At 37.8% G+C, this 72089-nt stretch overlaps 1 protein-coding gene, 1 long non-coding RNA gene and 1 pseudogene across 3 annotated transcripts; 2 read left to right on the forward strand and 1 right to left on the reverse strand.

Moving 5' to 3' along the window:
• Positions 1-5095: 5095 nt before the first annotated feature.
• On the reverse strand, positions 5096-13936 carry LOC103097727 (uncharacterized). 2 transcript variants are annotated; one of them, XR_008916473.1, is made up of 4 exons: positions 13831-13936; positions 7786-7966; positions 7248-7499; positions 5096-5560 (listed from the first exon to the last, which is right to left on the reverse strand). It is a non-coding gene; the product is annotated as an uncharacterized LOC103097727 (long non-coding RNA). The 2 variants fall into 2 exon arrangements; XR_462326.2 differs by having other exon boundaries at positions 7830-7966; positions 13831-13935.
• A 21646-nt stretch (positions 13937-35582) lies between these two features.
• RPL26 (ribosomal protein L26) lies at positions 35583-43792 on the forward strand. Its single transcript, XM_001364069.5, has 4 exons — positions 35583-35724; positions 36231-36403; positions 38903-39043; positions 43627-43792. Exons 2-4 carry the CDS (start codon positions 36236-36238, stop codon positions 43753-43755), a joined length of 438 nt encoding a protein of 145 aa, XP_001364106.1. The 5' UTR covers positions 35583-35724; positions 36231-36235; the 3' UTR covers positions 43756-43792.
• A 5220-nt stretch (positions 43793-49012) lies between these two features.
• On the forward strand, positions 49013-49785 carry LOC100013646 (peptidyl-prolyl cis-trans isomerase A-like; annotated as a pseudogene).
• Positions 49786-72089: the final 22304 nt, after the last annotated feature.

Below are 72089 nucleotides of genomic sequence, written 5' to 3' on the forward strand. Positions count from 1 at the left end.
TATTCTGGCAATGCTTCTCTTTTGACCTGAACTGATCAGGGAAGATCTGAGAATTAAAGAAAAGGTTCAGATGCATATGCTCTACACTTGGTAGGAGAGAAAACCCTTTGACTGAACCAATGGACCTCTCCAACTAAACCTACATGCTTATTGTTGCAAGCATATATGGCCCCTCATATTTTCTATTATCAAACTCTGAATATCTCTCCACACATAAAGAGATCCTGATTGGCCCTGTCTGGCCCTGAGTTTCTCCCCCTTGGAGGGAGAACTCCGGTCCAAGAATTCTAATTGTTTAGGAAGTTAGTGATACAACAGATGTTCCCTTCTCATTTCAGGAAAAGGATGCTGCAATCAGAGCCATAGAGCCAGACTTTGAGTGACTCTTTGTTATGTTGAAGAGAAGGAAAGGAGAGGATAGGGGAGAACAGGACAGAAGAGGAGAAGACAGGGAAGAGAAGAGAGGAAAGGAATATGTAGAGAAAAACTGAAGCTAAGTAAGAAGAAAACTGTGAAGAGAATTATGTGAGTAAATTAACTCCTTGGGCCTACACTTCTCCCTTTCTTCTCCCTAGGACCCAATCACTCATCAGAGATGCCACTGGCCCAACCAGTTGTGGAGCTGTTTCCCAGTCTGGGAACCTTGATATAGAGCCATCATATGTAACCCACCCATATTCTATTAATATTACTCCCAGCCTGAATTCCCTCCCTGGATTTACCAGTAGGGCCCTTGGTTAAGATGTACAAGTTTCTACCTTTGGTTTCCAGTTGTTTAAAGATCCTGGAAAAAAAGGCCTGGTTAGCTCTTGCCAGAGCTTTGCTCTGCCAGTAAAGAGGTGTTTATTGAGGCTTATAAATTGGCCTCTTAAAGTTAAAAAAAAAATCTTCACCCAAATTGGTGTTTACTTACAACTCTAGGTAAACCAGAAGCTAACTCCTCCCTATAATAAAGGTTGTATAATCAACAGGATGCAAGGTTTAACTACTTTGAGGGGGAGAGGAAGAGTCAGGGATACCTCAAACTCATTTCCTGAATATGCCTGATGTGGTTTCCTTTTTAGGAACCCTCCTGAGCCAAACGAAACTCATGCCAGTTCAGGGATTAGGGCTCAGGATTAGAATGCAATGAGGCACTAATGGATCATCAAAGGATATCAATTCAAATAAAAACAGTTACATCTCTCTGCCTTTACATTCACTACAGAAACTGGCCATGCTAGATCAGAAGACATTCTCCCAAGGTAATGGAAATACTGCTAAACCCTGCAACGGCAATTCCCTATAATTCTAAGGTAGCAAGGAAACCAAACCTAAAAACAACCTCCTCAACCCCTTAAAAGGAAAACCAGATCAACCTGCATTAAACAGACACCATCCCTTGTCAGCAAGATCCCAATGTTTTTTTCTGGGTCCTTCTGCCACTAAAATTATTTTAATGCAGTCCTATTATACCCTTGAACTTGTTGTAAGTTTCAAATTCACCATCTCCATCCTTATAAATCCTGAAATTCCCTTATCTGGTCACAATATATTGTAGTTCTACCTTCCTCCTGTCTTCCAATACTAAACTTTGTTCTTTGTCCACTTTGTGACCTCCAATCACTCTATCTGTGGCTATCACCTTTGAACTAGCTACATTCTCCTCCCTTCCCCCTCTGTGTACTATTCTTACTCTCTCTTTAAAAAAAAAAAAAAAACTTTTACTTTCTGTCTTAGTATAAATTAAGACAGAATTGTGGCAAGGGCTAGGCAGTTAGGGTTAACTGATCTGCCCAGGGTCACACAGCTAGGCAGAATCTGAGTCCAGATTTGAACCTAGGACCTCTCCACTCCAGACCTGGCACTCTATCCACCCTTCTACCTAACTACCCTTGTCATCTTAAGTCCATTTCTCTCTTATCATATTGCTAGACTTGCCAAGTCTCAACCTTGGATCACTTCCACCTTTTGCTGCCTTCACTGCTACACACATGTTGCTGAATAATCCTGGGGGAGGAGGGAGAAGCTTGAAACCATACTAAGTGGGTCCACTCTAAATATATGTTACAACTGCACCCTCATTTCTGCAAGGCAATCTTTTTATACCTCCCTAATTAAATTAATATTCCACTCACCACCAAGACTCTTCCAAACCTTTTCACCCCTACCAAAACCTACCATAGCTCCCCCTCTCTCAGCCACTAGGCCTTTCACAAGAGTTCCCTCTTCTGATTTCATCTCACATCACCCAAATGCCTTCTGCCACACATAAAGAGGTGGCCTTTCTCCTTGCCTGGGCCCTTTTACATGCACAAATGATCCCATTCTATCCTATTTCCTCCAGCAGATTTTTGCCCTCTGTCATTCCTAATATATCATTAATCTTCAAACTCTCCTTGTCTATTTGCTACTTCTCTACTGCTTATAAAGATGTCTATGTCTCTTCCATTCTCAAAAAAATTTCACTTGCTCCAATCTCCAATAGTTATTATTCTATATTTCCTCTTATTCTATATTTCCTCTTCCTTCTGTAGTTAAATTCTAATAAAAGGCCATCTACACTAGGTGCCTCCACTTCTCCTTTCTGTTCTTAACTCTTTTTTTCAGTCTGGCTTCTGACATCATCATTCACTGAAACTGATTTCAATAGTTTGAAATTACCAATAAGTAACCAATAAACTCTTGTTTTCCAAATCTATTGGCCTTTTGGATGCAGCTGGGTACCTCAGTGGATAAAGTGCTGGTCCTTGAGTGAGGAGAACCTACATTCAAATCCGGCCTCAGACACTTCCTAGCTGTGTGACCTGGGCAAGTCACTTAACCCCAATTGTCTAATCCTAACTGTTCTGCTTTGTAGCTAATACTTATATCTATTCTAAGAGAGAATTTTTTTTTAATTTTTTAATTAATATAAAACAAATTTAATAGCTTTTTCTCAATTTTTATCCTTCTTGACCTCTCCATAGCCTTTAACACTTCAATCACCCCCTTCTCCTTGATATTTTCTTCTCTCTAGATTTCATGATGCTCTCTCCTGGTTCTCTTCTTAACTAGCTGATCATTCCTTTTCAGTCTCCTTCCTCTCCCTCCATACGATTTCATTTAGTGATGACATCAGCTCCTATGGATTAAATTATATAATAATGATTTTCAAATCTATTTATCCAGTCCTACTCTCTCTTTTGACCACTAGTCTAACATCTCCAAATGCCTGTTGGGCATCTTGAACTGGACCTCCTAAAGAAACATTAGACTAAACATATTCAAAAGTAAACTCATTTTTCTCTCTCCCTCTTTTTCTTATTATTGTTGAGGGCACCACTATCCTCCCAGTCACCCAGGCTCAAAACTAAGGTGTCATCCTTGATTACTCACTGTCTCTCACATTCCATATCCAATCCTTGATAATATATCAAGACCTGCCAATTTTACCTTTGTAACATCTCTCATACATACACTCCCTTCTTTCTTCTGATACTGATATCACCCTGGTGCAAACCATAATCACCTCACAGGTAGATTATTGCAATAACCTGCAGGTTGGTGGCATTGCCATATGCCTTTTCCCACTCCAGTCCTTCCTCCACTCAGCTGTCAAAATAATCTTTCTAAAATATAGATCTGACCCCTTCCCAATCCAAGCAACTCCAGTGTCTCCCTGTCACCTCTCAAATTGAATATAAAATCCTGTTTGGTAGTAAAAGGCCTTCATAACCTGCCCTCTCATCCCCCACCAATCTTTCCAGTTATCTCACATATCCCCTCTCTCCTCCTCCCCTCTACTACCAAGTACTCTTTGATTCAATGAAACTGACCTTCTTGCTGTTCCTCAAACAAAACACTCTATCTCCTACTCCAGATATTTTCACCAGCTGTCTGCCATGTCTGAAATGTTCTCTGTACTCATCTATTCCTCTGAATTCTCTGCCTTCATTCAAGTCCCTGCTAAAATCCCATCCTCTGCAGGAAGCTTGTCTTGATCCCTGATAATTCTAATGCCTTCCCTCTGTTGACTGTTTCTTATTTATCCTGTATATAGCCTGTTTGTACATAGATGCTTACATATTGTCTCCACCATCATCACCACCATTAGACTCTGAGCTTCTTGAAAGCAAGGACTGTCTTTTATCTTTCTTTGTATTCCCAGCAGGTAGTATAGTACCTAGCACATAATAGGGGTTTAATAAATGTTAATTGACTGCCTGACCTAAACTACTAAAAGACTAATCTGAGTCAGGGTCAGCTCATGGCACCTTACCAAACATTTAGCAAGAGTCTATGCCATCTCAGTTAAGTTATTTCAGATCAATCATATTTCCTTTGACCCGAATTCCTGTCAAGTTCTGCCTGACAAATTATTTGTAGGTCAACAAACAGGGATGAGAAAAATAATTCTGGAATTACAAGAGGACCAAACCTCCAGACTGACAGAAAGACACACAGACAATCTTCTTGCTTATCAGTGACAAAGTTTAATGAGTTGGGGTACACAATTTATTGGGAAAATGACTTAGGCTAAGGGATCAGGTGAGCCTTTTGCAGGGATATTGGTTAGTAATGATTTACAAGAAACAGACAATGGATTTAGATTACCTCAATGGTTCTAAACAGAGTTTTCTATAGGTGATAATTCAATATGTCAATGTGTAACCATCTAACAGAGTTTCTCATAGAATTCTTGCACTAGTGATTTCTTGGAAGAACATGTAGTATTTGGGGAGGGGAAAAGTTTGCTTTTCTCATGCTGAGGAGCAGTCTGTGTGTTTGGCAACTCCTAAACTATAGCTGTGATTTTACTGGGGTCTATTCTCACTACTAGGGGCTACAAGTTCCAAATGTCCACATAGACTTTTCAGATTCTGAGGAGATTTCTACCACTTAAGACTTGTAGCTTTGTGGGGGTAACCAGGTGGCTCAGTAGTCAGAGAGCCAGGCCTAGAGATGGGAGGTCCTAAATTCAAATCTAACTTCAGATACTTCCTGTGTGACCCTGGACAAGTCACTTAACCCCCATTGCCTAGCCCTTGCTGCTCTTCTACCTTAGAACTAATACACAGTATTGATTCTAATACAGAAGGCAAGGGTTAAAAAAACAAAGACTTATAGCTTGGTATGTCTTCATATTGGTTTATATTTTCCCCCCTAAGGAACATCAAAGCTTATTTTTATTTGTAAAACAAGTGTTTATCTTCTGATGGAAGGCGGAAGTTTTGAACTATGAGCAATGAGTTTAGGTGTTTTTCCCCCTCATAACCTGGAAGTCTTTCATTTATAGGATTGTTTGTTGCCCTAGGAGGTGACAGGTCCTATTAACATTCTAGAGCTTCCAACCTGCATTTTCTTTGTGGTTTCAGAAGATGAGTTGCTGGTGAGATGAGGTGAAACAGGTTTGTTTGGTGTGAGTCATGTCTTATTGTGTTTAAATACAAGGCAGAACAAGAGCAGAAAAACAGATGAAGTAAGATTCTTCGTGCAGCTAAATTCTTCTAGGTCCTTTATTACTCTGAACTCCACTCCTGTTGTCTTCTGTATTTTCAATGGCAATCACATATTGGAGCACTCCTAAAATCTTGGATGCCTAAAGGAAGAGAGATTATTGGAACATATGGGACCACTAATGATGATAGGATTCTGTTTTGTCTAACTCTCTTTTTCTCTTCTCTTCCCTTGATTCCCCACCCCCCTCCTTGCTAAGACTCCTCCCTCCTGTCTTGCATTAACATTTGAAATATTGACATTTTGTCCTTTGTTATTGTTATTGTTCAATTATTTCAGTTGTGTCCATCTCTTTGTAACCCCGTTTGGTGTTTTTTGGGCAAAGGTCCTGAAGTGGCTTGATATTTCCTTCTCCAGCTCATTTCACAGATGAGAAACTGAAGTGAAGTAATTTGCCCAGAGTCACACAGCTAATAAGTGTCTGAGTATTTGAACTCAGATCTTCCTAACTCCAGACCTGGAGCTCTATCCACTATGCTACCTAGCTGTCCCATTTTGTTCTTACCTCCTCACTTTCTCTGAACTTTATCTCAGTTAGTCTATGAACATTTGTATTTATGATAAATTTGCCCATGTAGCTGAATTCTTAAAGACCTAGAACTAGCTTCTGAGTTTAAAGCTCAAAGTCCCTTCCTCCTGAGGAAGGTCTCCATAAGACTAGAGACTTGGGAAGACTCTGATTTCCATATCCAAGTGTAAGATTAAAATTAATACACAATCACTCCAAGTATTGTGTTTTATAAGATTTATTAATAATCACTTGAAGTCGAGGAAAGTAAAAACTGTGAGTAACGAGCATTTTCCTGGACCATGAAAATGGGAAAAGAGAGAGAGGGAGGAGTTACAGAAACTTTTATCTACAAAACATAAGGACATAACATGGGGACAAAAGTGGGACTCTGGGAAATTAAGTCCAAGGGTACAAAATTCTAATTACACAATCCCCTCCATGATCCTTTGGGAGACTAGTCTCTCCAATGGATCATTTAAACATAACCAACTTAGAGCCCTAAAGATTTTTAACTAAAGGTATATATAATATTGCAGTTTCTAAGGGGAAATTACAATAATTTGAGAATAGAGAATAAGAAGGAAATAAAAGGGAAAAAAAAAACGATTGCTACATTAACAAAAAAAAAAAACATTTGGGGGGCAATCCCCTTTGACATAAGAGTGTACATTCAAAATAAATGTGTTTAGCCCCCCACAGTTCAAATCACCACATCCCAATGTTCACTCTGGATCTTTTAGTACAGTGTGTGGTCTCTGCAGGCATCTTCATGGTACCTTTTTTAAATGGTTTACTTTCTGGATTTGGGAAGGTAGCAAGTTTCTTATTCTAAAATTAATCTCAAAAGAATTTAAACTTTGCATTATAGGATAATAATACAATCCCCTCTGAGGAGAATGTTGACAAACACATGGATCACTCGGGGATATATGACTAAGTTATAAGGTATATGAATCAATTGCCAAAAGAAAAAAAAAACATCAAAAAACCAAATAAAAGAAAAAAATAACTTCTGAATAAAATATAAAATATTAAAGTCCTATGTGTAAAAATTCTAAGTAAGGAAAAATAAACCTATAACAGATCCTTGAATCAGGACCCACTTAAAGTGATCTATGTCCCAAAAGCCTGTAGTAGCAATTATGCACTTACCCAATCAGTAGACAGGACTACAGAAAATTTGCCACACTATGAAAGAAATAAAAGGGACTAAATTTTAGCAGCAAATGGGAAATAGCATTCCCTAGTCTACTTTTACCTTTTCTCTCAGGGATAGGGGAGCCAGGATAATAGCCAAACTTCAGTACGTGACACAGAGAAGACCTGCATCTGACATGTCAAACAGCCATAACCTTGAACCTCAAACAAGTTCAAGTCCCATGTCTTAGAACAGAATCTCATCAATCCCAACAGGATTGGTTGGTCTCTTTGACCTTGTGCTCATTGGCACTGTGCAGGTTAACTTTGTGCTCCTCAGTACTGTGCAGAGGCTCTTTGGTGATCCCTTCTCCTGGAATCAGACACAATCATTAAGCAAAGTTCCATAATATTTAACAATTAATAGCACTGTTTCTATAGTCTAAAGCTTTGGGGTATGCATTGACATTAAGGCTAATGGACATTTTTAACTTACCCTAGTGCAAAATAATTTAAAAAAAACTGTAATAATGGTAACATGTGCTTCAAGTACAAAAAAAATGAAAGAAAAAAGAAAACTCAAATACTCTATTGTACATACAAGGGAAAACAATAATAAAATTAATTTTTTTAAAAAAAATCAAAAATATATAGCTTACAATCAGTGTCAGCCAAGGAGAGGTAGAATACAAAGGTTTCTCACCCAAAAATGAAATCCATTTCCTTTTTAACTTGGTCGTGATCCACAGTGTGAGTGCAAATGATTTTCACCAAGTAACAGCTTTATTTTTTTTTTAAGTATGCTTTAATGTGCACTCAGAGTTCATCAGTTCTCTTTCTCTGGAAAACAGATAGCATGTTTTATTATGGGTCCTTGGAATTGTCTTGGATCACTGTCTTGATTAGAAAAGTCAAGTCTTTCACAGTTGATCATACTCATTGTATTGATGTTACTGTGTACAATGTTCTCCTGTTTACTTCACTTTGCAATAATAGTTCACATAAGTCTTCCCAGGTTTCCTGGGAAGTTTTCTTGAAATAATCCTGCTCATCACTTCTTAAAGCACAATTATATTCCATCACAACTTGTTCAGTCATTCCACAATGGATGGATATTCCCTCAGTTTCCAATTCTTGACCACCAGAAAAATTGCTGCTATAAATACTTTTGTACAAATATGTCTTTCCTCCTCTTCTTTGATGTTTTTGGGATATAGATCTAGTAGTGTATTGTTGGGTCAAAGGGTATGGGCAGTTTTATAGCTCTTCAGGCATGGTTCCAAATTGTTCTCTAAAATGGTCAGACTAGTTCACAACTCCATTAGTGTCACATTTTTTCCACAACTCCTCTGGCATTTATCATTTTCCTATATTATCATGTTAGCCAATCTGATAGCTGTGAGTTGGCATCTCAAAGTTGTATTTCTCTAATTAATGGTAATTTGGAGCTTTTTTTGATGACAAGCTTTCAAATGGAAACACCCAGAATCTCACCCCTTTACTGTGCCTTCCCCAAATACAACCTCTCTTTCCCTGTCTAAATGTTTCTAAGAATTCAACTAATTCCAATATGGCATGACCTCAAGGTCCTTCAATATCCTGGTGGCTCTCACTTGGACATATCCCAATTTATCAATGTCCTTCCTATAATACGAGAACCACAAGTGAATACATTACTCCAGATGTTGAATAACCAGAACAGACAACTGTAGGAGTCTTATCTCTTTAGTCACCAACGTTTAGATGACCATTATCTTCTAAGTGAAGGAAGCTGGTTCTGAGGTAATTATGGAATTAAAAGGTGTAGCTGGGGATTATTGAGAAGAGAAAGATGAGAAGAGTCACTGTCAGGAATGAGATAAGGAGTTAATATGATCAGAGTGGCAGGATCACAGAGCAGTATTAAGGGACCAGCTGGAGTTGTAAACTAAAACTTTGTAACAGGTAAAATAAGCTCAATTTCTTTCTACAGAGAAACCCAGAAGCCTTGATGGAGGACCAGAAAAATCAGATGATGAGGGTCTCCCAAGGATTAGCAAGTAAAGATGGAAGATTGGGAAATAAAAATATTCTAGGACAGTAGTTAATGAAACCCAGGGACTATGATATGAAGTCTTGATAACACTCAAATGAAGCTTGGTGACTAGAGAAAGGTCAAGGCACCAAAAGTCCTAGTGATGGTGTAGAGCCTGTGGATGGGACAGATGGAAGGAAGAGAGGATGTAGAATCTCAGAGTTCTAAATCATGGAGGTAACATAACTCTGAGAGATGGTGAGATCTCTGGCATGAACATTTTGGAATGTGACTGAAATAGAGTAGAGAAGATCACTGAAATCTCTCCAATGCACAAATGAACAAATATGGCCATGTCTATTATACAAGGTAGAGCAGGAAGTTTGAAGAACAGAGAGAGAAAAGAAGCTAGATCCCTTTTCTGATCTTTACTATAAGAAGCCAAATAAGCTCATATATTTTGAAATGAAAGGCCTTCTTGTCCTATCCCTAGAGTCAGAAGCCTTTCTCTAAACTTGAGCCAAGAAGGCCTAGGAGTCTGAAACTGAAAGCTGTTTACTGACTTTTTCTGTAATGCCATTCACAGCAGGACAAAGGCAACTGATCTGTGAAGAGAGAAGCCTTCAATTCATCGGTCATTTCTGCAGGGACAGGGGAAAAGTTGGGTCAACTTGTTCCTGTAAAGTTCCAAAGCAATATTTTATCCTTTGCCCTCTCTCCTAATGAGCAATTTTTAAATCTCTCAGATTCTCCTGGGTTGCTCACAGGCTTTTTGGGTCAGACATCAGGATCTGCAGGGACCCCCTATCCCAGAGCTCAGACAGCTGTTTGCTCAAGTAACAGCTTTATAAAACAGTACAATAGTACAATAGTTTATGCACATTCAAAGAAATAGCAAAATTCTCCAAAATCATAATAGCACATTTAATGACAATAGCAAACAAACCCACTATCATTAGGATTCACATGAATTGCTGTGTGACATTTTCTAAAAAACCTTTGAAGCTCATGGATACTTGTCACAAGTTTTACAGATCTAGCCATTCTTTCAACCTTGGTTGATATATTTTTAATAAAGTCTATTACTGCCATAATTCCAAAATTTGGCAGAGGAGCCCAGAAAAATGCAAACCTTTGTACTGCTGATGAAAACCTCTTGGGTCTAAAATATCACCAAGAATTTCGATTATTCTGGTGGAAGGGTAGAGTAAACTGAAGAGTTACAAGTATTAAAAAAACATTCAGAAGCTACTAGGCTTCCCAGGAAAATCCTTCCCACTTCTCAGATGAGATTATAACCCATCACAGGATAACCAAGTCCCTTTTGGGGAACCTCCCTCTCTATGGTATTAGGCTGTAAAAGATCTGTCTCCAATATGTCCCATCCATTTCAATGTGGAGTTGAGGTCTAAATAGTGAAAATCACTTCAGATATCTCATCTATTACATTTTTAATAAATGCAGAGATGGAGAATACAACAGTGCTATTGCACTTCACTTCAACTACAAATGGACCCTTATCTCTTGTTACAAATAACTCAAAGGCAGGCAAATGATCAGTCAGAGGTAGGGATGCTATTAGATATCTAAAAATCACTTCTGAAGACCCCTTAAAATCAATTGAGATATTTATCTCATTAAATTCTCCAAAGGTTGTATACAGGTTGTAACCAGTTTGATGGAGTCCATCATCATATGACAATTAACAAAGGCAAAAAGGAACAACAGACCATATAGGCAACATGTGACCTCAATGGATCTGGTGACAAATCCAGCATCCATAAGGACCTCTGGTTTTGCCACTGAAAAAGGTTTGTCCAAGCTGACTATGGGATTTTACAATGGTATTTTCTCTAGTCTAGTCATAGGGGAGGTACAAATAAAGACAATGTAACAGAACACATAGCTAATAGCCAAAACACAGTAGCTGAAAACGATTTAGTGTAACATAATAGTATAGATCAGATTAATATGTGAGTTTAAAAAACAAAATTGAATTTTAAAGTAAACACTCAGCAAATACAATAAGCATGACAGGATACAGGCATTGAATTGAAGAGTCCTTTTCTCCAGTTCCAATGGAGACTTGTTCACTATTAGGAAGGGAACAAAATTCAGTTAACATCAATAAAACAATGGAGTCTGAAAAGGTTTAAAATTCACCTCCAGATCTCATTAAAGTTCCTTCCCCTCCCCAGTATCATCATTCATTTAGATTCCTTTGGTCACACCGCTGGGGTTCCCCATACCCGCACTGAGCATAGTGTGGACAAATCCCATATTGTGAGATTTACAATATTGGGTGTGTTGCAGAAACTGGGCAGGCCAAAATTGCAAAGGGGTGTAGGGAGATGAATTTTCCCTTTGAATCACAGGGTTACTGAAGGTATCAACTGCAAGGTATCCAATCAGTACACCCAGGAACAGAATTAAACAGAGCCAATCTAAATTAGTAAACTTTTCCAACGCAATAAAATTCCCTGGGAGAAAAAAAGTGTTCCATGTTTTGTAACATCTTTACTCCTCAAATAAAGCTCAATGGGTTTTGATTACAGGGGAAACAAAAGACCCTGACTTGAAGGTAAAAAAAAAAGTTTCAGATGATTGCTAAAAGGCTTGGGAAAGTATTGTTCTTTCCCCTCCTCCTTAGGGGAAAAAACACCAGGGAGAAACAAAAGAGTATTTGAATATGAAATATAGGCTTCCCTTGATGTTTTGGGTTAGGAGAAAAAGGAAAAAAAATCAGAGGCTAATTCCCAAAAACTGACTTCAAATCAACTGACTTGTTATCTGCACCCCACCTCCATTATGCTGGGGTTTGGGGGTTGTAAAGGTTGGCAAGGGAGACCCTACCTGGGTTCCAGCAGGAAAAAGAGTGCACTTCCAAACAGCTCTCAGATCTCCCAGCACACTGCAGAGGTAGGGAGGCCAGGGCAGGAGGGAAGCAGGATGACAAGAACCACAGTAGTTTGTGAACAGCAAAAAAAGGCAAAGCCCCCCTGGGCAGTGTCTGGTCAAACCTGGGAGGCAGCAGCAGTAGCAGAAGCCAGAGGCAGCAGTGGAGCCATGTGAGGAGAGGATGCACACAGAGAGATGTGGCTACCCAGCTCTTGGCTCTCATGGGAAAACTTACTATCTTTACTGACAGGCTATATCTGATAAAAAAAAATTTTTTTTGAGAATTCATTTTCCAAAGTGGTTGCCAGAAATATAAGATTAAAAATTAATATACAATCACTTCAAGTATTATATTTTATAAGATTTATTAATAATCACTTGAAGTAGAGAAAAGTAAAAACCATGAGTAAAGAGTATTTTTTTGGGCCATGAAAGTGGGAGAAGAGAGAAAGGGCAGAGTTACAGAATTTTTTATCTACAAATGCAAGAACATTATGTGGGAATGAAAGTAGGATTCTGGAAAATGAAGTCCAGTGGTACAAAATTCTAATTACACACAAGAAAAAGATTTTGGGAGGTAGACATTACAATATTTAGTTAGGGTAGTATGATCTCAGTCTCATACTCTTCTTCCTATGCTGTGATGCCTCCTTAGTTGCAAGGTTTAAGACAAAAAATCTTCAGTATAAAGGAAGAAATGATATGAAAATATCCTAGGGGAAAAATGTATATTCTGAATGAAAATCTAATATCTTAAGGTGAGGGACAATGTACCACTGGCCTGATGATATAGAGGAGAGTGAGTGTGGGAGGAGGAACATCAGGGATGTGAAGCAAGCTTCTAATAGGACCCCTGAGCTCTAGACTTGAATTTCTTACTGATAGTTAGAAACTAGAGTTCAGATCAGACATTTACAGGCTGCATGACCCTGGGCGAGTGACTTAACCCTGTTTGCCTCAGTTTCCTCATCTGCAAAATGAACTGGAGAAGAAAATGACAAACCACTCTAGTATCTTTGCCAGAAAAATCCCCTAGACACACCTGAAAAAATGAATGAACACAGTTGGAAACTTCTAATTCTCCTATTGATCTCATCAGCTACTATGAGTTAAATTGTTATTTCTAGACAAATGGCTGCCAAACCAAAAATCTAGTCATAATCTGTCTTTTCAGTTCAAATCCTACATGACAAATTTATTAACTATAGTCCTTTGCTAATGCCTCAAAGTCAGCTCTGTTGTCAGAGAATTTGAGTTCTCTGAAGCTGATTGTCATTGTGATCCTGGGTCATTCATTGAATCTTCCAAGGCCTCAATTTCTACATCTGTAAAATGACGTGGTTGGATTATGTGTCCTCTGACATCTCCTCTAGCCCTGTATTTATTAAGGTTCTGTGATCCTATGTCCAAAACTGATAATCTTCCCACCAAAATTTATCATTTCTTCCAACTTTCCTTTTCCTATTGAGGACACCACTACCTCCTAGTCACCCCAGTTCAAAACACTGGTATCATCTTTGAATCTTACCTCTTTTGCACCCCTTATAGCCTGACATTTGTTGAGTCCTATTGATTCTACCTTTATAATGTAGCAATATAAGTTCAAAACTACTTTCCCAATCCTCATTCAGACTAATATATTAAATCCCCAGAAAACAACCATTTATCTATGGTGCTCTGATCAGAGTGTAAACCAACCCGACAGCAAAGTGTAAGGAGCACCAAATGCTTTTCATGTGGGCCTAGCCACAGGTCAACCAAGCAAAAAAAGCCACTATAATTTGCTACATACCTGGGATGCCTGGGGATGGAGACTTGTGACCAAGCAAGGTAAAGTACCTTGTGGTCTGCTGCTCCCTTATGATGGAAATTGACTTTAGGGGATGACTAGATGATGAGAGAACCATCACTAATTGTGACATATGTAGAGAGCTTTGCAGGCCTTGGACCATTAGAAATACCCTGCCTCAGACATTTTCTTTTTTTTTCTTTTTCTTTTCTTTTTTTTTTTTTTAAACCCCTACCTTCCGTCTTGGAGTCAATACTGTGTATTGGCTCCAAGGCAGAAGAGTGGTAAGGGTTAGGCAATGGGGGTCAAGTGACTTGCCCAGGGTCACACAGCTAGGAAGTGGCTGAGGCCAGATTTGAACCTAGGACCTCCCGTCTCTAGGACTGGCTCTTAATCCACTGAGCTACCCAGCTGCCCCCCCTCAGACATTTTCTAGCTGTGTGGCACTGGGTAGTAAGTCACTTAACCCTGATTGCCTAGCTCTTGTCACTCTTCTGTCTTGTAGAATGCTAAGAAGAGAAGAGTTACAAAAACAAAATAAAACAAATAAAAGCTGTTAAGGAAGAAGGAATGACTTTACATATGTACATAAAGGTACAACCCTTGCAGCAGCTAGGTGACTCAGTGGATAGAGAGCTAGACTTGATGATAGAAGGTCCTGGATTCAAATCTGGTCTTAGACACTTCCTAAACTGTGTGACCCTGGACAAGTCACTTTACCCCCAAAGGACTAGCCCTTACCACTCTTTTACTTTGGAATTGATACTTTGTATCAATTCTAAGACATAGGGTAAGGTAAGGGTTAAAAACAACAATACCCTAGTAAATATGGAAAAGGATGTCAGGTAAAGCAAAGATGGAGTTGAGAGAAAGAGAGTGTGTGTAAGAGAGAAATACTTAATAGACTCCCCCAATTAGTCAAATATTATATAAGTAAGCCAAAAGCTAAGGCCATTCTGGTCTAGAAGGCTTTAGAGCTAGAGTCATCTCCAGTAAAGAGTAGAATTTCAAAGACAATTCCTAATATCTATCTGCCTAAGGAGACAGAGATGGAGCAGAGATGCCTACGGTGCACTCTGGGACTCTAGAAAGTTGAAGACAATATTATATCCGACATGGAGCAGCTAGGTGACTCAGTAGATAGAATCTAGAGACAGGAGGTCCTGCATTTAATTCTGGTTTCAGACACTTCCTAACTGTGTGACCCAGGACAAGTCATTTAACCCCAATTGCCAAACCCTTGCCACTCTTCTGTCTTGGAACCCATACCCAGAAGATAAAGACATATATATTTAATCTGCTATCCAAATAAGATCATCCAAGATGACAAAACCAATTTCCATTAGGTATCTGTACAAGGCCAGAGTACATATTGCCAGGTAGAGGGTATGGCCTGCTCCGAGATCCAGGTTCATATCTCTTTCCCAGGCCAGAGTTATAGCAATTATAGAAGAGTAGGAAACAGCCCTCACATCCAGTACTGTCATATAGCAGTAGGTGCTGCATCCTCACTGCAGCAGGGACAAGATCTGAACCCCATTGAACACCCTACTGAGGGGTTCAACACAGCAAAGAGTTTTTTTTTTCCTGGCACAAAGTCTTGATTCTGCAGCAGAAGCCAAAAATATGAATAAGTAATAGGAAATTCCTAATAGAATAAAGAAATATTATGGAATAGCAGAAGCCACATAGATAAGAAGAGAAAAGTGCCATAGTTAGTACAAGTGCAGCCTCAGAAAAGAATGTCTTAACCATAAGGATCTCAATAGTGGATAGAAAAAATGAAGTAAGTGATAAAACATTTAATTAGAATTTTGAGGAAAATTTCAGAATGTGGAAACTCTTGATCAAGTAATGAATACCATAATAAATAGAAAGGAAAAATCAGAACTCATTGATTCCTTGAAACAATTAAAAAATAATAATAAAAAGTCAAAAAGACTAAAAATTGGAACATCCTGAGGAGAGATTATCAAACAAAATATGACCAATAAAAAGATCAAAAAATGAAATTAACCATATTTCAAGAAATCATAAAAGAAAACTGCCTAGAAATTTTAGAGCCAGAGGGCAAATTGAAAATGTAAGAATCTACATCACCTCTCAAATGAAAACTCAAACTCAAAACATGCCAAAAAATGGTCAAAATTCAGAGCAATTTGCAAAAGATAATTGGTGATTACATACATACTTATGTTATGTAAAGGAAGAAGGCATAATTTTCACTTAAAAATTCCACTATTTTGGAGAAGTTCCATGGAGACTGGAACAACCTCCAGGAAGTGATGCAGAGCGAGAGGAGCAGAACCAGGAGAACATTGTACACAGAGACTAATACACTGTGGTATAATCGAACGTAATGGACTTCTCCATTAGGGGCGGTGTAATGTCCCTGAACAACTTTCAGGGATCCAGGAGAAAAAAAAAACACCATTCATAAGCAAAGGATAAACTATGGGAGTGGAAACACCGAGAAAAAGCAACTGCCTAAATACAGAGGTTGAGGGGACATGACAGAGGATAGACTTTAAATGAACACTCTAATGCAAATACTATCAACAAAGCAATGGGTTCAAATCAAGAAAACATCTAATGCCCAGTGGACTTACGCGTCGGCTATGGGGGGTGGGGGGGGAGGAAAAGAAAATGATCTATGTCTTTAACGAATAATGCTTGGAAATGATCAAATAAAATATATTTAAAAAAAAAAAAGAAAGAAAATTTAAAAAAAAAATTCCACTATTTTCCAGCATCATGAGGAATAAAAAAGAAAAACTCAGGGACTATGTATAATTTTATTCTAGTTTGTTGGGTTTTGAAGAGGGAGAAAAAAAGGAGAAAATGAAGAAGATAAAGGAACTTATTTTTTCTCATAACTGTAATATTTCATAAGAAAAATATAGAAAAAAGGAGGGTGGGGTGGAAGTGATGGTGAGAACAGACATCTCATGAACTTTACCCATACTGGAACAAGGCAACTGTGTGCCCACAGCTATAGAAATACATAAAATTCAATAAAGAACTACATAAAAACAGGAAGAAGAAAGAGTTCTAAGAGAGAAAATAGAATGGGGAAGAAAATAGTCATAAGCAAAATAAACATTTATCTATCAGGAACTGACCATAAAGGGAGGATCAAAAGGAGAGAATAAAATAAAGAACCAGGAAAAAAAGGACAGAGAAATAGCATCATATTACTCCAATTTTAAGATACTAATGTTGATCTTTTCTCATCTACTTTTTGCTTATAAGGAAGAAGGAAGCAAAAAGAAGGAAAATTATAATGGGATATGATAGAAGAAAAATATAATTAATAATTATAAACATGAATATGAATGGGATGAACTCATCCATAAAATGGAAGATAGTAGAATAATTAGGAAGCAGAATCAAATTATATGTTGTTTAAAAGAAATACACTTGAAACATAATAATTCATGCCATATTAAAATGAGAGAGTGGAACAGAATATATTGTATTATGCTTTAGTCAAATTCAAAAAAGGAGGGATAGAAATCATGGACAACAAGCAAGACAAGGCAACAGTAAAAATTATGTGATTAAAAGAAATAAAAAGGGAAACTATGTTTTCCTTAAGGGCATCATAGACAATGAAGTAATATAAACAATTTATAAGAACCAAAGCAATCCTATACATACACACATTCCATTCATATTGTTTTGTAGGACAACTTGCTTTTGAAACAGAGAAATTTGCAAGGACTGATCTTGATACTGTAGCTCAACCTTAAACAAACAAAAAAAAAGAAGTCCTAGGAAAAAGAAAGACTAGGGCAAAGAATGAGAAGGGACTTGAAACTAAACACAGAAGTGAATAGCTGAGTGATAAGTCATGAGAACATATCAGAAGATCCAAAAGACGTGGCCAATCTACAGCTTCAGGGTGGTGAAAATGAACCTAAAAGATTCTAGCAGTCACTCCCTGACCCCTCCAATTAAGTGGGTGGACAAGCTTGATAGTTATCTAGCCCTAAAAATGTATGGTGCTAGAAGAAGTGGTACAAATTGAAGAGATAGTAAACAGAAGAAATTGAACATCTGAGAAGACATACTGCAAAAGAAGAGGAAGAGAAGGACAAACAGTGGGGAAAAGTAGAAGGGAAATACACAAGTTATTATAACTTCAAATGCAAATGGGATGAATTCACCCATAATATAGAAACAGATAGCAGAATGGATCAAAAAGCAAAATTCCACAATATGCTATTTACAAAAATAATACTTAAAAATAAGAAACATACATAGAGTAAAAATAAAGGACTCAAGCAGAATACATTATGCCTTAGCTGAAACAAAACCACAGAGGTAGAAATCATGATCTCTGGCAAAGTTAAAGCTGAAATATTTGGAATCAAAAGAGATAAACAGGAAAACTATTTTAAATTAAAAGGTACCCTAAATAGTGAAGCATTAACACAGAATAAAATGTCTGCTAGTATACCTGACCCAAAACACTCCAAGAATTACACAGACTTAATTATAAACATTTTTATACAAATAATGTCAGATCTAAATAATTGGAGAAACATTAATTGTTCATAGATGGTGTTAAGATTAAAAATTTAGTTTCTCTGCTAAAAGTATTATATTTTATGAGGTTTACTAAAGGTTAAGAAATAAAAAAAATACAAATATAGAAAGCACGTGGCTAGGAGGGCCAAAAGGCCCATTCAATTTCACTCATATCATTTTGTCCTCAGCCCAGGTGAGAATTCAGGTGAAGTTACAAAGCATTCTGAGAAGTGGCCAAGGACTTCTGGGAATTGAAGTCTGGGGTTCAAATCTCCATTTTTACATTCCCTTGTTTGATCGTTTGGGAAAATATTTTCCCCAAAAGGATCATGAAAACATAATCAACTTGAGGATTATAATAATTTGAGGATAAGAGGAAAAAAGAACAAAACCAATAATTGCTAGACACATTGACAAAAAGCCAGTTAGGGGGAAGTCCCCTTTGGCATGAAAGTATAGATACAAATAAATGTTCAATCAACCACACCCAAAGTTCATTCTTGATCTTCTTGTGCAGTTTGTGGTCTGGAGGCATCTTCATGGTGTCTTCTCCAAACAGTTCAGTTTCTAGATTTGGAGAGGTAGCATGTTTCTTAACCTAAAATTTTTCTTAAAAGAAATTTAAACTTTGCAATTTAAAATAATAATATTTTTACATTTCCCCCTAAAGAGGGTGATTGAAAAACACAGGATCACTTAGGGATACATGGCTGTTATAAGGTATATGAAGCAATTGGCAAGAGATATTAAAAAGACATCAGAAAAATCCAAATAAAAAAGAACATTTCTGGATGAAAATATAGACTATCAAAGTCTTATGTGTAAAAATTCCAAATAAAGGAAAAATAAATCTATAACAGGTCCTTGAATCAGGGCCCAATTAAAATGATCTAAGCAATGATGCATTTACCCAGTCAATAGCCAGGACTACAGAAAGTTTGCCACACTATGAAAGACAGAAAAGGGACTAGATTATAGAAGCCAAGTAGGAGCCAAGTTGGGGATATTCGTCTGTAAGTATTTTCAGAGTGAGTGTGGATACAAGGAAGACCTATGACTTAACATATGTCAAATGTCGCAACCTTGAGTCCATATTAAGATATCCTGTGTGCTCTTTCGTGTGGCACTAATCAGGTTTAGCTTTGTGCTTCATTGGTCCTGTGAAGTGGCTCTTTTGTATATCTTGTCCTGGAATCAGACAGAAGTGTTTAAGCAAAGTCCCATAATTAATTTTTTTAAACAATTAGTGGCATCATTTTTATAGTCTCAAGCTTTGGGGGCATGCATTGACATTATAGCAAATGTATTTTAAACTTATATTACTGCAAATCAAAAAAGTTAAAGAAAATCTTAATACTGGTGATATGTGCTTCAAATATAAAAAGGAGAGCAAAATAACTGAAATAGTAAATTGCACATGCAAGAAAAAAAGTTTAAAAAATTCAAAAATGTAGCTTATAATCATTGACACTCTGTGTCAGCTAAGAAAATATGGAATACAAAGCTTTCTCAACAAAAATGAGATCCATTTCCTCTTCATATCTGGCCATGATCCACTGTGAGTACAAGCAAATGAATTGAACAGTAGTACAAATATGTAGTTATCAATATCCCCAAAATCCTCAACAGCCCAGTTAATTACAATAACAAACAAACCACTATCATATTTCACATGAGTTGCTATATGACATTTTTAAAGCCTATGAACTGATAGATATTTGTCACAATCTTTACAAATGTAGCAAATCTTTCAACCTTGGTAAACATATTTTTAAACAAAGTAAAACTTATTTCGGGTTTTGAACATCATCAAGAATTCTAGATATCATTCTGGTGGGAGTAAAGTGGTGAGCTGAAGAGTTATAAATGAGCGATGCTCCTTTTTTGGAGGCTTCTAGGGGAACACATGCCCTGGGATTAACTGCCTAGCTTCCATTCACATTTTTATAAATGCATGAGGTTGGGGGTTATAATTGTATTTCACTTCAGCTACTAAAATGGGCCTTACCTCATGGTAGGGGCAGGCAAAATGACCAGAGATTGTTAAGAAAAATTCTAAAAATCATGTCTAAAGAACCCTTAAAATCAATTTGAGATATTTAGCACTTTAAATTTTCCAAAGGTTGTTGTAGCACTTTTCTGATGGAATCCATCTATATGACAATTTACAAAGTCAAAAATAGAAAAGCTGTTTTATATGAGCCTACTCAATAATGCTTGTTCAGTATGGTTATATGGGAAAAGCAACAGAATTTAACAGTAGTTAAAACCCAGTACCTTAAAATGATTCAGTTTAACAGAATAGTATTAAATGCAGTAATATATGAACTTAAATCACAAAGTTAAATCTTAAACAAAGTGATCAGTAAAATGCAATAGAATACAGAGATTTTTATAAAACATTGGAGTCTGAAATGCCTTAAAAATAAAACCTCCAGTCTCTTTAAAGTTCCTTGGGTTTTTTTTTTTAATCCATTTAGATGTCTATTGTCAGAAGGCAGAAGATTGGTAAGTGGTAAGCAATGGGGGTTAAATGACCTGCCCAGGGCCACACCACCAAGAACTGTCTGAGGCCAGATTTCAACCAAGGACCTCCTGTCTCTAGGCCTGGCTCTCAATTCACTAAGCCACCGAGCTGCTTCCCCATAGCGAGGAATCTCAAATTTGGCTACAGAGTTGCAGGGAGCTGAATTTTTCCCCTGGCACGCAGGTGAAATAAATGAAAGAATCAATACAGTCAAAAGATATCCTTTTAAAGTAGCCATGCTTTAAGTTCCTGTTTGGAAAAGTCTCTTCCTTCTTTCTTTCTTTCTCCCTCCCTGTGATCCCCTGCCCCCAGTCCATGTGGAGGCTAATCATAGCCTAAGGGGAAATTACCCTCATTTTTTTATCAGCTGATTTTTGATCCTGAAGAAATTGGGTCTGCTACCAGCAACCTGGGTCCTGGGGCTGGGCCTGGGGCAATGAGCCATCTGGGTCGGAGGCCAGAGGTACAGGAATCAGCTGGGCCAAGTGAGTGAGAGAAAGACCAGGAACAGCAGCCAGAGCAGGAGCGAGCAGCCAGGGTGGGCAGGGCTGGGACCAGGTGAGCGATATTGAATCAAGAAAGTCCAAAGTGGATGGCTGCCGGCAGGAGCTGATCAAGTTGGTTTTCTAAAAAAGCATCTTGGAGAAATGTGGCTTCTGCCTTTTTTTTTTAAATCACTATCTAGGCTACCTTTTTTTTTTTATTTAGAGTCTTTTGTCCCTTCGTGGTTGCCAACTGTTAAGATTAAAAATTTAGTTTCTCTGCTAAAAGTGTTATATTTCATGAAGTTTATTAAAGGTTAAGAAATAAAGAAAATACAATATAGAAAGCATGTGGCTAGGAGGGCTGAAAGGCCCATTCAATTTCACTCACTACATCTTGGGAGACGCGTGTCCCTAGAAGCGGAAGCCGAGAGAGAGAGAGAGAGAGAGAGAGAGAGAGAGAGAGAGAGAGAGAGAGAGAGAGAAAGAGAGAGAGAGAGAGAGAGAGAGAAAGAGAGAGAGAGAGAGAGAGAGAGAGGAAGGCAGAATCAGTTTAAATATCATTTTTGTTCTCAGCCCAAGTGAGAATTCAGGAGAAGTTACAAAGCATTCTAGGAAGTGGCCAAGGACTTCTGGGAATTGAAGTCCGGGGTTCAAATCTCCATTTTTACAATGAGCAGACCCAATATAATTAAAATTACAATCCAACCTAAACTAACCTATATTTTCAAAGCCATCCTAATTAAATTAACAAAAAAATTCTTATTGGGCTAGAAAAAATAATAACAAAACTCATCTGGAAGAACAAAAGATAAACAATATGAAAAGAATAAAAAATGTAAGGGAAGGAAGTCTAACAGAATCGGATTTTAAACTGAATTATAAAGCAGTACTACCTGATACTGGCTAAGAAATAGAAAGGTGGACCAGTGGAACAGAACAGATATACATCAAAGTAGTAAGATTTTTGCATTTCACAAGAGCTATTAGGATAAGAATCACTATTTGGTAAAAATTGCTGGGAAAACTGGACAGTAGTTTAGTAAAAACTAGGATCTAAATCAATATCTTACACCATTCACTTAGATAAAATCAAAATGAATATATGATCCAGACAAAAAAAAGAGATATAAGCAAATTAGAAGAACAGAAGACATATTAGGCCTGTAGAAATGAGAAGAATTCATGAGTACACAAGAGATAGAGAGTACTGTGACATGTAAAATAGATCATTTTGTGTACATTAGATTGAAATGTTTTTGTACAAATAAAACAAATATTGCCAAGATTAGGAGCACAGAAAATTGGGTGAAAATTTTCAGTCTCTCAGAGAGAAGTATCATATCTAAAATATATTGAGAATACTGTCAATTTTATGAGAATAAATCCTCCAATTGACAAATGATCAAAAGATATGAACTGTCATTTTTCAGATGAAGTAATCAAAGCCATATATGGATATATGAAAAAATACTCTAAACCACTACTGATTGGGGAAATGCAAACCAAAACAACCCCGAGGTGTCATCTCACATCCATTAGAATGCCTAAAATGACAAATGTTGGAGGGGATGTAGATAAGTGGGGACCTAATTTACTCTTGGTAGAACCATGAAGTGATCCAACCATTTTAAGAGAGCAACTTGGACTTATTCCCAGAGACCTATTAAATTGTGTATATCTTTAGAAATTTATTTCCCAAGAAGATCAGGGGGAAAGAAAAATAGCCTGTATGTTCCAAAATATTTATAACAGCTCTCTTTGTAGTGGCAAAGAAGTGTAAATTGAAGAGATGCCCATCAATTGGGAAATGGCTAAACAAATTGTAGTATATAATTTTGATGGAATACTATTGTGCCATAAGAAATGATGAGCAAATTAATTTTTTTTAACTTGGAAAAAACTATATGAGATAATGAAGTGTTAAATGAGTAGAACCCAGAGAACATTATATACAACTACAGATTTAATATTTGAAGAATAACTTTTGAATGTTCATGTCCAGAGAATGAAGTGAGAAGCGGAAACACAAAAGGCATAATCTATACGTACATACCTGTTTCCTGCATGGTGCCTTCCATGATGTAAAGAAGGGACAGAGGGGCTGAGATACTTGGAAATAAATTCTACTAATAAAAAAAAATTTTAAGATACTTGTCATTGGTGGACATTGATTATTACAAGTTCCCTGCCTTTCTGAGGTGGTGAGAATTTGAGAGGATAGAGATCTTATCACTTTTGATATCTAGCTTTGATAGAGGAGACATTCAATTTCAGATTCTTTACAGGGAGAGGTCCTTGAAAGAAAGGAAAGACTGGGAAGAAGTTGGCAAATAAAGGAACCTCTATTTTTCCCATCCATATTTTTACCATCCTAAGAACTGGGGAAATTTTCCTTGGGTGAGAGATTGCTCTCTCTTTCTCTCTGTCTCTGTTTTTTTCTGTCTCTGTCTATATGTCTCTCTCTAAGATATCTCACTCCCTGTGGGAGTATTTATTCATTCTATACATTAGCTTAGTTTATTTGCTATTTGCTATGTATGATGGTCTTCATGGATTAGAATTTGATGGAAAAGGAGTCAATCCTTCTGATATATAGCTTGGAGCTCACCTTCCTTGTTAAAAGGATAGAGATCAGGAACTCAGTTTAAATCTAAAAAGTATTTTCTCTAGACTAGCAATATTTAGGAGGGAATGTAGATTTATAAGATTCTAGCCTGTCTTAGGAGAGCAGAAGTACTAACCCTGACATTCTATTTGCCTTCTCTCTAGCAATCAACATCTCTCATCAAAATGGGTGAGTGCAAGAGAAACTCTAGAGTCCTTACTTCAACTGTTAACCACATGGAGATAGACCCAGGCCGACTCACATAACCTACATAGGCAACACACACACAAACCCTAAATAAAACTTAAAAATAGGAGATTATAAAAAAAGAATATTCCTCATTCTAAAGAAATAAGAGATGTCATCAGCAGGAGCAGATCTAAGGACAAAGTGGGAAAAAGTATATGTGAGTTTGAGCTTCTTTGTTCTTAGTAACAGGCTGAAACTGAACAAAGTTGAGTTTTAACACTTTCCCTTGCTTTGGAAACTAGGAGTGGCTCCCCCTAGAGGGAGAAGGGAGCTGAGAAAAAGACAAGCCCTGCAAAAGAGAGAGGGAGCTCCCTCCCCAACACGGACAGTTCCACTTGCCTTGCTCACTAGCACCACCTGCTGCCTAAATACTTTTCCAAATATTGACTGTCCTAGGGCATACAAAAAACATAAACTCTGCATTTGCAGAGGAGAAACGTTAAACATATCCTTGACTCATATGAAAATTATATATAAATATAATCAATATGAAAAATTTAAAGCAATATTCAGACTTAATCATAGACTAAAGAATATATGACAAAAAATAAACTATAGAAACAATAGAATAATTCTGCCACAGAAAATAACATAACCGTATAATAAAATTTGTAGGGCATAGCCAAAACAATCCTTAAGAAAATTTTAATATTTCTTTCCTTTCTTTGAAAAAAGTTTTATTGATATATTTTTGTTTTTGTATTACCAGTAAGTATCTCCTAGTATTCCCCTTTTCTCCCTCCATTCCATATAACAAATAATATTTTTAAAGACAATAAAAGAGGGGGGGAATCAACATAACTAATCAATATATTAAAAAGTCTGAAAATATATATAATATATAATACTTGTGGACTAACCACGTCTGCAAAGGGGTTGTATGGAAGAGTCAAATTCACTTTTGACTTTTTGCAGCTGTTTTTTCTGTTTACTCTATTGTATTCGGGGTACATATTGTTTCCTTGGATCTTCTTAATTCACTTTGCATTGGTGTAGATCTTTCCAAGCTTCTCTGATGTTCATCATAGTCATCATTTCTTATATCAAATTAACATACCATTACATTCATGCACTACAATTTGTTTAGCCATTCCCTACTTAATGGGCATTTACTTTGTTTCCAATTATTTGTTATCAAAGGTCCAGCTACAAATATTTTTGTGTATATGGAGACTTTCTTTTTCTACTTCTCTATTTTATTAGTCAAAATCATATGGTTTGATGACTGCTGCATTATAATATAAATTGAGGCTTAAAAGGGCCCTTTGTCCATTTCTTCTTTTATCATTTCCCTTAATACTTAGACCTTACATTGTTTCAAATAAATATTATTATTTTATCAAATTCCATAATGCATTCTTTTTTTTGCTTTACTCAGGTTTTTATTTTTGTTCTTTTATTTTTTTCTACTTCAAGTGATTATTAATAAACTTTAGAAAATTTAATACTTGGAGTTATTGGCTATCAATTCAAATTTTACATTTATAACCTCATTATTCGGCCTTCACAGATTGCTTTTTTTTTTTTGGTCATTTCCAAACATTATTCATTGGAAACAAAGATCATTTTCTTTTCTTCTCCCCTCCTTCCCACCACCTCTCCCATAGTCCACGTGCAATTCCACTGGGTATCACATGTGTTCTTGATTCAAACCCATTTCCATGTTGTTGGTATTTGCATTAGAGTGTTCATTTAGAGTCTCTCCTCAGTCATATCCCCTCAACCCCTGTAGTCAAGCAGTTACTTTTCATCGGTATTTTTACTCCCACAGTTTATCTTCTGCTTGTGGATAGTGTTTTTTAGATCCCTGCAGATTGTTCAGGGACACTGCATTGCCACTAATGGAGAAGTCCATTACCTTTGATTGTACCACAATGTATCAGTCTCTGTGTAAAATGTTTTCCTGGTTCTGCTCCTTTCACTCTGCATCACTTCCTGGAGGTTGTTCCAGTCTCCATGGAATTCCTCCACTTTATTATTCCTTTGAGCACAATAGTATTCCATCACCAACATATACCACAATTTGTTCAGCCGTTCCCCAATTAAAGGGCATCCCCTCGTTTTCCAATTTTTGGCCACCACAAAGAGTGCAGCTATGAATATTCTTGTACAAGTCTTTTCCCTTATTATCTCTTTGGGGTATAGACCCAGCAGTGCTATGGCTGGATCAAAGGGCAGACAGTCTTTTATCTCCCTTTGGGCATAGTTCCAAATTGCCCTCCAGAATGGTTGGATTAATTCACAACTCCACCAGCAATGAATTAGTGTCCCTACTTTGCCACATCCCCTCCAGCATTCATTACTTTCCATAGCTGTTATGTTAGCCAATCTACTAGGTGTGAAGTGATACCTCAGAGTTGTTTTGATTTGCATCTCTCTGATTATAAGAGATGTAGAACACTTTTTTCATGTGCTTATTAATAGTTTTGATTTCTTTGGCTGAGAACTGACTGTTCATGTCCCTTGCCCATTTATCAATTGGAGAATGGCTTGATTTTTTGTACAATTGATGTAGCTCTTTGTAAATTTGAGTAATTAAACCTTTGTCAGAGTTTTTATGAAGATTGTTTCCCAATTTGTTGCTTTCCTTCTGATTTTAGTTACATTGGTTTTGTTTGTACAAAAACTTTTTAATTTGATGTAGTCAAAATTATTTATTTTACATTTTGTGACTCTTTCTAAGTCTTGCTTGGTTTTAAAATCTTTCCCTTCCCCAAGGTCTAACAGGTATACTATTCTGTGTTCACCTAATTTACTTATATTTTCCTTCTTTATGTTCAAGTCATTCACCCATTCTGAATTTATCTTGGTGTAGGGTGTGAGGTGTTGATCCAAACCTAATCTATCCCACACTGTCTTCCAATTTTCCCAGCAGTTTTTATCAAATAATGGATTTTTGTCCCAAAAGCTGGGGTCTTTGGGTTTGTCATAAACTGTCTTGCTGAGATCATTTACGCCAAGTCTATTCCACTGATCCTCCTTTCTGTCTCTTAGCCAGTACCAAATTGTTTTGATAACCACTGCTTTATAATATAGTTTGAGATCTGGGACTGCAAGTCCTCCTTCCTTTGCATTTTTTTTTCATGATTTCCCTGGATATCATTGATCTTTTGTTCTTCCAAATGAACTTAGTTATGGCTTTTTCTAATTCAGTAAAGAAGTTTTTTGGTAGTTCAATGGGTATGGCACTAAATAAGTAAATTAATTTGGGCAGGATTGTCATTTTTATTATGTTAGCTCATCCCACCCATGAGCAATCAATGTTTTTCCAATTGTTTAGATCTAGTTTTAGCTGTGTGGAAAGTGTTTTGTAGTTGTGTTCTGTAAACCTTAAAATTTCTTAGACTTGTGAATGTTGGAAATTTCACCATTGGAAGGTTTCATGCTTGTAGGGAATTTCCTACTGATAGTGGGAACTCTATTGGAATGTGAACCCCATTGGCATGGGAGGTTCCTCCTCCTCCCTTCTTAAGATTACTTTAGGACAGAAACCTTTTGCTGAACAATGGAAAGGGCTTTGACCTATGCTTAAGCATAGAACAGGAAGTTCTTTGAGTCATGATTGATTTTAGAATTGATACAATAGAGATACTTGGAATGACAGAACCAGGTCTTGGAACTTCCAATCTCCACCCTGCTCAGGGTAACAGGATTTAGGAAGGGCTGCAGCAAAGGATCAAGATTTAATTATTTGAGAATATGACCTCCAACAGACATGTGCAAAGCCACAGACCTCTGGGCGGTCCTGGGTTATGGTAGAGCCACCATTGGCACAGGGAAGACATGGACAGTGATTGGTAGAAGTGAGAACTGAGGGGAGGGAACTTGGATGGTTTCCTTAAAAGATAACGGGGTCTGAGGACTGAGAGTGGTTGGAGAGGTTTTGCTCTGAGAGGTTGTGCTCTGAGAAGCTTGCTCTGAAGGAAGCTGGAGGTGGAGGCCCCTGAGACTGTTTCTCCATTTTGGTCACGTGAGTGATAGGGACTGATCTCTTTTCTTGCCTCAGCTATCTAAGGGCTTGGGCCTTTTGGCCCAGCCTAAACAGAAGGGGTATTTAAGCCCTATTCCCTTCTCTCCCTTTTCTCTCTCTCTCTCTCTAATACCTTTCTTCCTCCTGTTTGTAATTAAACTCCATAAAAGGTTGACTGCTGACTTGAGTTTTCATTTAGGAATTACATAGCTGAATTCCTTGACGACCTTAAATTAATATATATCAGTCTTTTAAAGTGATTTCCTTATCACAGTTCATATAGTTCCTGTGTTTGTCTTGGCAGATAGATTCCTAAGTATTTTATATTGTCTAGGGTGATTTTGAATGGTATTTCGCTTTCTAATTCTTGCTGCTGAAATGGGTTAGAGATATATAGAAATGCTGACGACTTATGAGGGTTTATTTTGTATCCTGCAACTTTGCTAAAGTTGTTGATTATTTCGAGTAACTTTTTGGTTGATTCTCTAGGATTCCTTAAGTAAACCGTCATATCATCCGCAAAGAGTGATAGCTTGGTCTCCTCATTGCCAATTTTAATACCTTAAATTTCTTTTTCTTCTCTAATTGCTACTGCTAGTGTTTCTAGTACAATGTTAAATAATAGAGATGATAATGGGCATCCTTGTTTTACTTCTGATCTTATTGGGAAGGCTTCTAGTTTATCCCCATTGCAGATGATGTTTGCTGATGGTTTTAGATATATACTGTTTATTATTTTTAGGAAAGGCCCTTCTATTCCTATACTTTCTAGTGTTTTCAATAGGAATGAGTGTTGTATTTTATCAAAGGCTTTTTCTGTGTCTATTGAGATAATCATGTGATTTTTGTCAGTTTGCTTATTAATATGGTCAATTGCGTGGATGGTTTTCCTAATATTGAACCATCCTTGCATTCCTGGTATGAATCCTGCCTGGTCATAGTGGATGACCCTTGTGATGACTTCCTGGAGTCTTTTTGCTAGTATCCTATTTAAGATTTTTGCATCTATATTCATTAGGGAGATTGGTCTATAGTTTTCTTTCTCTGTTTTTGACCTGCCTGGTTTTGGGATCAGTACCATGTTTGTGTCATAAAATGAATTTGGTAGAACTCCTTCTTGGCTTATTCTGTCAAATAATTTGTTTAATATTGGAATTAGTCGTTCTTTGAATGTTTGATAGAATTCATTTGTGAATCCATCTGGACCTGGGGATTTTTTCTTAGGGAGTTCTTTGATGGCTTGTTCAATTTGAAGAGCTTTTTTATTTTGTGGTGGATTCAGGTGGGAGGGGGGAAATCAGCAAAAGTTTGAAGAGGAGTCTCTGATGTTATCTAACCTGACTTACAGACTAACCCTCTAAAATATGAAACTTCTCTATAGCACCCTCAACAAGTGGTCTATTCTTTTTTTTATGAACGACTTGCCCCTCTACTGGCTGGGAACTCACTTTTCCTTCAGTGAAATCCTACCATTACCTGCCCCCACCAAAGCCCCCAAAACCTATACCTTCTGTTTAGAATGGATACTAAGTATCAGTTTCAAGGCATACCGGTAAGGGCTAGGCAGTTGGGAGTAAGGGACTTGCCCAGAGTCACACAGCTGGGAAGTGTCTGAGGTCAGATTTGAAGCCAGGACCTCCCATCTCCAGGTCTGGCTCTCCATCCACTGAGCCACCTATGCCCTTAAGCCCCTGCCATTTTGAGGAAGCATGGAATAGTGGAAAGATTACTGGATTGGGACTAAAAAAACCAATGCCCAAATTGTAGCTCTCCTACTTACCACTACCTATATGAACTTGCACAGATCACAGAAGTAACCTTTCTGGGCCTAAGCTTCTTCATTTTTAAAATAAGGAAGCTATACTGGGTGACCTATATGATCAACAAATCTCAAATGCTATTGTAATTCATCATTAGACAATTTTAGGTGTTAGGTTCTTTCTATCTTATCTTTCTCTAAATTTCTCCTAGTAGCCTAGTAGGTTAATTCCTCTTCTGTGGAACCATATTTTAAATATTTCAATACAAAAAATTAGATAGATAGTATGACATTGTACAAGGTGGTATGACATAGTAGGAAGGGCTTTGGAGTTGAGGGATTTGAGTTCAAATTCTGGCACTGCCAATTTCTACTCATATCTCAATAATTGCAAGCAAGTTATTTAACTTCCCTAATCTTTTCTTATCTGTTAAATTAGGGGTTAGACTGGATAATTCAAAAGATTCCTTTAAGCTCTAAATCTGTGATCCTATAATCCTAAAGTTTTACTTCAACCATATCTCACGTGGTATAATTTCAAGTCCCCTTACCTCTTCTCATTCACATTGGTCTGTAGTTCCCAAGACATCCAAGAAGGAAAAGTGTTTTTCCTTTTTTTAAGCAAACAAGCAAAAACAAAAGTCAGAATGACTTAAGTGAAGGTCATATTAATTAAGCAGGAATTTTTTTTTTAGTAACTATGATGCAATGGGGAATACAAGGGAAAGATGAAATCCAATTATTGCTATCAAGCGTATATCTTGTTAGGTACAGTGACTTAGAATGAGACAAAAGAATTATGCAGTATGATCAAATATTAATTATGTGGTTTAGGCTATCAGTATGACAAGGCATCCCTGTCCCCTTCTCTCTTCTTGTCATTTTCCTTTTCTTTGTCTCACTGCTCAGTTCTCATCATTGTTCAGGAGTCCAGCAGAGGTCACAGATGATAGACAATGAAGTAGTTATATTCTCCTGCCCATACTCCCTTGTGAAGAGAGTTGAGACAGGGAGAGGCCTGCCAAAGTTAAGGAAAGGGGTCAGACTTTCAGTAGGGATAACCCAGAGGCCTAGGATACCTTTTACTATCACTGTGGTATAGTGGAATGAGCATTGGCTCTGGAGTAAGAGGACCTGGCTTCAAAATCCTACCTTTAACAATGACTACTTTGTGAACTGGGGCAATGTACCTAGTCTCCTTGAGCCTCAGTTTCCTCAGGTGTCAAATGAGATGTTTAGACTAGATGGCCTTTGAGATCTCTTCCAACTCTGGATCTGTGATTTCTGTCATCCTGTCTCTTTTCTCATTAGGATCTAAAATGTCTGAGCTCACTCAGACAGCTTCCTTGAGACGGTCTCGTGGTGAGTGATAAGATTGACTTCCTTTTCCCTTGGGCTCAGGGAGGCCCCTTTGGCCAAGGCCTTTAACTCCTAACTGGCTCAGCCTGAGCCAGAGAAGTTTAAATTAACTCTTTTTCCTCTTCCTCTCTCTTCTCCTTAAATTCCTTCCCTCTGTATTAATTAAATTACCTAAATTTCCAGACCGACTTTAGAATTTTATTTGGTTACCATTTAAATCTAGATTTAAAGTCCCAACTCTAAATTCATCTTTAGTCGTAGAATATAAAATAAATCCTCAAACATCATCAGTCTTTCTGTATATTACTTAACCAAAACCAGCAAAAAGAAATAAAAAGAAATTTCATTCAAAATAAATGCAAAATGGAAAGATGTGGAACCAAGACAGCAGAATAACAGAAGGTATAACCTAGCTCCTCACCACAGCACCTCTACAAAGATCTAAAAAGTACTCAAGACTAAATTCTTATTGGGAAATCCAAGAAAAAGAAAAAAGACAGAGAATCATTTTGCTAGCCCAGGTCAGCAAAGATTTGCAGATACTGGGCATTGGTCTTGACAAGAAATAAATACTATGTATAGTATTCCAGTACTCAGACACTTTCATGAAAGAGGGCAGAAGGTGTGTGCCAATGCAGAAATCATAGAACAGAAAGACGTCCAGAGGTACAATGTCCAGGTACTAGTATCCCTTGGCAGCTCTATCACTTTCTACCCAGTTCCTGGTCATAGATCCAGGGCAGACTGAGAAAGAGACCTGCACCCAGGTGAAATTGATGGGCAGCTACCTCAAGTCATCTTTTGTCTTTAGGTTGAGATTTATTGATTCGGTTCTGTTCTAGGTTTCTGAGATATACCCTTACCTTCCTTCACCCCTCATTAATGTAATCACAGAAGGCCCAGATACTACAATAATAGCACCTACAAGATAAGGTTGTCATGAGGATTAAATAAGACAGTGAATGTAAATCCTTTGCAAATCTTAAAGTGCTATATAATTATGATGGTGATGATGAACAGATTTGAGTAAATTAAGGACTTTGATCAGTGGCTGAAAGCACTTGTGATTGGCTTAATAAATCAGACACACCTCTGATCTCTTGTATAAAAATGGAAGTCAATCTAGTGATGAGCTCAGTAAAGTGTGGTGGAACTTGCCATTTCTTATAATTAGAGTATGTGAGAAGAATATAGGAAAATAAATGAAGGGATAGGGGAAATATGAATATCACTATTATCTGAAACATACAATGGAAGGTTTAACAGTTTGGTGTATAGAAATACATCAAATCTGTAGCACTGGAAGTGGTTCTTAAGATTGGCAGCCTGAGAACCAAAGTGTCTTTGCTCTTTGGTACCAAAGAACAATGTGAACCAGACTCCTTCCAGGAAGAATAAACCAAGCCATGTGAGGAAAGAGACTCTGATTATTGAGGACTTAGGTTCACCAAAAAAATCAATTAATTGTTCAACACTCTTGATGTTCCAAATTTTGAAGAGATAGTTGCCAATCAATTCACAGAAGATGATAGAGTATTAAGAATGCCTGAAACACCCTGGGGACTCCCCTCCAATTTCTGAAAAGTGGTAATCAAAAAAACAGAGGCAATAGGTTGCAAGGTAACCGTTTTGAGGAAAGGATGGCAGATGGTGTTGGCTAAGTGATAACAGATCTAATCGGTGGCATGGAAGACCCTGGAGTAATTCATTATCAGCAGCAGCACAGACAAGAACTATGATCAGGATGGACACTATGGTTATAATCAATGGCTACTATTAATATAATTGTTGGTAGTCATAAGTAAAACCAATACATTCTCTTCTGACACATGAAAAGTTTTTCTCTTTTTGGTCATTTTTTTTATATATAATTTTGCATAGATAATGTTAAGACAACTTTTTGTATAGATAATATTAAGACAACTTGAAGCTATCATGTACAAATAAACTTGCAAGATGCAATGATAGCTGGAAATGATAAGTCCTATAAAGAAATGGGCTACATATGGGCTACATAGTTCAACTTCTACCTCAAATTTGTCTTTATTTCATATTTTGTTAGTGCATCAAATTTCACACCTTTTTCCATGTGGTGTTGCCAGTAGTCATGAGTTTATAAAACAGGCATAATTAGAAATAAGAAAAATGTTTGCTTTTTCTCAGATTTAAAAAAGTATCTGTAAACACTGGTACTTATTTTGGGAATTTTACAGACTTTAATGGACTAAATCATCAGTAGACAGTTACTTTTGCCATGCAAAATATAATATTTAACAGTAGCTGCAATAAATTATAATTCATTTATCTTTCACTTGACTTTGATTTACAAATAATAACCATGCTACTTGAATGCCTATTTTAAAAATCTAAGTGTTATTCTAGTAACAAAAGGAAGATAAGAATAAAGATGTAAAATAAAATAAGCAAAGAACTGGGGGGGTATAAAAAAAAAGAAATACATCAAATTTAACAAGGAAACAGGGGAAGGGGTTTTGGTGGTGGATCATGAAAAGGGAAATTAAAGGAATAAAGTTTAACAGTTGGATCAAGTCTATTTGCATAAGGAAACAAAAAAGGTAAGGAACTAGAATCTGAGAGGGGCAAACATCATTTGGGAAATGGGTAAACAAACTGTGGTATATGATGTTAACGGATTATTATGTTGTCATCAGAAATGAGAAAAAGAAAATTTCAGAGTTAGTTGGATCACAGGGGTGAGGGCTAGAGGTGGGTTGTCCAATGAGGCTGAAAAGATGAACTGAGGTCAAATGGTATAGAGATTTTTTTTAATTTACTTTTAATATTTGTTTGTTAAAATTCTGATCTCCAAATTCTCTTCCTCCAGCCCCTCCCTTTCGCACTGAGAAAGCAAACAATATGATACCCATTAAATATGTGAAGTCATGTAAAACATTTTTATATTAGCCATGTGGTCAAAAAAAAGCAAGAAAAATAAAATGAAAAATGTTTCCACCTGCACTAAGAATTCATCAGTTCTCTCACTGAGAAGAGGGAAAGAGGAGTTGGATAGTATTTTTCATTATGAATTTTTTGGAATTATCATAGATCCCTTTATTGATTAGAGCTTCTCACAGTTATTCTGTGAAGCTAAGTCTTTCACAGTTGATTATCATAATATTGCTGTTATTATTTACAATGTTGCCCTGATTCTGTTATTTTATTTTGCATCAGTTCATAGAAGTCTTTGCAGATTTTTCTGAAATAATTCTGCTCATCATTTCTTATAAAATTTCTTATAGTATTCCATCACCATCAGATACCATAGTTTGTTTCAGGCATTTCCAAAAAGATGGGTATCCTCTCAATATCCAATTCTTTGCCATCATAAAAAAAAATTAGATCTTTTCCTTTTTTTCTTTATTCTCTTTGGAATATAGACCTACTGGTAGAATTGCTGGATCAAAGGGTACGAACAGATTTATGGTGCTTCAGATATAATCCAGAATGATTGCACTGGTTCACAACTCCACCAAAAATGTTTTAGGGTCCCTATTTTTTCCACATCCCCTAAGACATTTGTCATTTCCCTTTTCTGTCACATTAGCCAATCTGGTAGGTGTCTGGTGGTACCTCAGTTGTTTTAATATGCATTTAACTATTATTAGCGGTTTAGAGCATTTTTTCATATGACAGTTGCTAACATTTCTTCTTAATGCTACCTGTTAACATCCTTTGACAATTTATCAATTAGAGAATGGCTCTTATTTTTATAAATTTGGCTCAGTTCCCTATATATTTGAGAAATGAATCCTTTCTCAGAGAAACTTGTTGTAAGAATTGTTTCCCAAACACAGAAGAAAGACCATTGCTTGATCACATGATTCAATGGGGATATGATTGGGGATGTAGACTCTAAATGATCACTCTTGCAAATATTAATAATATGGAAATAGGTCTTCATCAGTGATACAAGTAAAACCCAGTGGAATTGCTTGTTGGCTACGGAAGGGGGGGAGGTAGGAAGGGAGGGAAGGAACATGGGTAACGTGACCATGGAACATATTCTAAAGTAATTAAATAAAATTTTTTAAAAAGAATTGTTTCCCAACTTGCTGCTTTCATTCTAATTTTCGCTTTGCTTTAGTTTTATGAAGGCTTTAAAAATTAAGCTGAGGAATTGTGTTTCCTCTCAATCCCACCTCCATTAAAGTTACTAAATTGGAGTTAAAGCGACTGGAAAGGAAATACTAGTGAACGGAAGGAGGTGGGTAGCCAAAAGGGAAAAAGAGCGTTTCCTTGTAGCCATGGTGACAGGAGGACGGGCGCCGAGAGCTCCCCGTGGATATCGCGAGACTTACGCTGTTACGCCTTTTCCCCTCGCCCTTCTCAGGAGGCGGAAGTAGCTTCCAAGTCTCTTCTCTTCTGCGGCCATCTGCGGTGGCGCTAAGGGTGAGCTTCTCTCTCTCGTCGTAGTGTAATCCGCCGCCATCCGCCTTCTGTAACTGCTGTCTCGGCTGGGCAAAGGATGGACTGCGGATTTAGTGAACTCAGGAATTCAATGGGCACCTGAATGGGATCGGGCAGGGGCCGTGGTGGGAGCCCCGGGCCGGGTGTTACTGCCTGCCCGTGGTCGGGGGACTAGGCACTGGGGATGTCACCGTTGGGGGCGGGGGGGGGAGGGCGGAAGTGCATTCGTTATAGGCTTTCATTTCTTGCAAAGTAGAGTCCTGTTGTACAAAGTCCAGTCCTGGCCCCTTTCTCTCAACCCCACCCCAAGCACATTTGAGGTTTCAGGGAGGATAGAGGGGCGACGGGGAAGATCCCTAGACCAGGAGACAGAGAACTGGAAGAAACAGACTTGCCTATTCGCTCTACTGCAACTGGGAGTCAAAAGACGTGGGCTTTGAGTTCTAGTCTAACCATATCTTTTAACTTTTCTGCCGCCTTTCCTGTAGTCAAAATGAAGTTCAATCCCTTTGTGACCTCTGACCGAAGCAAGAACCGCAAGAGGCATTTCAATGCCCCTTCCCACATACGGAGGAAGATTATGTCCTCTCCGCTTTCTAAGGAGCTGAGACAGAAGTACAATGTCCGCTCCATGCCTATTCGAAAAGATGATGAAGTCCAGGTATGTAACTTTATGTGCTTCTAAGTATCTTAGATCTGACCCTAAGCACGATAAAGGTTGTTCTGCAAGCGTTACAAAGGAGGACTTGGAAAAGACGGGAGAATGGAGGCGAATTGATCATAAAGTATGTTACTATACCATAAGTTCCTAGAAAGCTACACAAAAGTATTTTCATGTTGGAAAACTGATGAAAGAAGTGCCATTTGAATTTGGCTTACAGTTTGAAGTTAAAGAATAGATAATTCTTGGGGGCAACTGGGTAGCTCAGTGGATCGAGAGGCCCAGAGATGGAAAGTCCTAGGTTCAAATCTGGCCTCAGACACTTCCCCAACTGTTTGACCCTGGACAAGTCACTTCACCCCTATTGCCTAGCCTTTATCACTCTTCTGCCTTAGAACCAAGGGTTTAAAAAAAATGAATAGATAATTCTTTAATTGCAGTTTTGAAATAAGTGTACCTTTCCTAAAAGAAGAGAAAAGGGGAGAACATTTCTGACATGAGAAACAACTTGAATGACTATATCTGCTTTATTAAAAGTGGGCAGAAACTTGACCTGTTTAAGTGGAACATAGAGCAGAAAATAAAATGACATATGAATGAGTAGGATCGAGAATGCCAAGAGAGTCCACTAAAACCTCTAGTAAAGCAATGGGCAAGACTACAAATGTAGTGGACAAAATTTTGTATTAACATGCTTTCTCGTTTTTTTTTTTAATGCTTTACAATTGTTGTGTTTGCATATATTTAATATGCATAATGAATATTCTGGCAGCAGTGGAAGGATGGGTTGGAAAGAAGAGAGTGGAGAGGAATAAATCTGAAAGGACCGGTCTGGGGTTAGATAAGGTGTTGCAGTTAATAGAAAATCAGAAATTTATGTGTAATCCTCTTGTTGTTTTATTATGTGTGTAAATTTATTCATTAAAAAGAGATAAAATCATTAGCATCTGTAATAGATTGCACGTGTGTAAAGGAGAGAGAAAATAAGCCCAAGTTTATAAATAGATACTTAATTTAGAAGAAAGCAGGTTTAGGGGGGAAAATAATTGAGCTTCATTTTGAACATGTTGAGTTTGATATGCTAAGGGAAATATCTTATTGGCAACTGGAGAATTGGGACTCCAGCTCAGAAGAAAGATCAGCATGTTAGATTTGGGAATGTAGCAGTGATGGTACTGTTAAACATTTAACAACTGGCTCAGGTAATCTGTGACATTAGCATAGGGTCATTTTAAAAGTCTTGGACAATCTACAAAATAATAAATCTAGCCCTGATTTGTAGTGGTTGCCAATTTCCAGTTGTAAGCATTCATATGATGAAAATTTTGATAATTGGCTCTGAGAAGACCTCAATCCAACACATCACTGTATAGTAGTTGGCGCAGTGTGGAGTGAGTAACAAAGAGGGCTAAGTCCACATTAGAGTCAGAAAGAAGCAAGAGAACCAGTAGATATCTTTGAAGTCAAGAACAAAGTAGTCCAGGAAGATGAGGCCTGGAAAGGGGCCTTTGAAAGATGTTTTAGGATTATTGAATAGTGCAAATGCTGTTTGCAAGGAACTAAGGAAGTAGAAACCTCTATTGTGTTGATTATAACTGACATAAATTCATCAACTTACATAATGTGATACAATACAGAAATTATCTCATTTGAGCCTCGGTTTAATGGCTAGATGTTACCTAGCTGTGTGACCCTGATTAAGTCACTTAACCAAACTGTGTTTGTTTCCTCATCCATTAAATGGGAATAATAACACCTACCTCCCACTTTACCGTTGAGGAAACTAAAACTTAGAACATTTTCAAAAAAGTTATAATTTAGGAAGAGAGTCAAGGATATACCTTGGGGCAAGCCAAACCTGTTTGGCTTTGTCTCTAAAAGTTGCAACCCACCTAGCTACTTCTTTTGAAACAACAGAGTAATTGTGTTGGTAGATTGAGGTTTTCACCTAGTTTTAAGAGTTAAAAATCTTTCATAATTTAGAATGCTGACAGTGATGCTATCATCCCTACTCTTTCCCTTAATTTCAGTCTCTTCTTTTCCTCTGGCTCATTTCCTATTGTCTATAAATATGCCTGTGTCTCCCCCAACTGGGGAGGGGGACCCTCACTTGATCCTTCTAAACCTGATAATAATTGTCCTATTTCTCTTCTACCCTCTATAGCTAAACTTCTGAAAAAGGCTAACTACAGTAGATGTTTCCGCTTCCTTTCCTCTTGTTCTCTTCTAGACGCTAAACAATCTGACTTCTCACTTTAGTTTCAATCTTCATTTCCCTTGACCTCTCAACAGCCTTTGAGACTGTTCACTTTCTCCTCCTTGATATTTTCTTCTTCATAGGTTTTCCTTCTCTGTCTCCTTAGCTGGATCAGATCACACCTCTAACAATAGGTACCCTTCACAGTTCTGACCTGAGCCACCCTCTTCTTCTATGCTATTTTACTTGGTGATTTCATCAATTCCCATGGATTTAAAATCCATCTCTGAATTTGCTCTTAGGTTGTTCGAGGACACTACAAAGGTCAGCAGATTGGCAAAGTGGTCCAGGTTTACAGAAAGAAATATGTGATCTACATTGAGCGTGTGCAGCGGGAGAAGGCTAATGGTACAACTGTCCATGTGGGCATTCACCCCAGCAAGGTATGGTATTTCAGGGCATATTGATGCCTGAAGGAGGGGGAAAGGGCCATGGATAATAGTGACTAGAGGGTACTAGACTTTAAATTAGGAAGAGCTGGGTTCAAATCCTATCTCTCCCATTTAACAGTTCATCATAGAAGGGCAGTTGGTTCCCAAGTAAGTAGTAATTCAGAATATCTGTGATAGCATCCTTTCTTTAATCAACACTTAGCACAAATGATGCCTCAGAATAAAAATTAGATGGGTGGCAAAGATCATCAACATAGAATTCTTAATATTAGAATTAAATTGGCAGACTGGTTGGTAACTAAACCATTCAAATATTCTATGAATAGGAGAAAATATGGTTTACTGGATTCTAGTTTTAGACTTAGAAAAGAATTTTGCAGTTGCTGAAACAGAACACAAGAAAGGAAGTTGTTTGCTTAGGGTCTAACATCTGGAAGTCAAACCCAGATGCTGATTCTTCAATCCTTTGTCCTTTCTACTATAACATACTGCTTGTGCAGTTCTCCTTACCTTAAAATCCATAACCATTTCTTCCTAGCTAATTAAATCCAATTATTTAAACAAGTAAAAACCACCTCCATGGCATCCTCATTGTCATCTTTCTTTCTTAGAAGAAATAGCATCATTTGTTGTCATAAGCCCATTCATGTTACTACCTAATAACGTAAAAAAAAAAAGTTCATGATTAAACAATTAATGTTGGCCTTGCCTCTCCAGTGATACAGAAGACTCTCTAACTGAAGTCTTTTGTTAATTCTAAAGGAACCTTTCTCAGGATGAAGTTTATAGTAGAACTTGAGAATGAATGAATCTTGATGAGGGAAGATACCAGGGACATTCAATAAGTAGAGAACTTACATAAAAAGGAATGTTTCATTTATGAAGATAACTTAAGTCTTTAGTTCCATAATGTGGAGATGAAAATGTTTGTGCGTAAGCATAAAATAAAATGCAAAACTCAACACATCCTTTTTAGATTTTTGCTGTCAGTTGTGCCATAGCCATTCTATCTCTGTTGCATTCTTTTTAAAGGAAAACTAAGAAAGTAGAAAGGATTAAGGGGATGCTGGACTTTTTACTGGTTTAGAAGAAATATAGCTAAAGAAACCAAGAAATGGGGTTAAAAATCCAGTTTAGAGATAGTTTTTGGTGTTTCAAATTCAAAATTAGGGCAACTATTTTGAGGTTTTCTTTAACTTGACGTTGGTGTCAAGGTGTCTATTAAACAACATATTTTAGAGGAAAAGGATTGCTAGAACCCTGCCATTAGTTTCCCAGAATATATATCAAGTTCACTCTTCCAAAGGGAACAGGCACAAGGTCTCTATTGATCATCCTGATTCAATTATTTACAGTCTGTAGACAGTCACTGATACTGTCTTGGCTATCATTCTGAGATTTCTTTCTTCATAAGTATTCAGTAGTGTAGATAGCAATAAGAATCTAGATAACATAAAGATAATTTAATGTACAGTTTATTGGTGTGCATTGTACTATTTGCCTCCTTGTTTAGCATAATCAAACCTTTGGGGGCAGCTGGGTAGCTCAGTGGATTGAGAGTCAGGCCTAGAGACAGGCGGTCCTAGATTCAAATCTGGCCTCAGACACTTCCCAGCTGTGTGATCCTAGGCAAGTCACTTAACCCCCATTGCCTAGCCCTTCTCTTCTGCCTTGGAATCAATACTGTGTATTGGCTCCTGGGAAAATGACTTAACAATCCTCTCCAAATTGGGTTGGATTTGACCCTGTCTCAATGGGAAACCTCACTTTTAGATACTATTCTACTCTGAGACAGCCATAGCATAGTTTTTGGAAGTAGGATATGTGTTTGAATCTTAAGTGTGACATTTGATATTAACCATTGGCAAATCACTACGTAGTTCTGTAGGGTGGTTATAAGTCAAGTATTTTGTAAATCTTAAGGCACTGCAAAATTGAGAGCTAGGCTTTATTATCACCCTATATTGTTTAGGTAAGTCTTTTTTTTTTTCATTTCCTAATATGTTTAACCACTAAATGTCTGAACATCTGCTTTATTTCCATTTCTTTGCCTACTACAAAAGATGGCTGCTCTGCATATTTTTGAGTTTTGTTTTGTTTTTCAGTGTCTTCCTTGAGGTATATGACAGCAATGGAATCTTTGGGTTGAATATATGGGTATTTTAGTCACTTTGCTTGAATAGTTCCAAATTACTTTCCAGAACAATGAAATAGTGAGCTTGTTTGTCCCCTATCCTCTCTTTCCCCCAATGTTGACTTTTCTTATCTTATTAGTGATTTGGAATTTTTCTTTTGTGTGGTTCATAATAGTTTGCTGTCCTTTGGAGAACTATTTGTTCCTGTCTTTTAGGTCACTGAACATGTTGCATTATTTTTCACCATATGCCTTTGCACCATTATCTCATTTTTTGTCTATACCTCTTCCCTGTAAGCAATCCAGTGGATTCAAGATTCAAGGATTGTTCCTTCCATTGCTATAGGAGGCATCCCATCTCTGCGCTTTCTAATCCTTTGTCACTCTTGTGACAAAGGATTCCCATTAATCCCTCATCAATATTTGTTTACTTGCATTTCTTTGAATGTGCCTTTCCTCTTAATTGTTATTGCCAGAATTTTATATAAGAGGAAGACTGTCCTTTTGGGATGCTGCAAGCTAGCTAGTTTTTGGAAATTTTTTTTAGTGTTCCCCAACATGTCTGTATATAACCCCCTAGCTCAGTGGTTCCAATGAGACTGTGTCACCCTACTAAAAGCTATAAACCTTATACCTTGCAGCATTTTCACATGTAAAGCAAAAACAAAACGTAGCACAATGCCTGACACCTAGTAATTGCTTAATGGATGTTCATAGAATTGAATAGTCTACTGATAACTTGCTGATTGTAAATGGCCATATAAAGCTAGCCTCATTGCAACTGCCCTGTCAAATGATGGTTGTTCCCCCCTAGGAGAAGTGGGGTTGTAGCTTTGGATTTTTTTTTTCCTTTCTATAGTATAGAGATACCAGTAACTTAATTTTTTTCTGATCTAGTCATATGTACATTTATATACATTTTTCCCATGATTATTATAATTGTATATATAACAGGGGCTTATGAGATATGTTCCCAGACCTACTGTGAATGGCTGAAACCAAGGATATAAGCAAACACCTGCTGAATCCATATTGTTATACATACACGTATAATAAAGTTTAGTTTTACATCAGCATTAAATAGAGGAGAAATGAAGTATGTTGTATGTCATTAAACCGTATTGTATATATTCCAGAACACACTAAAGATCTACAATATCATCATAGAATAGTGGTGATATTTTAAACCAGAAATTTTAAGTCATATTCTCAATACTGGATACCAGGGCCAGTCCACTGTTGAAAAAGAAAGTCTGATGTAAGAAATGCATTCCATGATAAAAATTTCAGTGCTAATTTAAGAATCATTTAGAAATGTATATAAAAGTATATCAGTAAATTCTTTATGTAGATTCATCAGAAATTACTTAAATTGTTATCTGGAAATAGTACAGAAACTTTTCCTTAAAATTTCTTTGAGATTGGAAGAAACAGGAATTTCTCATACAGGCCGTGAATAAACAGGAAAAAGAAGATGATAGCTGAATGATATAACCCCATATTTTGAGTTCAGAATAATAACTGACAGGTTTTAATTCATACACATTTTTTAAGGGAAATATTATAAGATTATAGTCACAATTAAACTCCCCAAATCAAACCAACATTGAGAGAAGCAAAAAAAATTCACCAGGCACTCATACTTCAACTGTTGGGTTGGGACCAATTCCACAGACAATAAACTCTCTCCACTGGTAATGTTGGTGCTGGATGAAGGCTTAGGCAAGATAAGCAAATGGTCAAATGAAACTGGCATACAAAAAAGAACCTAAAGCATACATCGCGAACCTTCTCTAACTTTAACCTTCTTTAAAGGGCTATCTTCTATGAGAACCTTTTCCGCCCTGGCCATTGCAGCTCTTGTTGGTCTTATCTTGTCAAAGCTTTTTTAAGGGGGGTGCAGCTAGGTAGCTCAGTGGATTGAGAGCCAGGCCTAGAGATGGGAGGTCCTAGGTTCAAATCTGACCTCAGACACTTCCCAGCTGTGTGACCCTGGGCAAGTCACTTGACCCCCATTGCCTAGCCCTTACCACTCGTAATATAATCTGTGTGCCACAATTTGTTTTGTGGTGTTTATTTCCACCCTTTATCTCACTAATTAATCTTGAAGGCAAGGTATAAATCTCATACTTGGACCAGGCTTCAAAGTTGGGTGTAAAGTAATTACAACCCCTCATTTTATACATGAGAAAATAGACCCAGAGAATTCAAACAACCCATCTTCCCTAAGTAGATAATAAGTAGAGGCAGAATATGAACCCAATTCCTCTCGCAACAAATCATTCTGTTACTTATTTTTGTTTTCCTTTTTAATTATTTTGTGATTATAAGCCACGATATTTGCTGCTTTGAATTCCAGAAATTAAATTAAAACTTTGGGGCCCCAGATCTAAGTATAGTTGTTGTCTTTAAAGTATATTGTTTTTTCTCCTTTTTGCAGGTGGTTATCACAAGGCTAAAACTGGACAAAGATCGCAAAAAGATCCTTGAACGAAAAGCCAAATCTCGTCAAGTAGGAAAGGAAAAGGGCAAATATAAGGAAGAAACTATTGAAAAAATGCAAGAATAAAAATTATATGACTAATTAAATTGCTAGAATGAACAAATCTTCTAGTGTTTGTGTGCTGCTTCAAAAGACTCGGATCTTTGCCTTATTCTTTCTCCCTTTTCCCTTTGGCTGATAATCTCAAATCATTTACCATCTACAAGAATTAGAATTTTCTTGAGTTGGTGACCCCATTAGAAAACAAGGTCAGAACAAAGCTTGGCCATATCCCATTAAGAACTTAACTATAATAGTCTTAACTGTATTACCATTGGTGAGTGTTTTTGCCTGTAGGATGTTTGGGGAAAAGGTCAGGGTAGTATTCAAAGGAAAGAATATAACCTCTCTTCATTACTTATTATGAATTATGTTCCCAGTTCTAAAAGCAAGTATCATCTTGTCCTCCTACGAGTCTTTTCCCAATTTTAATATGACCCTTGGAGAACTAACCCTTTAAGATGAGTTTTCTGAAACAGAAATTGAGGCTTTTTTTTTTAACCCTTACTTTCTGTCTTAGTGCAAATTGGTTTCAAGGTGGGAGAGCAGTAAGGACTAGGCAAATGGGGTTAAATGACTTGCCCAGGGTCACCTAGCTAGGAAGTGCCTTGAAGCCAGATTTAAACCCAGGACCTCCCCATTCTAGGCCTGACTCGATCCACTGAGCCACCTAAAAGTCCTTCCCCACAAAAAAGGATATTCCATTCCTTTCAAAGGTATTTAGGTAAGCACTGCTTTCAGAACCATTCCCATATATCAAAAATAGTGCAATAAAGTTCTCCACATGACCCACCTATTTGAGTAACATTGAATTCAAAACAGCCAGAGAAGATTTTGCATATCTACTATCATCTCCACAGAGATTATATGACTTCTATGGGATTTCATGGAACTAGACCTGGGTTTTTTCACTATCCCCTGATTCAATATAAATTAGAAATTTGAGCACTCTGCTCTGACTCAAAAAGGAATAAGCCCAGAACAAAGGTTGCTCCCCTTCATAGTTGAGGTAGGGTTATATGAAAAAAAAACTGCTTCATAGATTGTCCATCTCCTTATTGATATGGTGTTTTAGCTGTGTGGAAAATGGATAGAAATAGGAAGGTATTGAGTTAGTACCTAAGTAATATGCCAAGAAAGGAGGTTCAGCAGCAGATAGCAATGTTGCCCAGACCCCCCAAAAACAGCAGCTTTTCAGTTCCAGCATCTCCAATCTGCAGAGTAATGAGACAGGTATTCCAGACCAAAAGGAAGCCTACAATTTTGGTATCAGAATTTCCTAATAGGCAAGGGCTGAATTCAGTCTCTTTGCTACTGATTAAATCAAAACCCAGGTCAGGAACTCAGATCAGATAAGGCAATCAAACCACTAGGAAAAGGGGAGGATAATTTAGAGGGAAGGTTAGGTAAGTTATGGATTAGTTCATTAGTTGTAAGTAAAACAAACTAAAGATAAAATTGTGGCTCTTTTGAGGTGCCCATAAGTTGGGGAATGAATGAACAAGTAAAATGGTTTATATATATGATGGAATAATTCTATTGTGTTATAAGAAATGGTTTCAGAGAAACCTGGGATAAAACAACTGAAAGAACTAGGAATCTTTATTGGCATAGTAGTCAACTATGATTCCAGAAGATTAATGATTTTCTGTCTCGTAATTCAGAGATGAAGTACTCGGTACAGAATGAAACATTTTTAAATTTTTTTAATTGACTACATGTTTGTAAAGGTTTTGTTTTGGTTTCATTGGGAGAGGGAGTGAAAGAGGAGGTAAGAGGGTAGATTTTTGCTCATTAAAAATATATATATTACATATACACATATAATTTTTGAAAAAAGAAATGGGAACCCTAGTTCTATCACAGATGGAAAAGGAAATAAGTAAATGCTCCCTTATCCCATCTGATCTTAATGCCCTTCCAAAGTCCCTTCAGGATCAGCCTGTGTTGTAGTGAAAATTTCACCTTTTCAGATTGTTATAATATTGAACTATGGCTGCCAAGGAATTTACTTATGAAATTCCTAAAATGAAACACTCAAGTCAGAATGGAGTTTATGGAGGTTTAATCACAATGGGAGTAGGGAAAAGGAGAGGGAGAGAAGGAGAGAGGAGAAAAGGGAAAGAGGTTACTCAACCTCTGACCAAGGCAGAGGGAGATTCACTATGCCATGCCCTCTCTCATTACTGATATTCCTTCTATCCTATTCTAATACATAAATAAATTATACTGAAGTTAGATTTTATAGGTTCTTGAAGAGGCAAGTTGAGTTAGCTTTATTGTGAACCTACAAGAATCAAAGAACATCATTTCTTAGGACATTATTCTTAGGACATCACCTTGCTTTGGAGTGTTCATGATAAACATAATAGAGAAAGTCCACCATGCAGATAATTTGTAATTTATACACCTTTATTAGGATTGGAGTCAGGAGGATTAGAATTTGGATTAGGAAATGTATGATTCTATAAAGAATTTGACAAAATTATCCAAACCAAATCAACATATTCCTTGATACTTGGACTGCCTACTCAAGGTCTATTTTGATCTGCCTCCCCATCAATCGGCCAAACATAGACAAGACAATGATGACATGCATGATGGAATAGTATGGAAGGAAAGACAGACATCCCTCTATTCCCCATCTCTTGATATAACTGACTCCATTTTAGAATTAGCCTCTATTTTGAATAAAATGACCATATCCACTCCTTTGTGTTACTGTTTTCTCCCAGTTATTATTGCAAATTTTGTTCCCTTCTTATCACAATGACCAGCAAAGTTACAAGATATTGCAAAACCAATATCTGAAAACAGTGTGTTTTGCTTTTATCTCTCCTTGTAGGGAACATTATTACCTTGTGCTTAGTAATTTTTCTCTTCCTTCTATACTATACAAACTAGTCCAAATTTGACATGTTCAAAACGGACATGGTCATTGGTTTGTTTGTTTTTTCCTCTGAGCTTCTTCCTTCCATGACATAATAAATAAAATAAAATGGTTCTGCTGTCCACATCCAGGAAGGGGACTGTGGGGGTTGTGAAATTTAGATTACTCCACCCTACTTAGATCTTACTTTATGGAGAAGATGAAATTGTAATCTCCTGATTGAACTTAGTTCTTACTTTATAATGAAGCTAGAACTTTAAACTAAGTCTATTTTAAGATCTTAATACAAAAAAGTGTTAAGTAACTACAAATGTTAAATTAATCACAAAAAGGTTAAGTAACTAACAAAAGGTGAACTTAACAAAGAAATGTTAAGTAACTCAAAAGATATAATCTAATCAAAGAAGATGAGAACTAAAGAAAGGGCAGACCTGGAGAGAAGCCTCTGATGTGATTGGTAGATGTGAAAATTGAGAGGAAGGGACACAAAAATAAAAGGTCTATATATTTCACGTCACTTCCTCTCTCTGGTACCCTCTGGTGGCAGAGAGTTGGCTGGTGGCAGCGTGCTAGGCCTTTCAGCATCTTGGTGTGGCTATAGCTATTGTCCAGTTCAGTGGTGAGTTTCTGGCTAAGTTTTTCTCCTTTACTTTCCAACTTTATCCTCTTAGAAGTCTCTAATCTTCTTCAGAAACCTAGTGGTGGAGATCTTGAACTCCCCTGGCACAGGCCATGCAGGAGAAATCCTATACCTTCTTCCCTCTTTCTCCTTAAATCCTTCCCTCTATATTAATTAAAATTACCATAAATTTCCAGACTGACTTGGATATTTTATTTGGGTTTTTTTCCCCTGGTGGCCAATTAATTTAGATTTTAAGTCACAACCCTTAAATTATCTCTATAGGGTGGAAACACAGAAGAGGAACTTTTGCTTGATCACATGGTTCAATGGGGATATGATTAGGGATGTAGACTCTAAATGATCACTCTATTGCAGATGTTAGTAATATGGAGATGGGTTTTGAGCAATGGTGCATGCAGAGGCCATTGGAATTGCCTGTTGGCTGCAGGAGGAGGGGAGGAAAGGAACATGGGTCATGTGATCGTGGAAAAAATAATCTAAATTAATTAATTAATTAAAGAGACATATTTAAAGAGAAAAAAATGGTTCTTCTTGATATGGGCATTCACAAGCTTCAATGTCACAAACAATAAGTTATGTGCAAGAAGTGGCATAAAAAGCTACCATTCAAGTAATGTATAATCTAAATAGAAGAAGGCTAGTCATTTAGCAAAAGCAATTGCTATTAGATGAGTAACCCAAGCGATGCACTGATAAAAATGGCCTCCTTGTTTTCCACGTATTCCGTTCCATATTCTGCCTCTGCCTCTGCTGGGAATACTCTGACTTCACCACTACCTCTCAAAATGCCTGTTTTCATTCAAATAACAACAGTTCAGATGTCACTTTCTCCACAAGGTCTTTCTTGATACCTCTCAGTGTTCCTTATCTTTGAATGCCTTTGCATAACTTTGTATATATTTATCTGTGTACATGTCTCCCCAATAGGATATAATTTCCTGTAGGTAGATAGTTTTATTTTTAACTTCTTTGTGCCTAACACATAGTTTTTATCATTTAGTTGTTTTCAGTCTTGTCTGGCTCTTCATGACCCTATTTGGGATTTTTTTGGCAAAGATACTGGAGTAGTTTGGCATTTCCCTTCTTCAGTTCATTTTGAAGATGAGGAAACTGAGGCAAACATGGTTAAATGATTTGCCCAGGATCACACAGATGGTCAATGTCTGAAGCCAGATTTGAACTCAAGAAGATGAATCTTGAGGCAACTAGGTGACTCAGTACTAGGATAGAGTAGCAGTTGGGAGGGCCTGGGTTTAAATCTGACCTCAGACACTTCCTAGCTGTGTGACCCTGAGCAAGTCAATAAACCCTGAATCCCTACCCGTTACTCTTTTTTTACCTTGGGACTGATACTTGTATCAAAGATAGAAGGTAAAGTTAAAAAAAATTAAATTTCAGAAGATGAGTCTTCCTAACTCCAGGTCCTACATTCTTTCCTTACACATAGTAGGTACTTAATTACTGCCAGATAAAATTAATTAAGTTGAATAGTACTACCATGCCTTGGGTATATTCTCTAAGGAGGACAAAGTCAAGAATCACACAAGATAAAAAGGTGGTCATAGACTTTCATCTGCCCCTGTAGAAGAAGCACCCATGTCAGTAGGCTCAATCAGGGATACACTAGAGCTTCTTATTAGGAATTGGAACCTGAATCCAAGGGTACCATTCAACTCAGTCTCCTGCATTTTTGATGTGAGCCTATCAGATAGAAATTTATTTATTAGCTTTGCAGATGCTGCCACCGAGAGTTCTCATCTGCATTCGGTCCACCAGACACTGAGCCCCACCGCCTCTGCATCCGCTGTTGCACCCATCCCAGCCATCTGTGGCCATGGACAACCCGAACATGTACTTTGACATCTGCGTTGAAAAAGAGCCCCTGGACCCGGTTACTTTCAAGCTCTTTGCAGACAAAGTTCCAAAGACAGCAGAAAACTTCTGGGCTCTGAGCACTAGAGAGAAGGGATTTGGTTACAAGGGATCCTGCTTTCACAGAATCATTCCTGGGTTTATGTGCCAGAGTGGTGATTTTACTCACCATAATGGCACTGGTGGCAAGTCCATCTATGGGGAGAAATTTGCTGATGAGAACTTCATCCTGAAGCCCTGGCATCTTGTCCTTGGCAAATGCTAGCCCCAACACAAATGGCTCCCAGTTTTTCATCTGTACTGATGGTAAGCATGTGGTCTTTGGCCAAGTGAAAGAAGGCATGAATATTGTGGAAGCTATGGAGCGTTTCAGTTCTCGGGATGGCAAGACTAGCAAGAAGATCACCATTGCTGACTGTGGACAAATCTAATAGGTTTTTTTGGTTTTGTTTTTTGTCTTAGCCACCAAACCATTCCTCTGTAGCTGGAGGAAACACCCTTGAATTCCACCGGCTCTTATACCCTGTAATCTTTGTGCTCTCACTTGCTGCAATTCTCTTTGGATTTCATTTCCCTTTTCCTTCCACAAGTCTGGCTAGACAACAGAGTTAAGTTTATGATTAATAAATAAAAACTAAACTACAAAAAAAAAGAAATTTATTTATTAAATTCTGTTTCTAAGCTTCCCTACTTAGAGAAAGACAAATACAGAAAACTAAAAAAGGAAATAGGGTCCTTAGTGTATTTCCACAAAGATAATAGATAAAATCCACTTAGGAGGCAGAGTAACTTGTCCAAGGAACAGCAAAGATGTCATTGTCACTGAATCAAAGAGTGTGTGTAGGGGGAGGTGTCTGGTGTAGATGAGACAAAGATTGTAGGTGACAGGGAATAGATTATGAAGGGCCTTGAACACCAGAGGATTTTACATTTTAGCCTGGAAGTGAAAGGAAACCATCAGGATTGGTTGAGTAAAAACTTATCACTTTGATCACTTTGAGTGAAAGATGGATTGGAGTGAGGAGAGACCAACAAGCAGGCTATTGCCATAGTCCATGTGTGAGGAGATGAGTGCCTGCACCAAGATGGTGGCAATATCAGAGAAGGGGTTCTATATGATAGGCATTACAAAAGTGAAATCCACAGACCTTGGCTAAAGATTGGATGGGGGTGAAATGGAGCATAAGAGTAAAAGTTCAAATATGACACCTAGATTTTGAGCCTGGGAGAATGGGAGGGTAGTCATGTCCTTGATTGTGATAAAGAAGTCTGAGAGGGTGTATTTAAAGGAAAAGAAAAGCACTTTTACACACGTTATGGTGTTATATATCAGTTATTATTACATTTAGACTTCCCTTCTCTTATTGGATTGTAAATCCTTAAACATTGGAGTTTTTTGCATTTTTTAAAAACCCTTACCTTCTATCTTAGAATTAATACTAACCATGTATTCTAAGGCAGAAAAGTGGTAAGGGTTGAGCAATTATGGTTAAATGATTTGCCCAGAGTCATACAGATAGGAAGTGTCTGAAATCACATTTAAACCCAGAACTGCCTCTATTCAGGCCTGGCTTTCAATCTACTAAGCCACCTAGCTGTCCTGAAACTTGTTTCAATAATGTTTTCACTCCCCTTAGCAGTTTTCCAAACTTGTGGGGGTTAGGGGGTGAGGAGTTGCAAAGCAATAGAATGGTCAACATTTCTAGATATTTTCCAAGTCCAATTTCTTACATATACTTTTTTGAGGCAAAATTCAAATCAGAGTCAATAAAAGTGAATTCTAACACTGAATTCTAACAACAAATGCAGTACAGATTATATATCACCATATGTAAACTATATTTGAGTCATGCCTGGCCTTAGCACATTCCCTTCAGTCAGGATATTTTCCCCATCTCTTTATATCCATCAGTGGGGATCTAATAATTGTTCATAAAGATTGGAGGAAAAGCAAATGGAAAGCCAAGAGATATATTATGGTAGTAAGGAAATTGATGATAGTTTTAACTTCATAGGCTACAGATTTAGTTTTTATGACTTGTCAGGCTTGCTTAAAATATACAGCTAGTCAATAGCATTCTTGCAATTTTCACAGGAGAGAGAAAGGGTGGAGAAAGGGGGAAGCATTCAAGAGAGAAAGAAAGGGGAGTTATCGAAGAATATTTGCCATAGAAGGTTTTTATGAGAATGACAAGGCATTCTTTGTTCAAAGGCAAGAAAACAAGGGAAATTGACCAAATACTTATACAATTGTGAAAGAAGTTCTTTTAGACAAAACTGTAGGGTTGAGAAAAACCATTTAGACAAGGCTGCGGGTGTCTCTTATCCAAGGACAAGAAATAGTTGTCACGACAACTATCTAATCTACATAGTTTGTTATATTTTATTTCTTTATTTTCCCTCTATGGAGCAGCTAAGTGGTGCAGTGGATAGAGCACCAGGTCTGAAGTCAGGAAGCCTCATCTCAGATACTGTTTAATTCTTAGTTGTGACCATGGACAAGTTTTTTAACCCTGTTTGCTTCAATTCCTTATCTATAGATCAGAAGAAATGGCAAACCAGAATGGCAAAATCACTCAGAGTGTCTTTCTAGAAAACCCCAAATGGATCACAATGTAGAGGCAGACACGACTGAACAACAGTGTACTGAGTAGAGAGCTGACACGGTCAAACCTGTGCTGGGGCCGATCCCTTCAGCTGCTGAGTAAGAGGGTGAGAATTTTACTGGAGATGGGAGAGGCTACTGGCAACAAATAGCAGATTTCGACCACAGCCCAGATATGAGGAGTTGCGAAACCAAAAACTATCCGATCCCTCAAACAAAAGGTACTCAACTGCTGACCGAATGAGTGAGCCCAGCTCTAGCAATTTCTAGATAAATAAAAGGAAGCGGCGGCTTGCTCAAAATCAATTAACTGTTTGTAAGAAGAAAAGAACCCAGCCCAGTCCCGAAGTCTCTCCAGCGGATACAGTTCTCTGTTTCCCGCCTCCCCAACTCCTTCCTCAGCTTCCCGCCTCGGAAAAAGGCAGGGCGAGATCTCGAGACGGAAAGAGGCGGGACTTCTACGTCAGTGTCGGAACTGCTTCTGCCAGGAGCCGAAATCGTGGTCAGGGCTGAATCCCGGGCCAGTGGGGCAGATGAGGCTCCAGCAGTCAAGGCGGCGACGGGAGAGCGCCCGCTCGGGGCTGGAGAGAGGGAGGATGAGGTGAAAGCGGAGGGTGAGGGTCTACGAGCGACCCTCTTGGAGCTGGAGAGCCGCGGAGGGGCCCCTTCCCCGAGCTGTCCTTCACCTGCCCCGGGGCTGGAGGGCCCCGCCGCCACCAGCACCACCACCCTCTGTGACCCCGACTCACTCCTCTTGCCGGGCCTCTTTTTTGGTAAAACACGGTGTGGGAGATAAACGATATATGTGGCTAGGTCCTTCCCTGCTCCAAATTCCTCATTGCCCCCGAAGATGACCCTTCGGGACCTGCCCCAGTCTTACCCTAAGCAGACCTGACTTGGGGTTTGGGGAACCCTATGACCCCCACGGGTGGGTCTTGGTCATTTGGTGGCCTGCCTACACCACACACACCCCCCTCCCGCCCCCAATTGAGCTTTTTTTTTTTAAATCCCCAGTGACCCTGTGGGGTAGGCAGAAAGAAAAGCAAGAGATATGGTCCTTGCTCTCTTAAGATTGTCACCTGTTAAATACCCCCCCACAGAGCAGGTGTGGAGAAGGAGTAGGAGCCCTTTAGTCAAGAGAACGTTGGTTTGTGGATCTAAAAGCCTAGGTGTAGACCTAGAACTAGTCACTTTCCCTCTCTGGGTCTTGGTTTTCCCTTATGCAGAATGAGGGAGTTGGATTAGATGACCGCAGAGGCCTCTTCCACTCTTGACACTTGGCAAGCATGAGCAGTTGCTCTCCCAGAGCAATCTGTGTTAGATAATTTAACATGCTTTAAAAATATATTTTGCATTTTGTTTTAACATCACAAATATTTTCTCCCATGCCTCCTTCCTTTTAAGAAAACAAATTTCGAGTTACAAAACAAAAGGTATCAATAAAAACACATAAAGCCAACCTGTGCAATAAGTCTCTAAGGAGTGTGTGTGTGTGTGTGTGTGTGTGTGTGTGTGTGTGTGGCATTCTTCACCTCAGGCCTGTCAACTAGAAAAAACACAGAACTATTAAATAGTCAAAATCACTCTTTAATCAAGGGGAAAGGGGTTAGCGCTACTACTACTACAACAGATCTGCTTTCCAAGACTGCACAATCAAGACGCCCTGGTCACCAGCCCCTGGGAGTGCCACCGACTCAGGATGGGGTCCAAGGAACAAAAGAACTTGGGGAACCTATATACCACTCTAGGTGACCTGGGGGCTTTAGAATTAGAAGGACAGTTGATTGACCTTACAATGGTGAGAAAGGAAAATGAAGAGTTCCAGACAGGAATAACAGTGAGGGGCTGGGGCCCTACAATGGACACAAAAGGGAAAGACTCAGCCTAGGGCTGGGTCACCTTGGTCATGGACCTTAGCCTAGGGGGAAGAAACCATTGGGACAAAAGGGATGTTTAATATTGGATGGGATTAGCTGTTCCCACCCAAACTACCAGGAAGTTCACTGTCTGGTGAAGAGGGACCTTCCCTCAGGGGGAAACTCTCCTGTGACAAGGTCAAAACCTGGGGTTTCTACACTCCAACTAAATAAACTGGGGATCTCTAGATTTCCATGTTGACACACCCCCCTTTTGGTCAAGACCGAACGTCGCTGACCAAACATGGACAAATGAGTAATGCTATATGGGATTGGACTCCATCCCCTACTGGTGGGAAAGTCTAGGGACACAGATACTGGTGATTGGCATTTGGGGGCGTTCCCCAATGCCACCGGCGCATTGACAATTGAGCCAGAAAGGCAGGCAGTCTGCCTTTGGCCAAAAACTGACTAACAATCAAAACATTACCCCAATTCCCAAAGTCTCAAGTCTTTCACTTCTGGTGGGTCCTGATGATGCCTTCAGCCTCCTCTCTCGCAGACTTCTGTCCTCTGGCAGGCTCCTCCTTTGGTATCAGTCAGCTTCCTTGCTGCTGCAAGAGAAAACTTAAGAGAGATCTATAAACACATTCTTTAACAGGACTTGATCTACTCCCTATATGCTTATTCACTATAAGGATTATCCACACTGCTAACCTTAAATCTGTAATTCCATCTTATTAATTTTAATAATGTCTTTTCCACACAAATAATAAAATCATGTAATTTACATGCTTAATCAGAAAGATTGCCTTACTTTACCAAAATATAAAAATCCTACAAACTGTAGAAATATAAAAGCAGAAAAATTCTCACTATTAAAAATGCTTTTAATTTTCCTCAATTTTAAAACCTTATACACTCAACTCACACACCCCCCCTTTAGGGAGGTTGAGATGCTAGGCATTTTGGAATTGATTTCATTCCTTTTAGCTACTTAACCATAACCATGGTCCAGATTTAAAATATTTATCTTCTATTACTAACAATCATTTCTAGGCTCCATCATTTCTTCCTAACCTCTTCTGATACTATTTTGAAACAAACTAGCACTCTGGAATCTTTGCTGCAAATTCTCAGCTGTCACTTTCAAAGCGTAGTCAGGTAAAAATGTTCCCATTTTAAACTTTTCTTACTTCCACTAAGTTTGGGGAATAGCTCTGCCCTTTCTAGGTTCTCTATTTAAAAGGGACTTTGCTCAGGGTAAATAAAATTCTCAAGGGAAATAAACTTACTAATACCTCTATGGTTCAGAGAGATAATATGTGAATGGAAGAAATTTTAAAAGAAAAAGAATACTTAGCCAGTTCAAACTTCTTTTTATCTTCTTCTTCTGGTCAGCCGTATTTTTGAGTCACTCATCGACTTTACTGACCATTTTGGAGTTGGGGCTTTCTTTAGATGAGATAGATGTATCCAACTTTCAATTCCTTATAGTTTTGCTGCAGATGGATTTACCAGCAATACCTGATGAGGTCCGTCCCATCTGACTTGTAGAGCATCCTTTCGTAGGTGCCTCTTTCTGTATACCCAATCTCCGGGCTTCACTTTAGATGTTGAGGGTGTTTCTGAGGAAGAATTCCTGGAAACCGCTTTCCTTTGGCCAGCTCACAGGCTCTGGTTACTGCTTCCAATTCGGCTTGCTGAGCCGAAAATGCCGAAGGGAGATGCCCTGCTTCAATGACTTCTGCAGTGGTAGTGATGGCATATCCGGCCACTAAAATGCCAGATTCATTTCGGAGACAAGAGCCATCTGTATACCAGGAAAAATCTGGATTCTCCAGTTCTTTTTCCTGGAGATCTTAAAACAGAATCCTGGACTTAAAACAGAATCAACAATGTTAACACAATCGTGCCCTTCAGTACAATCCCTGTCACTTTCCTCTATATCTGGCAGGAAAGTGGCTGGATTAAGGGTTTTACACCTAGAAATGGTGATGTTGGACTTAGCCAGGAGAGAGGCTTCTAGCTTTGCAAGGTGGCTTGTGGAAAAATGCTGAATGTGATGAGAGTTCAAAAGCACCTCTATTGCATGTGGGACATGCAGTGTTAAAGGAGATTCTAATGTTACTTCTTCTGCTAGTTCTAGTAAATCTGAAGCTGCCACTACTGCCCTTAGGCATGATGGTAGCCCTCTTGCCACTGAATCTAGACTTTTACTGTAGTATCCAAGAGGCCTAAAGTGGTCTCCATGTTTCTGGCTCAAAACTCCCAGGCTAATCCCGTTTCTTTCTAAAAGGAAAAGGTGAAAGGGTAGTGAATAATTTGGACGCCCCAGGGCTGGGGAGCTAGAAAGAGCTGACTTTAAGTCCATGAAAGCAATTTTTGCAGCCTCGTTCCAAATCAGAGGTTCTGGGGATGAGGCCTTGAGGAGATCAAAATGGGGCTACTAAAGAGAAAGATGGGACCCATAACCTACAGTAACCAGCTAATCCCATGAACCCTCGAAGCTGTCTTTTTGTTTTGGGCCTTGGGAAATTCAAGATAGCAGCTACTCTGGCGGGATCCAGGCTACGCCCTTCAGCTGATATTAGATGTCCCAGAAATTTCACCTGTGAAGAGACAAACTGCATTTTTTCTTTAGATACCTTATGGCCTTTTTGTGCTAAGGACTTAAGGAGCACAATCGAATCTTCCCTGGAAGACTGGGCATCTGGGGAACACAGAAGTAGGTCATCCACGTACTGGAGTAAGGTGGACCCAAATGGAAATTTAAGGCCAGCAAGGTCTGCTTTTAGTACTTGGGAGAAATATGTGGCACTCTCTGTATAACCCTGGGGCAGAACAGTCCAGCAGAGCTGAATTTCTTCCCAGGTGAAAGCAAAAAGGAATTGGCTGTCTGCATGTAGTGGCACACTGAAATAAGCACTGCATAAATCAACTACAGTGAAAATTTTTGCACTGTGTGGGATTTGATTTAAAAGGTTGTGGGGGTTGGGGACTACTGGAGCTCTGGGGATAACACAGGCATTTGCTGCTCTTAAATCCTGAACTAGGCGCCACCCTCGGCCTCCAGGCTTTCGGACACCCAGTATGGGTGAATTGCAAGGGCTGGAACATTTTATCAAAATACCTGCCTCTAGATAACCATCAATTAATGGTCTCCTCGTGAGAGGGGATATTGAGGGACCCTTGGAAGGGGTTTGGATGGGTCTAACTGAACTTGTATTGGGGGAGCGCTTAAAATTCTCCCGATGTCAGAAGAATCAGTAGCCCACAGAGAGGAAGGAACTTCCTCCAGGTTGTGTGTGGTACCTCAAGTCTGGGGTCCTCGTTAGCTGGAGGGCTCAGGCCACGGGGACTTCGGATCTCGGTGGGACCTCCATTAATGTCAACTAGAAAAAACACAGAACTATTAAATAGTCAAAATCACTCTTTAATCAAGGGGAAAGGGGTTAGCGCTACTACTACTACAACAGAGCTGCTTTCCAAGACTGCACAATCAAGACGCCCTGGTCACCAGCCCCTGGGAGTGCCACCGACTCAGGATGGGGTCCGAGGAACAAAAGAACTTGGGGAACCTAGATACCACTCTAGGTGACCTGGGGGCTTTAGAATTAGAAGGACAGTTGATTGACCTTACAATGGTGAGAAAGGAAAATGAAGAGTTCCAGACAGGAATAATAGTGAGGGGCTGGGGCCCTACAATGGACACAAAAGGGAAAGACTAAGCCTAGGGCTGGGTCACCTTGGTCAAGGACCTTAGCCTAGGGGGAAGAAACCATTGGAACAAAAGGGATGTTTAATATTGGATGGGATTAGCTGTTCCCACCCAAACTACCAGGAAGTTCACTGTCTGGTGAAGAGAGACCTTCCCTCAGGGGGAAACTCTCCTGTGACAAGGTCAAAACCTGGGGTTTCTATACTCAAACTAAATAAACTGGGGATCTCTAGATTTCCATGTTGACAGGCCCTACACACACACACACACACACAGCACAGTGCCAGGCACATAATAGGTATTAATAAATGCTTAATTGATTTATTTTATCATCAACTCTTTAGGACTGGGATTCATTATCCTTCAGAATTTGCCTTTTACTATTATCTTTTCTATTGTAGTCATTGTTCTTTTGGTTTTGCTTTCTTTTGTATCAGATGTAAGACTGCCTCTGTTACTTGGAATTCCTTTCATTTATTATTTCTTAGTTACCACATATATCTAAATTTGTTCAATTGTTTCTCCATCCATGAACACCTGAATTCCTAGTTTTTCACTACTACAAAGAAAGCTGCAGTGAAAATTTTGTTGTACAGGAATCTTTCTGCTGCTTACCACTTTGGGGTATATGATTGATAGTGGGCCAAAAGATATAAACGGTGGGGCAGCTGGGTAGCTTAGTGGATTGAGAGTCAGACCTAGAGATGGGAGGTACGAGGTTCAAATCTGGCCTCAGACACTTTCCAGCTGTGTGCCCCTGGGCAAGTCACTTGACCCCAATTGCCTAGCCCTTACCACTCTTCTGCCTTGAAGCCAATACACAGTATTGACTCCAAGATGGAAGGTAAGGATTTAAAAAAAAAAAGATATAAAGTTTATTCATTTGTATAATACCAAACTTTTAGATTAATTGATGGTATTCTCATTGACTTTCCATTTTTTTATTACTGTAATCTGAATTTCTCTTAATTACCTACTTGGAACATTTATTCTACCTTTACATTTTTTCTTCTGAAAACTGTACCTATACTTTAATTTCTATTAGGAAATGATTCTTGGTCTTGATTCTTTTTATCAATTCCTGAATGACTCTTTGTTTTAATACTCAAATATACCAGCACTTAATACACTTTTTAAGTTTTCTGAATTCTTCCAGCTCCAACTCTCACATTCCTACCTTTTCCTAAATGAAAAGTAATGGAAGCTGGAATCCTGATAATGTTCTTGCTGAGATCTCATCTCTTGTCTATGAATATAATTTAATCTCTAGCTCTTATGTTATCTTTCTTTTTCTTAAAACACTTCTGCCCAATTAACCTCAAAAGAGCTGGGCCCAAGGTCTTCTCTCTTTGGGCACATGGCCCATTCTTCGGAGGGTTAAGTTCTCACTGACTGCTTAACCATCTTCTATGGTTCTCTCTTTGGCATGTAGTAGTCCACACATGATTATTCAGTTTCAGGAAAAAAAAGCTATTCTCACATGTATATTCAAATCCTTAGCCTGGGGATCTTTAGGTGAACCTACTTTCTTCCCCCTTTACCCAGCCTAAGAAGCAGAGGCAGAGACTAGGAATGTAAAATTTGGCAATAATTTCCCTTAAATAAGACAATTACACGTAAAAACATTTTTAAACATTTATTTCTTTAAATTTTGAGTCCCAAATTCTTTCCCTTCCTCCCTCCCCTGCCACTGAGTTGGTAAGCAATCTGATATAGATTTTGCATTTATAATCAATAATCTAAAACATTTTTCCATATTTCCACTTTTGTGGAGGAAAATTTCAAAAAAATGAAGAAAGTGAAATATAGTATGTTTTGATCTGGATTCAGACTATCATTTTCTTTCTGTGGGCCCTTTTTTCATCATGAGAGCTTTGAAATTGTCTTGTATCACTGTATTAATGAGAGTAGCTAAAACATTCATAGTTGTTCATTATACAATATTGCTATTTCTTGTGTACAGTGTTCTCTTGGTTTTTTTATCCCTTCTTTTCTACTACCACCTTGACACTTTTTAAGTTTTTAAAACTCTTTACATCCTGGCCCTGACTTACTTTTCAAAATCATACATTGTTATTATAAATGGCTTCCTTTACTGCTTATAAAATTTGTCTATATTAGACTTCTTTTAGAATCTCTTATGTCTCTGCACTTTTGTACTGGCTGGAATGAATTCCTTCCTTATCTCTGCCTCTTAGAATCCATTGTTTCCCTGAAAGTTTTTTTTTTTTAAACTTTTACCTTCTACCTTAGAATCAAGAAGAGTAGTGAGGGCTAGGCAATGAGGGTTAAGTGATTTGCTCAGGGTCACACAGGTAGGCAATGTTTGAGACCTGATTTGAACCCAGCCCCTCCTATCTGTAGGCCTGGCCTACAGATCCACTGGACTGGCCCCCCTGAAAATTCTTTCAAGTGACGCTTTGTACATATATCCTTTTCCCCGGTTCCTTCAACTACTAGTGCCCTGTCCCCTAAATTTTAACGTTTATTTTTCCTGTATATACTTATCTACATGTTGTTTCCCACTAACTGAATGTAAACTGGTTGAAGGCAAGCACTGTTTCATTTCTTTCTTTGTATCTCCAACATCTAACAGAATGTCAGGCTCATAGTACACAGTAGCTATTTAATAAATAATTGATCGGTGTGACATGAACTCAAGGCCCTTCATTATCCTGATTGTCTTCATCTGGATACCCTCTAATTTATCAATGCGATTTTAAAACTGTAGTGTCCAAAAGTGAGCACAGTGCTTCAGGTAAGGTCTGACTAAGGTGGAATAAAGTGGAATTATCATTTGGATAATCGCCTTGATCCTATGATGATCCATTGATGCTATGCCTCAATGAACCAAAAAGCTTTTTGGCTGCCATAACACAACTCCATCATTTTGATCCAGGACCCACTCAAACAGAACAGCTTCTAATTATGCTTCTCCCATCTTGTATCTGGGAAGTTGATTTTTTGAATTCAAGTGTTAGTCTACCATTATCCCTATTGAAATTCATTCCATCAGATTGGATCCAATGCTCTAGGATCCTGACACAGTTATCCATTGTTTCAGCTGACTTTCCAAGCTTTGGTTCTTTTGCAGATTTGATGATCGTGCCATCTAGGCCTTTATCTGTGCCATTAATAAAAAGGTTAAATAGCAGGGCCAAACGTAGTATAGGTGCTTCACTGAAGTTCTCTTGCTAGATTGATGTTGAAGTATTACCAAAATGATTCTTTGAGTTCAGCCATCTAACCAGTTTCAAATCCATCGAATTATATTATTATCTCATCTCCATCTTCTTCATAAATCAGGTACAGGAAATTTTACTGAAAAGATATTTTGCTAAAATATAAGGTATTCCTCTAGCATTCCTCTCAGCTACTAGTTTTAATAGTCCTGTCCAAAAAATAAAGTTACAGCATGAGGAAGACATACTGGCTATAATCTCTGCTTTCCTGTTTAGATGTTAAACAACTCTCTTTAGTAATATATTGTAGGATTTTCCTTGGAGTTGAAGGAAAGTTCACTAGACTGTATTTTGCAGACTCTGTTTGCTTTTCTTTTTTAAAAGCTAGGGCATTTTCCCTTTTCCAATAATGTGATTCCTATTTTCCTTGACTTAGGAGGGAAAAAAAATGGCTCCACAGTCAAATCTGCCAGTTATTTCAGAACCTGAGCAGGAAGGGGAAGAGAACAGGTATATAATGAATACCAGTTATGTGCCAGACATTATGCTAAACACTTTACAAATTTCTCCTAGATCTTCACAACTCTGAGAGAGAGGTGCTATTATTATCCCTATTTTACAGTTGAGAAAACGGAGGCAAACAAATTGAGTGACTTGCACAGGGTCAATCAGATAGTAAGTTTCAGAGGCTGGAGTCAAACTCAGGTCTACCCAACTCCAAGTCCAGTGCTCTATCTCTTCTTGTTTCCTTTGCCTTCAAGGGAAAACAACCTATGTGCCTGTGTTCTGCAGTTTTGTGCCTAAGACTTGGTAATAGTTGGCTATACTGGGGGCAACTGGGCAGCTAGGTAGCTCAGTGGATTGAGAGCCAGGCCTAGAGATGGGAGGTCCTAGGTTCAAATTTGGCCTCAGACACTTCACAGCTGTGTGACCCTGGGCAAGTCACTTAAGCCCCATTGCCTAGTGTAATAGAGGCTCCTCACTGGGATATTTAAGGTAAAAGAAATGCTGCAACAGTGACACTAAGAAATAGATTAGAGGAGAAGCTGGAATTCTCATTCCTTCCCCCACCCACTTCCTGTCTCTCTCTCAGTTGGTCCTAACAGCTCTTCTCAGATGGTAAGTTAGCAGCAACTTTCAATAGATTAATTTCACACTATAGTACTTTTTTTTTTTTAACCCTTACCTTCCATCTTGGAATCAATACTATGTATCCGTTCCAAGGCAGAAGAGTGGTAAGGGCTAGGCAATGGGGGTCAAGTGACACAGCTAGGTATAGTACTTTCTAAAAGGGATTTATTTCAAAGAAGAAAAGTTAGGGAGTTGGGAGAGGAAAGAGGGAATTTATGGTCACCCTAATCTACTATGAAATTCAATATAAGGAAGTAAAGTTGATTTGTCTCTGAAGGGATATTGTTGATAAATTGAAAAGGATCTTCAGAGCTATGCCCCAATCTTTTTCAATGTTAAGTCGCTAGCCAGGAATCCAGAGCAGTTGCCTGTTAGCCACAGTTCAAGAGAGAAGTGAAGTTTCAGATGCTGACTTTCTTAACTTCCTCCCTGAACAGATTCTTCTTTAGAATCTTCTTTCCTTCTCACCTTGATTGACAGATTCATCAACATTCCATTTCCTTGCATTTCCTTGCCAATCTCATTGATGTTTTAATCTCTTCTTCACACTAGCCCTTACCACTCTTCTGCCTTGGAATGAATACACAGTATTGATTGATTCTAAGACAGAAGGTAAGGGTTTAAAGAATATATAGTTGACTATACTGTCTTTCTAGCAGAATTAAAAAAATAAAGTCATCATTATTTATGTATTGGTTACATGCTCCAGAAGACAACAGACCTCTGACTGGAAATGAAGCCAACAAATGATCCTTTGAGACCTCTGAGAAGAGACCAACTCTTACTCTTATTACCTTCCTTGGATCCTTATTGGATGATCTCTAATCTTAGAGCTTCTGTGGTTCTATTGCAGAAATGTCAACCCAAATAGCAGTCCACAACACTCAGGACAGCCTAAACCAGATTAAAATGCAACTGGGTGATATTTAACAAAATAAATAAAAACATAAATAATGTTAATAGGTGGTTTTCTGAGTCAATATACATCCTGCAGGGATCATTGTGTATAGCTTAATGGCCTTCATTTCTGTTTGAGTTTGACTCCACTGCTCTTATTATATTGCTATTTAGTGTACTAGCAGCTCCTTCCTCTTTGAAGAGTCCAGCTCCCGCCTCAGCAAAAAGAGCCTCAAATGTATATTTAGGCTATAATCTTATAGCTGTCTTCCTTTCCTTTCTTCTCTGTGTAGCACTCTTCTTTGCAGCATCCCCATAAGGGTAAAGGCTCTCCTCTGCTTCAGATACCTCCTTTTGAAGCCTTGTTCCTGCTTCTTGTAGGAACATTTAATTCTTCTTAGCATCCTGGAGAGTAGACAGGCATTCTTGGACTCTTCTCCTTTAAGAAGGCAAATTAGCCTATTCTTGGAAACAAATAACAATCTTGGGACCATGGCAGAAATATGAAACTCTCATACAAGATACAAATCATTACATAATTACACTGCCCTACATTCTGGCTGAGATTCTAGTTCCTTACACTACTCATGGTGTTTATACTTCAACCCTAATCATCTGTCTAAAATCTTTGCAGTGAATTATCTCCTTTTCTGAAAATCCTGCTTAGCTTCCTTTCCTTAGTCTCAAATCCAACTCCATAGCCATGTCTTTACCTTTCCCTTGGTCCCAGCCTCCTAGGTATTTGACTTCTTTGTCTCAACCTCCAATTTTACTTATTAATTTACCTTTCAATTGTTCATTAATCTTTTGCTTACCTTGTCTAGTATAGCCAACTTCCTCTTTACTGTTCCTTAATTCTCTTTGATCTTCTAATCCTTTTATTTCCTCTTTAATTGTCCTTGATCTGGTTCTTTTTTCCAACCTGAAGGGGTCAAATTCAGCCTCTGACCTACTTCACAAGTCCAGTCCCTTCCAAACTGCGTACACAATTTCCTTCTTATTTTGCCAAGTGGCCCAGTAGGATAGAATAGGGAACTTGGAGTCAGGAAAACCCAAGTTCAAGTCCAGCCTTAGGCACTTACTACCTCTTTCTCTAAAGGCAAGTCACTTTACCACTCTGTTGCCTCAATTTCCTCATCTGTAAAATGATGATAATAACATCTATCTTCCAGAGTTGTTGTGAGGATATAATGAGGTAATATTTGTAAAGCACTTTGCAAACCTTGAAAGCACTATGAAAATGCTAGCTAAAGCTAAAAGTCCTCTCTTATCACACATTTTTTTCCCCATAGAAGCTAGAAGTAGACTTGTTCACATAGTGTTTATCATAGCATCTGAGAAAGAGGACTGGATTCAAAATAGAAAATCTGGCTTTAAATCCCAGCTATGTGACCATGGGCAAGACACTTAAAATTTCTAATCCTCAGGTTATCATATTTAAATGAGATTGTTAATACCTAACAGAGATATTGAGGAAAGTACTTTATAAGTTTTAAAATTCCATACAAGTCTAAACTAATGGGGAGAGAGGTAGGAGAGAAAAATTAATCCTTGATCATTTAAAAAAAACTAAATAAGATAGAATTTTTTTTAAAGTGGTACAGTGGATAGAGCCCTAGGCCAGGAATCTGAAAGACTCATCTTTCCTGAGCTCCAGTATGGTTTCTGACACATACTATTTGTGTGGCCCTGGACAGGTCACTTAACCCACTCTGTCTTAGTTTCCTCATCTATAAAATGAGTTGGAGGAAGGAAATAGCAAACCACTCCAGTATCTTTGCCAAGAAAACCCCAAAAGGGATCACAAAAAATCAGACACAACTTAATAACAAGCTGATTAAGAAAAATCACCAGAGGATATGAATAAAATCTTGTCCCATCAACTTTTTTTTAAATCCATTTGACCCTTCCCTTTAACCTCAGTAAATTTATCATTGTTTGATTGCTTTTGATGGCAGACAAGTCTCACACCATGAACTCATTCTAGTAATAAGTGGGTTATGAGATTTTTATCTTTGTAAGGATAATTTATCTAGGACAATGAGGGATTAAGAGACCTCTCCTAGGTCATCTATCCAGTTTGTATCAAGATTTGACTCCAGGTCTTTCTTATTTCAAGGCCAGAATATTATCTACTCTCTCTACAGCTACTGCTATGTATAAGTATGAGAAGTTTAACACACTAGGAGTTCTATTTGCCTTATACTGCCAGTTCAAAACTTTTTCTCAACATCCTCTCTAGAACAGACATGTGGGGAAAATGTTTCAAATCACTAATAATTAGATAAATTCAGATGAAGCAAATTCTCCTTATTGGGTTGGCAAAGATAACAAAAAAATGAAAATAACACTTGTTAGCAGGGATTTGGGAGGACAGGTACACCAATATTCAGTTGGCTGAGTTATGAATTCGAAATATACTCCAAGAGTCACCAAATTGTGCATATCCCAGTAATACCACTTTTCTGCTTAAACCCCAAGAGATCATACAAAAATATTTATAACACTCTCAGTGTTAACAAAGAACTGGAAGCTAAGGGGGTACCCATCAATTGGGCAATGGTTAAACAATTCATGCTATTTAAATGTAATAAAATATCACATTGTAAGATGTAGTAAAAAGGATAGTTTCAGAGAAATTTGGGAAGGTTTGTATGAATGGATACTGACTAAAGTGAGCCCTACCAGGAGAACAACAAAATTGTAAAGGTAAATGTTTAACTTTGAAGCACTTAAGAACTATAATCAGCACTACCCCCTCACCATTGCTCTCTTGAGGACCTCCAATGAAGCATGTTATTCATCTCAACAGGGAGGTCATGAACTCAAGGTGCAGAAAGACATATTTTTAGATACTGATGCTGTATAGATTCATTTTGTTTTACAATACTTACTTTACAAGGGCTTTTTTTCCTTTGTTTTTAATTTGAGGTAAGATTAGGGTTGGACAGCTAGGTAGTACAATAGAGTACCAGGGCAGGAGTCAGAAAGACTTGAGTTCAAATTTGGCCTCAGGCACCAGCAGTGTGACCCTGGGCAAGTCACTTAACCTTGTTTGCCTTTGTTTCCTCAACTGTAAAATAAACAGGAAAAAGAAATGGAAAACCACTCCAGTATTTGCCAAGAAAACTCTCAAAAGGGGTGACAGAGTCAGATTTGATTGAAAACAACTGAACAACAAGATGAGGCTTGGAAATAGCAGTGTTAAAAATGAGGTTTAGTGAAACTTTTTTAAAATGCACATGAGAAAAAAGAAGGAACCTCAAAAGGAAGCACAAAGGAGGAGGGCATCTTTGAAAGTAACATAACTTTTTTTTTTAAAGAAAACAAATATGAAATGAAGATTCATGCTTTCTTTTTTTATTATTATTACATACTTAGTCACTACCACTACCCTGAACCAAAAAAAAAAATTTAACTAAACAAATGCATAAAAATTATGTACAAAATCATAAACTCCGCATTATTTATAATTTGTTTTAAAATGCATAAATTATACATGTATACTAAATATAAACATCTGCTTTTGAATTCCCTTTGGATTTATTTTACTTGGATACTTTTTTCTCTTTATTTTGTGGCTATTTTAAAAAATGTAATCATGGTCTGTATTGTTCTTATTTTCTTTTCTTTTTTTCATATATTTTCCATATTATCTTTCTGTTTCCAATATTTGTCATTTCTAATAATGTAATACAATCCATTATATTCAATTATCACAACCTATTCAGCCATTTTGCTCATTTATTGCATTTGTGTTATTTCCAATTATTTTGTCATAAAACAAAGCTTCTATGAATATTTTCATATGTACACAAGCTTTTATCCTCACAATAATGCCCTTAGCGCCTAATCAGATCCATGATTTCTTACCCTTTCTTGTGTCATATCATATATGTGAAAATGCCCCCTTTTTTAAGTTAAAAAAAATTTTTTTAAATAGCCTTCCATTCTGATGATGAAAAATGCTACCCACCTTCTAATAGAGAGGTGATGAACTCAAGTTGCAAAATGAGACATACATTTTCAGGCTCATTCAGTGTGGAAATTTGTTTTGCTTGACTTCACATATTTGTTGCTAAAGTTTTATTTCTTATTCAGTCTTATAGGGGTAGAGGGAATGGAGAACTAGACATAGAATTGCCAAAAAAGGAAAAAAGAAGGCAATTAAAACACATTTTTGAAATGCACAGAAAAAAATGGAAGGAAAGTCAGAAGGAATAACAGATAAACAGGATATTTTTGAAATTTTAAAATGTTGAATTTATTTTATATATAGATATCTATATCTATTTTTTAAACCCTTGCCTACTGCTTTAGAATTGATACTAACTATTGGTTCCAAGGCAGAAGAACAAAAAAGGCTAGCCAATTGGGATGAAATAACTTGCTTACATAGCTAGAAAGTATTTGAAGTCAAATTTGAACCCAAGTCCTCTCTTCTCGAGGGCCTAACACTATCCACTGTGCTACCTAGCTGCTCTTACTTTGTTATATATATTAAAAGAAAAGCAAGCTATACATAACAGAAATTAATAGGTTTTTTTCACATGTACTGTGTTCAACTTTTCTATAGATGTAATGTGAATTTGTAGGGAAATATTTCTGTTTTATACAGTAAATATTTTGTAGCTTCTATCATGCTATCTTACAATAAACATTTTTTTTATCTAAACCCTTACCTTCTATCTTGGAGTCAATACTGTGCATTGGCTCCAAGGCAGAAGAGTGGTAAGGGCTAGGCAATGGGGGTCAAGTGACTTGCCCAGGGTCACACAGCTAGGAAGTGGCTGAGGCCGGATTTTAACCTAGGACCTCCCGTCTCTAGGCCTGGTTCTCAATCCACTGAGCTACCCAGCTGCCCCCTACAATAAACATTTTTACCAAGATGTAAAAAAAAAAAAGAAATTAATAGTTTCTATCTGCATCAATACTCATAATAGTTTATATCATCCTTTTAGGAAGGGCCATTCTGAAAAAGGTATTACAGTACCATCTCAAATGAATTATCTGGAGGACATTTCATTCTAAAACTGAACTTTATGCTCACCACTGTTATTGCAAATAATAAATAAACACATAATAAATAAATAATAAATAATAAAGCTCAGACCTTTTACCAAAAAAATGCCTTAATAGGGGCAGCTAGGTGACCCAGTAGATAAAAAAGCCAGGCCTAGAGTCAGGAAAGGTGGTTTCAAATCTGGTCTCAGATATGTCCTTATCTAGTGTGACCCTGGGCAAGTTGTTTAACCCCAATTGCCTGGCCCTTGGAACCAATACTTAGTATCAATTCTAAGACAGAAGGTAAGAGTTTGAAAAAAAAGAAAATGTTTTAGGGAGGCTTTTTATAAAGCATAATTATCACTTTTCAATACTTCCTGCACTCCTTTAGAACTCTCCCTCATAGCAAAAAAGACTCACAAAAAATCATTAAACTGATATGTTGACCATGTCCAGCAGAGTCTGCAGCTTTCTGCATCCCTGAGCTTACCACCTCTCTATCAGTAGGAAGTAAACATATTTCATCAGTCCTTTGGAATCAAGATGGGTCATCACATTAATATGGATCCTGGAGTCTTTGTGGTTTTTCTTTACATTATCATGGTCATTGTGGCTACTCCCTTATTTATACTGTCTTCATTCTGCATCACATCAGATTCGCCAAGTTTCTCTGAACTCCTATTTGTTGTTATTTTTTTGGTACAGTAATACTCTATTGCATTCATATACCATAATTTGTTCCACCACTCTCAACTGATTTTTTTCTGTTTTTTTTCCTACCACAAAAAAATAATGCTCTGAATATTTTGCATAAATATATATACAGACAGACATAGTATATATATACATATTTATATATAATAGTGTGCATTGTATATATGTAGACAAAATATGTGTGCAAATGTCACATACATATACATATATACATATATTTATATATCTACTTTGAACTCATTGAAATCCAGGCTAGTGATAGAATCTTCAGATCAAAGGATGTAACAGGTCAGTCATTTTTCTTGCAAAATTCTAAATTGCTATCCAGAACAATCGGACCAGTTCTCTACCAGCAATATATTATTGTGTCTATATTCTCACAGCCCCTTCAATATGATTCCATCTTTTATAATCTTTGCTAATTTGGTGTGTATGAATTTTAATCTACCCATCTCTCATTATTTATGATTTGGAGCATTTTTGTGGGCTTCCAATTGGTTTTCTAACTTTTATGCCTTCTTGGTTCCTTCATTTCCTATACTGCTGCTCAAATTAGAATAAAAAAATGCTAGCTCCTTTTCTCAATGTAAAATTGGTAGAGAGCAATCATAGAGAATATACATATAATAGTGGCAACTTGCTGGTAATATTCAGAAACATACAATTTGTAAAAGTTCCTTTTCATGCAATCATTTATTTTTTGGTTTTGTGCTCTTTTTTTCCATATAAAATTATGTGTTTGGGTTTAGAAAGGTTCAAGTAAGGGAGACTGCTAGGTATTGAGAGCCAGGCCTAGAAATTGGAGGTCCTGGGTTCAAATTTGGCCTCAGACATTTCCTAGTGAACCAATGATTCTGAAAAGATTATGCTTTTAAAGTAAGCTACTAGAAGTAAAAGTCTATATACCCTTTAATCAGGTTGTGTTGGCAAATGTTAAGCAATACCTCATACATACACACATACTTGACAGACTAAGTTAAATCTTCATATATTCCATCATTTTATTAAGCTTTAACATTCAACAAAACAATAGTTTTTAATATTTATTTTTATATACTAATTTTTATACTGTTTGATAATTTCTGAAGTCAAAATACTTACAGTGAAAATATAACAATCCCCCTACTCCCAAAAGCTGGTTTCAAGTTGGCTCCTGCCTTTAACTCAGAAATCCCATTCCCAGGAATATTCTCCAAAGAGCTCAAAATTAGGTGCCTGTTGATTGGAGAATGGTTAAACAATGCCTTGCATTATGTTAGCTTTTAGAAAAAATAATAAAAGACTAATTCATTTCCCTTATCAATGAGAAATACTGTACCAGTCCTCAGGGTTACTAATCTAAGTGCAGTAAGAAGAGAATTAGGACATAGGGTAATTCGTATATCTTTCACTTAGAATACATGGTGACAGGTCAGAGTAAGCAGGATTAAAAGGAGTAGAACTGCTCTAGGAACAGGGGAGAGTTGGGAGGAAGACGGATCCACCACCTTTCTCCACCTCTCAGGCTTGGGGAAGTGAGGCCCAGAGAACTACAAGTTCCAGAATCCCAATGCTACCTCATTTAGGCCTTTGGCCTGGCATAGTGTGGGAAATCACTCTGGAGGAGTGAGGTGGAAGTGGGAAGAGGCAAAACAAATTGCTCTTTTGATTCATGTTTCTCCAAATGAGAATCAGCAAACCGAGGTTCTAAGACATTTCTTGGCTTCTAGTTCAATGCCAATTTATAATTGAGATTTAATTTAGGACGTTTTTGGAAGACCTTTATCATTCTAAAGTGATATCTTGTCAGGATTCAAAATACTGCTGAATTTGGAGTTGGAAGAAATGGTTTTATTTCAATCACAGGCAAATGAAATACTTAGATTTGTGATTCAGAGGACATTGCCTGTCACGTCAGATTTTTTTTTAACTACGTATTGGGTCTTTTTGGATGAAAATTTTTCCTCTTTTTTAGAGTGAGTGGGGTTTCTTGGATGTTTCTTGGGAATGGGAAGGCATACAAGGGACATTGTAGAATTTTTTTTAAAAGATAGCAGTAAAATCTATCTAAAAATAAAAGCACCCAGAAGAGAGCAGAAAGGAATTAAGAAGGACCGACAAGAAAAACTCTGTATATTGCATTTTAATATTTGACCTGAAACCCTGAATGTTTACTATACAGAGCTGGGCTTTAAAAAAAGTTTTATATACAGGCCTCTCTGTACATAGGAATGCTCATGGGGGCAGCTGGGTAGCTCAGTGGATTGAGAGCCAGGCCTAGAGCCAGGAGGTCCTAGGTTCAAATCTGACCTCAGATACTTTCTAGCTGTGTGACCCTGGGCAAGTCACTTGATCCATTGCCTAGCCCTTACCACTCTTCTGCCTTGGAGCCAATACACAGTATTGACTCCAAGATGGAAGGTAAGGGTTTAAAAAAAAAAAAGGAATGCTCATAGTTCTTAATATTTGTTGAGTTCATAATAAAATGTAGAACTTTTAAAAAACACACACTCAAATGAAAAGAATGAGAAAAGGAAGTGACCATGGCAGCAGAAAAATATCAGACTATAAAACAAACCCACAAAAATCAATCCCATTTCCACATAGTTGTAACAAAATCCAGTGAGCAATAATAGGGATATCTATTCAAAACTACAAAATCCATAAGCAATCTCAGACAATCTACCAAGTCATATTTGAAATATATTAATACTTTACAAATCCCTAATTTACACATTGGCTTGTTTTGTTTTGTTTTGTTCTGGGTTTTTTGTTTTTTTTTGCAAATCAAAACTACTCTGAGGTAAAGATTACAAAAGATGGAAACTTTTTCCATAGACTCAGAAGACAATCACAACTGATGGAGTTGTAAATTGAGCAAAACAGAAGGAATCATTGTAGGTTTTTTAACAAAGTAGAGATGGATGGAAATTAAGGATTTAGGCAGTATTAGAGAGCAGCTGTCAATTAAGAGGTGCCTTGATCTAACTTCAGAACTACTAGGAACTTCATGATGTTCCTGGATGTAGCATATCTGAGCTACCCCTTTCAAGCTCCTTTGTTTTGTGCAGCAAGGGCCATTTTAGGCCTTGTTGTCGTGGTTGCGAATGAAGGACTTTCTACTCTGATCGGAGTACATTCCCTATACTTGGCACCCTCTGTTATAAAATCCTCTTTTCCCAATATCTTCTTTTCTGATCCAACCATCCCCTCCATCTCCAGGGTACAGCGGTGAGATCATCCTCAGAGCAGCTGAAATGTGTTGTTTTAAGACTCAGTGATGTTTAAAGGTGTTATTCTCAAAGTAAACCAGGAGGAATTAGAAATAGTGCACTCAGATGGATATGATTCTGGAGATAACACCAGACTTGAGAAAGGACTTTCATTGACTTTCTTCTCTAGTCACTGAGGATTTTCAGTTCCCTTTTTGTGGAGTCCTGGAAAAGAAACAAACAAACAAACAAACAGAGATTGAATTTTTTAATTTTGATTCTCAGGTGATAGGTCCAATTAGGTTATGTTGGAAAGCAGAATACTGCTTTTGGAGTCAGAGGACTTTGGTTCAAAATGTGGCTCTGGTACTTACTGATTGTGGGCAAGTTATTTAACCTCTCTTGACCTCAGTTTTTTTCAACTGTAAAATGTAGGGGTTAGATCAGATTATCTTTAAGGCCCATTTCAACTTTAGAATCCCATAAATCTCTATATTGCTTAATAATTGATTTCTAATTCTATTGTCTGTTCTGTCTCTCCAGCTACATTATAAGATTTTCAGGATGAAAGATGATTTTATTTCTGCTTGCCTATATTGTTAAAATAATTAATAGCTTGTCTGCCTGCTTCTGAACTGTTTTATATTTAACTGCT

The sequence above is a fragment of the Monodelphis domestica genome, chromosome 2, assembly GCF_027887165.1.
Source record: "Monodelphis domestica isolate mMonDom1 chromosome 2, mMonDom1.pri, whole genome shotgun sequence".
In the NCBI taxonomy this organism is placed as follows: Eukaryota; Metazoa; Chordata; class Mammalia; order Didelphimorphia; family Didelphidae; genus Monodelphis; species Monodelphis domestica.

Coding starts and splice junctions, on each gene's coding strand:
- RPL26 (XM_001364069.5), top strand. CDS start 36,236: ATGAAGTTCAATCCCTTTGTGACCTCTGACCGAAGCAAGAACCGCAAG. Junction 36,404..38,902: donor GAAAAGATGATGAAGTCCAG/GTATGTAACTTT, acceptor ATTTGCTCTTAG/GTTGTTCGAGGACACTACAA. Junction 39,044..43,626: donor TGGGCATTCACCCCAGCAAG/GTATGGTATTTC, acceptor TCCTTTTTGCAG/GTGGTTATCACAAGGCTAAA.